Raw genomic sequence first — 72,089 nt, forward strand, 5'->3', positions numbered from 1 at the left:
CAACAATATGGAAATAAGATGGTATAAGGATGCAATAAAAAATTGGCAATACATTTTAGGGTCGAATATATGGTATAATAAAACCTGTGCACAGAAAAATACCATTGAGAAATTGCCCATAGAAAATTGCCCTGGAGGAAAACTGCAAGTTAGGAAAATTAATCAGGAGAAAATTTCCTTTTTTTTCTAACTTCATAATAAGTAAATACACATTACAAATTTGCTTAATACTATTTATGACAAACGTTCAAATATATTTGTTTTCTCCATCCCCCACGGGGGTACCTTCAAGTGTTAATAATACTTTTGCAGTATATGATGAGGAAGGGTAGAGGATAAATAGCTCAGGGCCTCTTAAAATATGTTTGAATACTTTCTGTCCTCGGATTGGCCAGTTTTGCAAGGAGTAATGTACGATACATACAAGGAAACCCTCTATCACCACAAACTAAATGAAAGACCTCGGGTTGGCCTTGATCCTTCGGGTAGTGTGGGATAGTTAAAAACCATTGCCAAATCATCAAATGCATCCAAGGAATCCCTTCTTAAATCGAAAAAAATAGTTCCAAGCCCTTGGATTGCATGGCGTATTTGAGGATACCCTAGGATCCATAAAAACGACCGTCAATGCATCACATACATCCAAGGAAGATTTCTAACTACCACTGGGTCAATCCAAGAGTGAAGGGTGTTCAACTACATTTTAAGAGGGGTAAGCTATTTCTTCCCCACTCCTCTATACGAATCTTCTCAATCCATTTCGTACAAGAATCGATTGAATTTTAAAAAATGAAAGGAAATTGTATCGCAATAATATTACTCACACTTGAAGGTACTCCAACAGGGGATGGAACAAACAACTACTTTTATATATTTTTTATAAATAATATTAAGCAAATTTATTATGTGTTAATATTCATCATGAAGTTTGATCAAAATACGGGCAATTTTCCTAACTGACAATCTTCCAATAGCAATTTTCCCCAGGGCAGGTTTCCTAGTCCTTTAAAACCAGGCATTAGAGGGATATATTTTTAATAAACATGTTAAGATTTAAATATCTTTATTTTAACTGGGTAAAAATGATCATTTCTTTATACGAAAATAAAAAGGAAAAAAGAATACAAGGTACTATGATGAATAGTTATTAATATCATCTGAACAAGTCGAACTCATTCAACATTAAAGTTTTATTCCTTTTATTTATTGATACTATATTTACATCCAATAGTTCACTATTTTCTTCAACAGAGGTACAGGGGTGATCTTATGGGGTGGTAACACATTTTATTATTTTCAATTTGGAGTGACATTGGTGCTAAATCACGGAGGAGGACAACAACACATCTTATCTCTGAACAGAGCAAGCTGAGACAGTTAGAAAGAACAAAGGAGGTTCGAAATTTTCTCAAGGACAACAAAAATTTGGGCATAGTGTGTCTCTTTTCTGATTTTTTTTTTCACTCTTGATGTCATTGTGAATAAGCAGAACAGCCACTACATCACAATGGAACATCCAGACAATGTCTCGGCTTCATTCAGATATATCTTCAGAACAAAAAATCCTTTGCCCAGCAGAGGCAAAGTCTGCCTTCCAATTTTTGTGCAGATACTTACATCGAACTTCTGGATAAAAAAGTGATACCCTGGACCAGAAAAAAGTTGGCAACCTTGGACATCGCAAGACGGAGCTCCATGTTCTCAGTTTCCTACGACCCAGGCCTTCCTGAGTGACAACTTTCCGGAATTTGGGACCTCAACATGTGATGGACCTCCTTTCAAGGCTACTCCATCTATGCGCATCTGGTGGAGAAGTTTTGTGCAACTCCTCAGAGGAGTGTCTAGTCTCTAGAAGCTTCTATTAAGATAGAGTGGAGCAAGTTCGAGTCTGACGACATAGTTAAGGTCGGTAAGGTCATATTAAGACTATTATTAAAGCTGAGGGATCACATATTGAGTAATAGTTGTGCCGATCATAGATGATTCTGATATATAAATGTCCTCACAAAACCTCTCATTGAAATAAATTACTCTTGAAAAATTGAAAATTATAAAATGTGTACCACTTGATAGGATCAACCCTGTATATCCTATTGACTCATATTACATAAATATGATTAAAAATGGATGGTAAAGATTATTGATTATGTACTTGCATGTAGATATATACATATATAGTAAGATTAAGTGTATATATACACCTATTTTTAAAATGACATGTAGTTAAATATTGTGTGTTTATTGACTCATAGATTTTTTGGTTCTCCTTTTACATGTCCAAGTACTACAATACATACCTGCAGTAGAGAGAGAGAGGGTAGAGTTGTGACACTTTTTTTTTCCTCAACTACTCCGAGTTGGGTTGAATTTGACTTGCCGAATTATAGCAAAAATTACTAACAGATATATGCTATTGCATGAATTTATTTGAAAGTTATATCAATCCATGTATTTTTTCTCTACTATTGGGATTTGAATGCAACTTATCAAATATTGCAACCAGGGCTTCTGATTTGTTACTTAAAATGCCTGACTCCAACTTCGACTCCAGTTTTTTGAATGTTACTGACTCCAACACACAATTTTTAATAATATCTATAATTTTTAGCCTATATCTGTATTATTGAGGCCTTTGAGTGTAGAGACTAAAAATATAGCTTTAATTTAGAACTATAGGTAGTTATTAGGTATATGTAGTAAATAATTGTACCAGGTATGGAGAAAATATTTGGAATATAAGACAAGATGAATAACAAATGAAATGCATCAAAATTGATCTATTGCTAATATATTCATAAGTTTTCAAACATAATTAATTCATTTGTAACAATTGTGCGACAATACACACAACATTTTACTACAATGTTACACTTAATTCTGATGCCACTGATTATTCACAAGACTAATTTCAAGTTCCATAAATTAATAATACTTAATACCTTTAATATATAGCTATTTAAAAACAACAACTTTAGGAACCCTCAAAGTAAGCTTTAGATTATAAATAACTTTATTTACATGAATTATAATAATTATTGTAGTCGGAGTGATTTGAGTCTAGATTCTAATTGGCTGAACTGAGTGACGTCACAAATGTTGTATTCACTCAGAAATAAAAACAATAATATTATTATAACAACGTGAGTTGATAATTTATCAAGGTGGTGTATAATATATCTCTCTTCAATGTCATGGTCTTGTCAAGAGATCTCGACTCTTAAAGCAAAATCCAATGAACAAGTGTTTCACTCAGTGGATTTCGTCACCTTTAATGAAACAAGTATATGCTAAAGTATGCCCTGATCACTCTACTTAAGATAAGTACTTGACCAACACAAAATTCACCAACCTATGCAGTATAAATGGATTTTATAAAAAGTAAAAAAAATGATTTAATTCCTAAGGATAAGTTATTTCCCCAAACCATAGGTTGAACCTAGCTAGAAATATACGCAGCCACAAACTTACTCGCCTTTCCAAACAAAGAAAGTAGAGGCCCCCTTCAAGCTCTATATTAACCTTTTTATTAGAAGCTTCTAAAACTGCAAGTTATTTTAACCCAATAACCAGTTTGCAGGTTTCCAGAAAGTTATCATCCTACATCCACAGCTCCTCCTTTAAAATTATTGAACATCAACTCTGCTTCCTCTACCACTCTAAGAAAACTATTCCATTAATAGGATTCCTTCAGTGTCCTGGATGTAAATAACCCAGAAATCACTCATCTCTAACATATTCATATCAATTCCATATATAAGTTGGACTTCATGATATACTAGACACTTCAAGATCCCACCGCATTGCTTTATTACTACTGAGTCCCTTGGCATTGGAAAACAAGTGGAACATTATTATAGTCTGGTATACTTTTTTCAATATTTTGGTCTTCTAAGCATATTATATTCTACGATTACATATAAAAGTTAAGTGTTAAGAGATTGTGTGTTTTACAAAATATATAAAAAACCTCTTAATTTTTGTAGACTTGTGTTGAAATATCTGAATGTCATTGAAATTACCAAACTTATTCACTCGGGAATTATCATCTAAATAGCCGAATTGCTTGTCATTATATTTGAATATTACTCTTGCAAAGATCTTGGATCTCTAGACAAAGTTAAAAATAAAATAAAAACAATAGTTAAAATGTAATAAAATAATAATACGATTGTTTTAGTATTGATTGAAAAAATAATTAAGTATCAATAATATTCTTCAAAACTTACATTCCCTATTTATGAGTTCTCCGGTTTTTTTATCTTATCTTATTGATTACTTCGGTTTTATTTTGGAAGTGTAAATGCTATTTGTTATTGTGATTGTTGTCAGCGAAAAGAAATTCAAAATCCTTCGTATTATTAGTTGTAAAACGGTTGTATGTCTGTATTATAAACTATTGCTAGCAGTATGAATGTAGGAAATCTGTAGAAAATTGGATTTTCTGAGTATAATTTAAATATATACTAAAATGTATATCCCTTTCTGGAGCAAAAAGTAAAAATGACAAGGCAAAAGAGGCGCTATATAATGCATAATTGCTTCATATTGATAAAAAATAATATCCACCTATTTCTTCGCTATAATTACTGTTTTTCTATCATAAAACTATCCCTAATATTATGATAAGGGTTTATATCCCTTTATCCAAAAAAAATTGAAAAATATTCACAAAGGATTAGTTGCAGTTGTTCAAAGTTAGAACTACAAGGGAACTAATAGTAATAGTTGACTACCTTCATAAATCTATTCCTTTTATTTTTCATAACTACAGGGACATGGTATGAAAATAAAATGTAATTCCTCCTTTATGTTGCACAGGGCCCAGTATGTAAGTAGCAAATGTTAAATTTTGAGTTAGATTTATTGTAATCTAAGAGCAAAATACAAGTACGGGCCGCGTTTTCTACACATATGTGACGTCATTAAAATGGGGTTGCTTACTTATGTCAAATTATAAAAGTCGTGAGCAACACACCTTTATTAACCACCACCTTGAAATTTTCCAGTTCCTGACTCTGACTCCACCGAAAAGTGCACCGAATCCGACTCCGAATGCCTGGTTGCAGCTGTGCCCATAGCCAATTACGGACTCTACTAGGGCAGTGAACTCGTAGTTTTGCTATGTTTTCTTAGAGCTCGTCTAAAAAGGATTACAAGTCCGTAGTCCTTGATTTTGTTTTGCATGTTCCATAAAAGTTTATTTAGGGTTCCCTCATTCTGGTGAAGAATAATCTGTTTTTATTATTGCAAATGCATTTTTAGAAAGTAAAAGGGAGATGCGTCCTTTATTTTCACACCAAAAATTCATAATTTCAAATTAGATATCCGTTCAGGCTATTAAAATTAAGGTAAATCCTGACCACATTTAACTGCATCCTTATTAATGAAGGAGGATTGAAATTTTATTTACAGGTTCTTATAATAGAAAATAAAAAATAATTTGCTCGATCCGAGGCCTAAAGGATTTGCAGGCCTGAACCACGTTTGTGGGTAAGACTTTGTCCTCGTACTTGATGATGGAAGCCTTATAGGAGTCGATGCTGTTGTGTGAATTGGCAGAGATCTTCTTTGCTAACTTCCCCAAAAGAAGTCATATATTGGATTCATGTTTGAGAAGTTAGAGGGCCAAGTGTGAGGGATCCCAAAATTGCACCTTCTCTTCTTGCAAAAAGTTTTGGGTATTGTGGATCATGTGAGAGGTGGGCGAGGTTCAGGACAGACAGGATTGTAGAGGACAAAGAAAATGAAAGCGACTCTACCCTCCCATATCCTCAGAAACTTTCCACCAGAAGAAAAGGGGGGGGGGGTTCTTACGAAGAGATCAATAACCTGGTTTTTTTAGAAGTACGGCACTTCTAGCCAAGAACTTATTCGGAGTGACGAATCTCTTTCCCTGAGTAAAGTAATGGCGAAGGTTTGCCTACTCCTCGACACGGCATTTGTACCTAACTTGAGTGTGGCTTTATGCAAGGAGATGGTAATACGATCCGCCCAGAAATCACACAGACCTATGTTCTGGACCCAGGCAATCATAAAGTCCATGGAATAGGTGAAAGTTAGCGATAGTTTAAAGGAATTTACTAATGGTCGGATATAGTCTTTTGATTCTCTTTACACGAGCCCGGGTGAAATATTTGAAACGTCAATGGTGAGAAGGAAAATAGATGTGAATTGAAAAGAAAATAAGGAGCCAACTTCAAGTTGCTATAAACACAGGACTTACAGCGCTGAGGCAAAGCCACCCATGTCCCTTCTGTTCTCTCAAAACTAAGACCTAGCTCTTCAGGGCTGAGGTTTTAAACCCAGACAAGGATCTAATTTATGCGATTGACACTAAGCTTAACATTAAGTTTCTTATCAATTCAGGAGCTCAGGTTTCTGTTGTATCCAAAAAATGGGGACTTAAGGGTTTTAAAAAGACTAATCTACCACCCTTGGACGCCTTCAGAAGACAAAGAGTAGTTTCTTTGGGGATATACTCCCTGGATATCTTCCTTGATATTTTTCCTAGCACTATTGGTGCCCTCTCCGTCGTTCCTCCTTCCTCGTCACTGGGGGGGGGTGATACTTGTACAATATGTAAATACGTTTGATATCTTCATAATAAATAGAATACTCACTACGTTTAGTAGTGATATACACCCTACACTCTTTTTTGGAGGTAATTTATGTAATTTCCCGCACTTTTGAATAATCGACCTTGAATCCCTCAATAAAAGGTAAATACTTTTGCGCAGAATTTCGAAATCATGATTTTCGATTTATGCAAAAGGTTGGACGTATAATCAGTGGTGATGCCTCTATCCAACAAGAATCCTGAAGATCACACCAACTACTAAGTGAAAAGTCTTTTAGTTTGCTTAAAAATATCAATACTGATTGAAGGCAAAAATTAAAGGAAGAAAATTATTCGAAGATATATTTGACTAGTTATGTTCAATATAAAATAAACACTAATTACTTGAAATGATTTAATTACGACTGTATTTTTCTTTAAATACAAATTGCTCAATTTTGATATTTTGGGTGCTTATTTTTCAATATTTTAGCGCTCTTTTTTGATTATTTTTACTCATTTTTGCCCAGAAAATCGCTCAAAAATCCAAAGTAGAGTTATGAGTTTTTAACTTTTTATATAACCTTGACCTCCAAACATTAAATGACCTCTTTCTGTTAACATTCATAATCTTCCTACAAAGCTTTGTAAAAATCGGCCTGTAACTTTTTTCCTAATCCTGCTTACAAACAAACTTAATTGACAGAGGTAAAAATATTATCTTTGAACCTTCAGTTATGATACAATTTATGACTTCAGTAAAAATGTTCAATTGAATGAGAGCTATTATGAATTACTATAATTATTTTAATATTACTGGTAGTACATAACATTGCCCGGAGTAATTTGCGGGTCAACTAACAGACAAACTTTGTATTAATAATATATATAGAAAAATAACTCCCCAAAAAATCATCAGTGTTGGTCTTCATTTTTCATGAACGTACTCCCACGTAGCTATTCAATACTTAGATGTTCTCTCCTTAACAATGAAATCACAATAATATTAGCTTAACATTTTTATAGAATATAATATAATCAGTCAGGGAGTCATTTTATTATAGGGCTGTTGTTCCCAAGCTTTTTTGAGTTCGACTCTTAAAATATGTGGCAGTAGTGGGTACTCATTCATCACAAAAATCCAGAATTTGTAAGGTTTTTTTAGAATCAAAGTCTGTTTTTAGTATTTGGTCACATGAAAGTTTGATTAGTGTATCTTCCATGTCAGAAAACAGAGGGTTAGCTGTGGCAGTAAAAGGGGCGTATACAGTTATTTTTTTGTGGATCAGTATCTTTGGGAACCATTGGTCTAGGGCACAATCATTGTCTATTCGTTACCCTTTAATTAGAAACACATGGAATAATCACTGATTCCGCTTAGTTGGTTATTCTTTTTGTTCCCTCTTGAGGGAATAGAGTAAAAAATTGATATTTTTTCCTCTTTCTCAATCAATCAATCCTTGATTGTTCTTTTCATCTGGGAAAATAAATTCTACGTCATTATTCTGGGTCTTTAAAATTCCATGGATTTGCCTACCAACGCCCCTTGCCAATCCTCATCTAACAGGACATTAATTATTTTTCTTTTTTAAAAAGCTTGTTGTTAAAATGAGCCTCATCCCATACACAAACAGATGGATACACTTTGCTTTGTTAATATAGACGAACAAAGCAGAGCAAAATAATATCTCCATCTAGTTATACAACTAGGATGTAAATATGTATATTCTGTGACGTCAATTGAAATATGTATTTTTGGTATACATACGAATGTCTGTAGACGTGAAATATTGTTCATATATAATAATACTTTTATATTTTAATCGGAACAATGAATGTTACACAATTAAATATGAAGTAAAAGAAGATATATTAACAAAAAAATAATCTTGAACAAATATACAGAAAAGGATAAATATTAAATCATTTCTTTTACTATTTATATGGATACAGTTCAATAATGAATAGACATATTTGAGTCAATTACAGGCTTTCTATTCAAATTTTGATTTAAGTTAAGATATCCAGAAAAATATATTTATTTTTTGGAAACTTTATTGGATATAAACAGGTTTGTTGATAATCGTTCAAAGGGGATAATTGCTAATCGGTCAAAAAATCGTCCACGCGCAATAGACATTGAAGGAATACAAAAAAAAAAAAAAAAAAAAAAGGAACAGTAAACGATGAAGAACAAAAAATACAAATTGAAAAAGTCTGTCATTTATTCAGATAAAATTATCTAAGATTCCTATTTTTTCAATATCATCTATATTCCCATTATTTATTTCTCTCGATCGACATATTTTTTTTTGAGAGATCGATGAGTATTCATTATTTGATTTGAGATGTTTGGGGTACTTTAACTAACGTCTCAATATTTGAATAATTGTACCTTCTACGGATCTGATACCAGTTCTGTACATAAAGGAGGCATTTGAACAACAAAAAGAGAGGGCCCTGATGAGATATTAATTGAAAATCACAGGGAATTAATAATAATTAAAGGAGAGATCCGTGTAAAGAAAAAAACTAATTATAGCAATTAGTATAGGTAAAACGGTTTATACGTGGGCTCAATCTTCTTTTTTGCTCATTATTTAGTTGGTCGTCGTGGTGTCAACTTCTCCCTCTGAAGTCAGCATTATTGCCTATCTTTGGTGTAAATTGATTTAAAAATGAATAATAAAATACAGATAAAATATAAGAACTTAAGTATAATTATAATAATATTTTGAATTTAAATGAGTCTCTTCTTTATAGTAGTAATTCATTTCCCCACAAAAAAAAACACACATGACAACCAGCTGATATTAACTTAGATCCTTAATTCGAGAATCCATATTTCCCACTCCTGCCTTCTCCTCCTGCTCTTAGAAGAATAGTGTCTCTAAAATGAGATGAAATAAATTAGCTACACTCCCTCGTTCAATACAAATGAATTTGAAATATCCATAATCTCCCAAGAGCTTCTTTATATGGTAAAATAGTAGAGAAACTGTGGCATATCAAAAGAGAATATTGGGCCGGATGTGGCCCGTGACGATTTAGTAAACTAAACCAATGCAAAAATGAACTATACAATTATAAAGGTGAACGACAACAAGCCTGCATATAAAATACTTATAATGGTCTTTTAAATAAAATTTAGGGTTGCACGTACGTCATACTTTTGCTTTTCATCTCGAAATTGGAGACAGCGACAGAGGATAGTTTAAATTCAATTCTTGCAACCCTTTATAATACTTGTCGTACCAAAGTTATCTACTTATTATTAAAAGGTTCCGATAATTAAATTTCAACTATCCTCTGTCGCTGTCTCCAATTTCGAGATAGAAAGCAAAAGTATGACATACGGCCAAACTTATACAGAATACCCAAAATTTGTCTTTTTTTATTATGACGATCACTTTTGGCTATTAAAAGTGTCAAGGTGAATAAGAATAATTTCTGGATTGAAATTGACAATAATTCGCATAAGAATATAAATATAGTCCATACATAATTTTGTCATATATGTAGTAAAAATGGGCTGAAAAGTTCTTAGCTTCACACATACATCCATCGCGCTTTTTTTCAATTCACCTTATTTTCAGTAAGTAACAACTTTCTATAGGGAGCTGTCAAAATTTCATGATAATCTGTTCTTTAGTTTGTGAGTTATTGTGCCAAGTGTGAGACTACTTTTGTTATTTCTAAAACAAAAGATGCAAAACAATTTCGTTTTATAATTTTACAATGCTCCTTAACGGGGAAAAATATCGTTCCAGCTTTGCAATGGCTTAACAAAGTGTTATGGGGACGACTCTTCTCTATAAAGATTATAAAAAAACGTATTTTCTTTGTTCTTTTCGCGGTCTTTTCTGCCCATGTTGAGTCAATTTTAGGCTTATTATGAAGATCCCTTTTGGCTATTTAAAGTGTCATTTGAGACAAACCTAATGGGTTTATAATAATAAGATGTTGATTACAATGGAGAAGAATATAAATATGGAGAGAAATCATTCTAGCTTACTTTGTCACATAATTTATACTTAATAGTAATATACGGATCCTTAAAAATATACTTACATCCGGAAAGTTCACATTAATGGCAATAATATTCCTTATATATTATGTATATACAATGTACAATTTAGTGATTTCAATTCTTATTATTAATATATCACCTTGATATCAAATATCAATGTACATACTCTATAGGATACTTACTTAGGTGCATATATTTAAGTACACATGTTCATAATTACCCTCTTAATAATAATACTAATCATCATCATTGAAAACATGAAAAGTTGTGTGAAATTAACTGTGTATATATTTTGTGAGAGCTATGCATCTTTTACAGATTCAAATGAAGTATAGAATCTTTGAGCGTCTCAAGTTGTGAGGTGTCACACTTTGAGTCGTTGAACTACTATTTCTGGAGATAAAATTATGACCAAAAGCTTGCTCGAAAAAATGTTGGGATGATATCGTTGCCTTGTAAAATCGTCGTATACATATTCATTATGAGACAAAATTGTTGTGGTTATATCATCATGAATGATTGTGAGTAATTTGAATGCAAGGGAAAAAACTATCGTGTGCAATTTCAAAGCAATTATAGGTATTTTATTAGGGCAATTAAAATATTATACTACTAAATATAATACTAAAAAACCTTCACTGTAGCCTCTCTTGAGCATTTTGGACTCCACAAACATACAAAAATACAACCAAGTCCTCGGAAAATGCAGGTAAAATACAAGGCCCTAAGGCAAGTCATTATAAAATGTCAAAACAAGTTGACTGCATAACCTGTGGGGCAGCGTGTGGGTGCTTCGAAATACGACGGCGGTAGAGTTTAAACAACCTTTTGGACCAGCACTGCACCTGTACAACCTAAAGGCAAAGGTGTATTTTGGGATATTATAAGAGATCTATGATTCTCCGGAAAGCGGAAGAGGATAAATTTAACTTCCCAGCAGTTTGCTTGTACAGACCGTGGGTGTATTGTAGTACATTAGAAGAGTTACTTGCCTTAGGGGGTAGCACTTAACATGTACAACCTGAGATTTAGGGGTATTTTTGGATATTGGAAGGGATCCATAATGCTCAGGAAAAAGGCTACAGTAGAATTTATTTTATAAGTAAATAGTTTGATTGTCCGAATATAATATAATTGCAATAAAATTGCATACAACAATCATGTTTTACAATTAAATTACTCATAATCATATTTCTTGAAATGAAATTGCTTCACTGTAATATTAACCACAATAATTTTATCTCATAAGGATTATGTACACGACGATTTTGTGCGCAATATTTTAATCACAATCCTTTTCATGCTAAACTTATTTTATTTTCATACTACCTAAGGGTACATGCATTACACATGCTGAATATAAACAAAGAATGAAGGTAGAAGAAAAGAAACAAAGAGAATATATAGAATGAGAGAAGGAAAATGAAGTTATATTTCTGTCAAAAACAGGCTCTTGATCATAGGACCATGATTAATTATTTTATACGTCTACTTGCTCAATTTAAGACTGATCTGTTTGACCATTTTCGATTCAATGTGTGATAACTCCAAAAAAAGAAATATGATATGTATAAGATATGTTATTATTTATTATTATTTTTTTCTGGGGGATGGGGAGGTAGTGGCACCACTGATTTTGACTCTATAACACGTAGCTACTTTTATTTTATCATGCAAAGAGAAAATAGAAAATAAAGGCCAAAAATTTGTTTGTTGTTTTACAATTCTTCTAACAATGTAATTATTATTCAATGATGTTATTGTTTTTAATTGTTCTGAGCTTAACCAATCAAGATTCAGAAAACTGATGAAGGGAAAACAAGCACACACATCTACAACAGACGACCAAGTACGATGTAAATGTTTGTTAGTGAGGTAATGGTGTGATCAATGTTTATATACTGTAAGTCCCCAGGTCTACTGATTTTTTCATTAATTAAAATGGTACAAGTTAACAAAATTAAAATTTCTTTTACTCTATTTATAATTCCATATTTAATCCAACCAGTACTTACTTGACACTTCTATCACGAATCTATAATTAATCTTTTCGTTTCAAATCTAGTTTTTGAGAATTTTTACTCTTTTTAAAGGCTTGAGTCAACTTTTGAGAATGAAAAAAAAAAAAATCAATTGTCTAAATTAAAATTAGTTTTTTTGAGTGCAAAATTTTATAGGGATTTTAAATATGGTAATATCAACCTGTAATTCATATGAGACTATCCAATTCCTTGGAAATATAATTTATAGGCTAAGAAAAAATATTTTACGAGTTATTATTTTATTAGCTTCAAAAAAGGTCTGAGTTTAGAAGCAATATTGGTGTAAATGTTTTTTTTTAAGGAGAAGGAAAAATTGATAGAAGTCAATCGATGAAATTTAGTAGTTCCGTGATAATGAAGTATACTGAATAAAAAAGAGAATAAAGAATAAAAATATGGAAAAACAATCGACTTTTCATTTATTATTTTTATCAACCTTTTATTGACTCTTTTGTCAACTCTATTATGTTCAAATAAATATTATAGCGGAACTAGATCATTTATTATTAATAATGAAAGTATGGGGTTTCCAAATATAATTATGTAAAGTAAATATTTGAGTGACGACAATTTCTTTCTCAGCCCAGGAAATATAATCCAATTTCAATATTTGGAAAAATTATAATATTTTTATTTAGTGTTGAAACACCACGTTCATCTTTTTAAATAACTAAAGTAGTGAATCCTATACACTTTCCGTATATAAACGAAATTGTTTTATGAGACTCTTTCCTTGCAAATAAAATCCTTAAATTTATCCTTTTTTCAACTTAAAAATCAATTTTGGATACTTTAAGACTCTTTCCTTTCAAATAAAATCTTTAAATTTATCCTTTTTTCAACGTAAAAATCAATTTTGGATACTTTAAGTGCAATTTTAGGTGCTTCAAATAGGTTAATCAGAATATTATGTTGATAGGAATTGAGAATAATTACTTGAAGAATACAAATGTAATCGGCACTCAATTTTGATAACAATCATTATCAATTTATTATATTGTTCACGGCCATACATTATAGATATATTTTGTATTGTTGGGGTTTGGTCTGGAAATCCTAGACCGGTCCGAGTCCGTTTTATTTCTGTTGGACGGAACTAAGCTCGGTCTGGACCGGTCTCATATAAAAATTCGGTCTAAATCAGTTTAAAGAAAAAATTCGGTGTAGTTGGTCACAAAAAAAATCGGTCTAGAATGATTTTACAGTTTATAACATGAGATGTTTTTCAAGTGCATTCAACGCTATGTAAAGTTTAAAAACAGAGATAGCTCAGATTAATTTTGATCCAACAGTCTGATATATGTATACAATATTTGGTCTAGAACTTATCAAAAATGGAAGACAGTTGATTTATTAACAAAAAAAGGTGTCTCATAATTTAGGAGACCTTATAAATTCACTTAAGACCGAACCGAATAAAAAAAATTGAGGCTCTACCGAGTCTCAACACTAATAGTTATTTACACTTTACTGGTTTATATTAACGATTCTTCCGTTTTTATAAAAAGTTTGTTCCGTTGGACAGCTTTTACCACCGATCTAAATGCGTCTTTTAGATTAAGGACATAACTTCCAAATTTTGGGACTGATACAGTCCAAGAATTACTGGGCAAAGGCGTCCGTAGGGATGGACTGGAGGGGGTCTAGTCCCTCCCCCCAAATTAAGGATTTTTTGTTTTACATTTGAATTTTTTTATGTAGATGAATTTTTTTAACCCAAAAACGAGTTATTTTTTTTTTAAACCTTAAAATAAAGATCTTTCGGGCTAATTATACAGTTCAGTAAAAAAATTAATTTTTTGTAAATAGCTAGGGATTTTGGGATATTTTTGAAAAATTCAAATATCAAACTTTTTCCCAAAAAATTTAATTTATTAAGTTTTTCCAAAAATATTATTTTTCTGTGAACAACTCTGGATCTTTGAATTTTTTTTCCAAAAAATTTAATTTTCTGTGAATAGCTAAGGATTTTTGATATTTTTTTCTTCAAAAAATTAATGTTGGAAGTTTAATTTTTGAAATTTTTTGTAAACAGCTGATTTGTGATATTTTTTCCAAATAAATTGAATATTCCAAATTTTTAATTATTGATAACTCGTAAAAATAATGATGAATATTAATTGATATCTATATTGATGATGTCATTTTTTAAAGAGTGTCTTAGAGGACGGTTTTTCGTCATATTTGTATGTGACCTTAAAATATAGGACGCATAGGACTTCAACCCCCTTAGTACACACATGTATATGTAAATACATCAGAAAGTTCTATCTGTCAGAGCAGACATACCAGCGTCCTCAAGCAATCTATAGTTATCTATAATATTGTTTCTTTCAAAAAATATATTTAAGTGTCAACAAACATTTTTAATAACGTGTAATTAGCAAGCTAAATCCAGATTTGTCACCTGTTTTTTGAGTGTGGCATAGTACTCCTACAAGCTTCTTGCACACATTGGAACTATTATCATATGTACTCATAGCCTAAGTTAAAAAAAAAATAACGTGGACCAAATATATGTTACTACCACCTAACTATGTATATAGTTTTGGCTGAAAAGGTCAAGCCTACTCATCAATCACCAAACAACACTTTTAATACTGCAACCTTTCCTTAACTATACATTCAATCAGAGGGGGTATGACGTAACAATGTAATAATAAGCCATTCAATACTGCAGATATATTTTTTCTTATGCATACATATAGAAAAACAAGCCTAGTTCACAACTACTTTTTCACTAGCCATTAACGACTAGCTAACTCCTTCTCCTCATCATATTATAAGATAGAGCATACCTACTCGTGTTAACAACAAGAAAAATATGAACGAAAAAAAGAAGATTAAACTAATTATATCATCCACACATTTGCAATCAAAATACATAGGAGTGTGAAAACATGCATGGCATGTCTTTATATTAGTAAATATGTACTCTTGTTTTGAACTCCTCAAGCATGTTTGCAATTACTTACTTACCCAAAAGTCCTTATGGTCATTCTATTATAGTTGTATAAACGTAATTCAATCCTCTCCTTCAAAAAAAAAAAAAAAAAATTGAGTCATACCCTCAGATCCATCATTTTTATGTGTGTACAAAATCAAATCAAATCATACATAATAATAACAACGTTAATTCCTGCTGTATTTGCTTTAACCTTCCATACAGATCGAATTTCGTTCATTTTTTTTTTTTTGCGTGTCGACTATATTTGCTTTATCAGTCTTCTTCAAAGGTAAAGAATAATTGCGATGTGACGTACATCTGTTTTCTTTTTTTCAGCTTCAAAGCGGATAATAAGTAAAAAGTGAAACTGAGTTGTTCTTGACCTCTTCCGGTCCTTTAATTCTTTCTTTCTTTCTCCCTTGACCAACCATCTTGAAGAGGACAAAGAGTGGAGAAAATAATAAAAGTTAATGCGTCTAATAATTCGCAAAATATGTTTCACTTTATTAGTTAGTAAAAAAATATATAAAGAGATCAGTTTTCACTATATGCATTTTTCTACCATTATTTGTCTATGTAAGCATCTATATTTATAAATATATATATTTTTGCATCAGATAATATTCATTTTGACACACTAGGGGCAAAATAAAAATAAAATAATAATAGAATAGGAAAGTAATAATTATAATTAGTGTTGTGTCGGTTCTTATCTAGGACCAAAGACTAGAGCCCAGTCTTCCCAGGTCCTCCGTTTAACTCCTGAAAGTTATTAAGTTTGATCCATTATGACGTTATTTAACATTCTTTCTTCTTTTTTTAAATGAGCTCTAGTACTACTTGTCAGTCCGAAGGACCTGTCAGAAGGACTAAGAGGACCGGTCCGAAGACTAGAATGGATCAAATAAATAAAGACTGCAACAAAAAACTAAGAAGACAATCGACTTTTTCGAGATATTCGGGATAGTTATCACTTTGGAGGATCATGAAAATAGTTTTAAGATCCAAAGCCAAAATTAAACGAATACTTTTATAAGAAATTTTTCCAAAGTTTGGACCTTTGTCTTCATACAGATTACTGATACCAAACCCCATGTTATTACTATTAGAATAATTGTTATGACAACATTGACCACGTTTTTATCTCTACTGTATCCCTCAACCTCTCCTCAGAAAAAAGGATCAGTTGGTAGCTAGTAAACTCTTTCAACTATCAAATTGTTATTCAATTAAAGTTGATAACTGTTGACAGATTTATAAGAAAAAATCTAATCTAACCAATCAATATAAAGAAACTGAATTAGAGGAAAAGAAGAAGAAACTGAAACAGCTGACAATCAAATACAGTTTTTCATTTTTGTAGTATTGAGGCAACACATTGTGGAACACCTATGCGATGCAACTATTTATGTAGATCCAAGAACTAATAAAGATAAATAGAGATCTTACATTCCATATGGTTAATCTATTTCTTTATAACTAGGATTAAGTTTGAGGCAATACTACAAGCTATTTAAGATCTGGAAAATTCATCAGATCTTTTTATGTTCCGTAAAAGTTGAATTACTTGAAACCAGTTTGGGTTGCAGACCCTTTTGGATACTACAAATTTAATTATTCTTCGAATCTGGCTCCAAGACCCGTCCTATATCATGGCTGGAGAAGATAACATCGTAGAACAAGTTGTAGTATCTCCTCCGGCCTCATCCATCAGTTCACAAATCGACTACGAATCCCTCTCCTTCTACTCCGACAATACATTATTCGCTTAACGAAGTATTTTCCTAATCATTAAAGGATTGCGATGAATGCAAACTTTCCTCTGTCGCTGTCTCCAATTTGAGATATAAAAAGAATGTATGACGTGTGGGTAAACTTATACAGAATACCTACTAATTTTAACGTAATAAAACAAGAGAATCAGGAGTATAAAAAAGGTCAAGGTTACTTTTTATTAGCCTTGATGCAAAAAAATGCATTTTTTCAATCTTAAAAAAATGAAAAGAAGTATTCTTGATTTTTTATTTTTTTTTGCAATGAAAATTGCAATTTCATTCCCACTATAAATGTGATAACAATACAAATTATTCCAAATAATTTGTATGTACTAAGTATTTTGATTATAGAAATAAAAGGACCTCAAAAGAAGATGAATGAAAATAAAAATCCCAAGGTTTTGCAATATATACATACATATATATATCAATATATTTTTATTTATATGTATAGTAATAATTTAATTGCATGGATACTAAAAATTTGTAATTTTTTTTTGCAAATTACAAAATAAAAGTTTACTTAACTTATGAGTTATTTTTTAGGGGTAAGATGACATTTATCAAAGATTTATTTCTATAGATCACGGAATAATATTTATGCATTAGGTCTAGCTAGAACTAGTGTTGTGTCGATCTTTTATTTAGGACCGAAAACCACAGTCCCGTATAGCTCAGTCTCGATCAGATCCAGTTCAGTACTTCATATCAGTACTGAAACATTGTACAATTTAGTCCTTCATGACATCACTCGAATTTATTTATTCTTTTTTAATCAGGTCTAGTACTTACAGTCTGAAGGACTTTTCTCAAAACTGATGGGATCGGTCCTAAGACTGGATCGGACTATCAATAAATAAAGACGAACACAACACTATCTCTAACGTATGTACGTACATATAAAATATTAGGATCGATTTGAATTTAAATATTGATACATATTGATGACCCCATTTCGACACACATACATATATTTGGGTTCAACCTGCAAGTCGATTATATGGGGCTCAAGAATCTTGGTGTAAAATTAATCATAATTAATGTTTTCGTTTCTAAAAATGAAATGAAAGTATATATTTATTTTTAATTCCACACATCCTCAAAAAGGGAGTTTTGAAAGTTATTTTTAAGCCTTAATTAATCTTTTTGTCTCTCATATAATACTCGTCATTTAATACACGTGTAAATATTAGCTTTAAATGTCATATTTTTCATGTTTTCACACATTTTGTTGATCATTTATGGACTAAAGCTTGCATAAAATCCCAGATACGTCCTAGGCAACAATAAAACACCTTTGTTCCCTATATAAAAATGAATCCACGTGATATCAAAATGAAGATACTAAGTGGTTTGGATTTCAAATGGCTACATCTTTAATCAACACTAACAAGTCAGGAGTGGAAAATAAATACTGTATTTTACATATGTACTTGGGCAATCTAAAATACCGATGACTTCTTCTTATTTTGTACGTACATACGACAATTACTTAACAGAGTTGAGGAAAAGGTACAAAAGGTACTACAAAAATAGAACAGGAAAATCACAAAGGGATCATTCCATGCAAAAAAAATTCACCCGGCCCTCTCAAATGTTTATATTTTTTGGCACACAAGCTTAAATTTATGAATACACTAATTGTACCAAATTTCAGGTCACAATTTGGAGTCTTTTGATAAGATATTGATACTCATCTCAGACCAAAACTTTCAACATTGCTTTAATTTCTTATTAACGGACCCCACTTTTTCATGTATATTTTATTATCCAAAAGACCTAATCTCTTGAAATTTGGTATTTAACTATTTTGAAGGGTGAAAATTTAAAAATACATTAAATATTAAAATTTCTTATGACACAACTTTGAGATACCATCCCGCCCAAAAAGCCTGGACAATTTTAAGGACAGTGATACCTCTACATATGTAGAACATGCTGACATAGTTTCATATTCCTCAGGGTAAAGCAATTTTTTTAATCTGTGATCAAGCACATGTTAGTGTTATTGCAGACTTTTAAAAAAAATCAAAATTGAGATAAGAAGAAATTTTAATATTCTACTTTTGACTTCATTTTTAAAATTCTCACACTTCAAAATAGTTCAGTACCAAATTTCAAGAGGTGAACACTTTTGGCTCAAAAATTATAAGAGAAAAAGTAGCGTCCGGTAATAAGAAATAATAGCGATATCGAACATTTTGGTCTTCGACAAGTATCTATATTTAATAAACAACTCAGAATTATGTGCTAAAATTTACTCACGAATATGATCTTCTTAGCCAAAAAACATCTAAATCTGAGAGGGTCGGGTGACATAACCTAGTCGATTTGACAAGAAATGAGCCCAAAAATGATTAGCACCCATTCACTAGAGATATTAGGCATTGCGAACCCAAAATACAGACAACCATGTACGCTGCAAGAATTAATAAAAAAATAATATCTTAAGGACTGGAGGCGATGATTGGAGATCAATATCAACCACGAAGAGATAGAATACTACGTACCTGAACAGTTAACCATGGAACTCTAGATACATGGAAGTCCATCAATTTCTTTTTGATTTAAATTTTTCACTCACAGGACTCATCCATATGTTTTCTCATACCAAATGTTGGAAAAGTATTTAACCACTTTTATTCTGCTACAAATAACTATGGGTCACAGATTAGAATGAGGCTGTACCGGAGAATCATTAAATACTTTTTTATTTACATATTATGAAAATTATTATTTATGAATTTGATTTCCAACCCCTTCAATTACAGTCTCCAGATGAGATTGGAAGGTATTAAATACTTTAACCGCGTAAGTTCAGGACATCATCCTCCAATGGAACTCCACTGAGGCTTTCAGCTTACTAATGTTGCTGTGGTAGACTCTGCAGGCTGTGTACTTAATATGCCGCAATACTGAAAAGTCCAAAGGATTCAGATCAGGTGACTAGGGAGACCAAAACTCTTTAGGGCAAGAATTTATGTTTTCTTGGGTTCAATTTTATTAGTCTCCGACTTATACGCCAATCCTCCAGGCTTTTTCCATCCTCCACAGGCTATATAATCTTGTAAACTGTATGAAGGTTAACATTCAGCCTCTTAAAAATGTCAGAGTTGTAGAAAAATATTGCAATCTCTTACCTTTTTGCTTCCATTTTTATCAATAATTAACATATTACAATATTAAATCCCTTTTTTGTAAACTAAAAAAATCCAGCTTCAATTAATATAAACGGAAAAATTAGTTTGGAATTTTACAAAGACTTTTTGAAAGCCAGGTATAAACTTTATAAATCTTAGTGCGTAATTTGTATTTGGATACCTTTTTCGCAAGCGATTCCATGGAATTAAGCATTGAAGGATATTTGTGGTAAATAATGAGTTGTTTGTTTAAAATTAAAAAAAAGCAAAGACTCAATTGGAAAAATGAAAAATGCCGTATTTATTCCAGGTATCTAGAACCCTATGAGTTGACAAACACTTATTACCAGTTTTTAAAACCAAATATTTATAATTAATAAGTATTTCTTTCAAAGGATGGGATTTAATTCATGTACATGTATTTCAGGAGATTTGAATTTTGAAAAACTGGTTTAAGTTATGTTCATTTATAGTCGAATAAGGGAGGTACCAAACCGTATTCATAGTATATGTTATATATTTTTTTAAATAATTAGATGAAGGATTAAAAAAATCAATAAACGTCTCCAATTCTTGGCAGAAGAATAGTAAATATGATTTTTCCTTGGGGTGAACGGTTTAAAAAACATACAAAATTTATATTTAAATATTTTGGATACTTTATTTTATAGAAAACTTGCAAAGGGTTATCCGGTGTTGCTCAGGCCAAGGAAGGAGCGAGAAATCACATTGACCATTCTCAGTGGGATTTTTTCTTAATGCTTTGACTCCTTCGGTGCTGGAAACTATGAAAATATTACGCCTGTATAAAATATAATTTATACGAGTATATGTATTATTAGAAATTAAAAAAAAAAAAAATTGTAGGATCAAATTCCAAAATGTATGCATAAAAAATTTATCCAACTTTTATTTTTGTAAAAATTTTCTAAGCCCAAATTTACAATAACATTCCAAAAAATTGTTTTGACTACTTTTACAAAAAAAAAATGAAAAATATATTTTTTTCTATTATACAAAATCAAAAAAGTTATGGAGAATAATGTCGTTCGAAAAATATAACTTGATAACAGAGTCATTTTTTCAAATATTCCAAAAATTATTTTAAAAAATTTCTGGAAATTTTGTGGCATTTACTAAAAATTGAAAATATTTGGGTTTGATACAAAAAAGAGAAAAAAAATTGAACATTAACTACAAAGTGACAGATATTTCAGATGAACATGCATTTCTATGTTTCAAATTTTTATTTCAACGAATGTCCCGACAAATTTTAATAAACTTAATTTAATATACGAATCCTATAGTTCATTAGAAGTCCATTTTTTTGGCCCTTGAATAAAACGAAACTCCAATTTTTACTGATTTCTTTGTTTGCACATAATTTTTGATTTTGAATAAATTTGGAAAACGTCTTTATTAGTATAGTTGTTTTTGATGCAGCGGTCATTTTTTGATTTATAACTATTCAACCTCCTATTTAGTTTCCTTGAGATTCGAAAAACAATATTTGTTTTTAGGTTATAGAATAAGCCCTAAATATATGTATCCCCCTCCGAAAATCGGGACCTCCATTTAAACATGACCGAGTTCAAAAGAGCCATCCATGCAAAGTTTTAGTCTCATAGGCCCAACTCTGTGTCTACTTATAAAGGACAGACACACAATCTGTATTGTTTATTTATAAACAAATACCTATTTTTGAATAAATTTAGTTTTTTAAGAAAATACATCTCAATTTTTTGCCGGCTATTAAATAAATAATCTAATTTTTCGATGAAAGTGCAATTTTTTCTATTTGACATAATTCAATAGGAGGGAGGGGTAGTGACACCCTCCTTTATAAGGCCCTATAGCAACAGCCCTGCTTGGCAGAAGAGCTAATTTTGCCCGGGCATGAAGTAAATTATATTGTGGGCAGAGAGGTCATCTCGAGTACTTTTGCATCAATATTTTAACCTGGCTCTTCAAGCAGGGTTCTTCTATGTCTGGAACAAAGAAATCGACCGGTTTAGTGGTTATCGGATTTTTCTTTTTCTTCCTAAAAAAAAGTTTTTGACCTCAAAGAAAATATGTATAAATTTTGCACACAATCTCCAAATAAATATGTATATATATATTAATAAAGCAAAGCTTGTATTTATGTCTGTCTGAATATGTGAAAAAGAGTCACCGAGTGAAGCGTATTTAGTGCTCCATGATGTATATCATAACCATATATAGTCTTATTAAGGAAATATTGTAGTTGTGTGCATTTCGCATCGAACGTGTATACGGAGTGTATTGTATATAGTACTTTTTAATGTGAATCATATAATTATTAAAGATATCAGTAATAATAATGTAGTCATGTTAATGAAATATTGGAGGGGCGTGTGTATAACAAGATGACTGTATCTGTTTATTTGTGTTATTAGTCTCTTATGTATATCATAGTTAACGTGCATTTTCAGTTTATATTAGGACTGGAATTAAATATAAATTCTGGTATTTTAAAATGAATTTTATTTGTGTCTATTAGTGAGCGTTCTAAGGATTAAAGTACTCATTAGTCCTCCCAACATTTAATTTTTGTTATCTCAATGTCTTACTATTATTCTTGTTGAGAGAATATATATGAATCTATATAAGTGTTGAGTAGTTACGTGGGAGTGTGCTCATCAAAAACGTATAATTTATTTGGGAGTTATCTCCTATATTATTAAAGGAAAATTTGTCTTTAGCCGACCCCTTATTACCCCGGGAAATGTATTGTACTACCAGTAATTAATCAATAAATGAATAATACACATAATTAGTTATCATTACATCTCTCTTCTAAATTCTTTATTAGTTGTAATACATTGAAGAGGGATGAAACATGGCTGAAGCGTTACGAACAAAATCTTGTTATATTTTGCTGCAAGAAAATATGATTTTATTCTTTTTCATGACTTTTAAAATTTGAACTTGACATTATCATTAGAATATGAGTGAATTTCAAGGGCAAGTCGCATTTATGTAGCACGTGTTGACAAAATAGATTTATGTATGATCAATGTTACATAGATTAAAGAATCAGTTGATAATTATTGCTACAATATGGGAATTGGGAAGTACTCGACATTTGGGAAATTTAAATCAAATTCATTATAATCATTAAATCAAGTCATCAATTGACAATTTTCATATGTAATTATGATATATTATTGTATAATGATTCAGATCTGTTGGAAACTACATAATTACAAGAAATGTCAACTTTTATTTGTGTTAATAATTAGATATACCTACCAGGTGCCAGCTTAGGATTTTTAAAATGGGAAGGAGGTATATTTTTTTTTACAGCATTCAATTTATCAAACCAAGGAGGATATTGGCCCCCTAACGGAGCCCATATTATGAAATACATCAAGAATTAGTATTTGGGTTTGGTCTGGAAATCCAAGACTGGTATGAGACCTATATAATTTCTGTAACACCAAACTAATTCGGTTCAAGTTCGGTTTCGACCGGCGTCGTTGTAAAACTTGCTTTACAAAAACAATAGACGGTTTTTGTATACTAAAAATATATATGTCTAGGATTATAATTTGGTTCAACAAAATTAAAACCAGGGTTGTAACCGATATTTATATTCAGATCTGTCAAGAATTTATCATTTAAGATCGTATCTGAAAAAAATTAGTCATGGACCAAGTCCCATCATTGTTATTATTAAGGATGTACTGACTACTGGTTGTTCAATTGAGATCTAAACAATTACAAATTCAATAATTAATGAAGTTTGAGGGATTGAACTTAATTTATATTCCGACATATTAAAGCATAAACCATTAGCTACAAAACAAAACAAATCCGAGCTCTCTAGGTTAGGTACAAGTCCAGAAAATCATTATTGAGTGTTATCAATGAATTTCAATTCGTACACTCCTTGACACTGGTCGTCTCCAGAACCAACGCATACAGTGTGAACTATGAATAGTGCTCTCTTATATAAATATTTTTGATATAAGAAATTGCAACATGATCGTATTTACGAAATATTTCAGGCGTGTCCGTATAGTAATAGTATTGTTTCTGCTTATCTTATTGGTTATTAGTAATCAAAAAGTTTTGGTTAAAACATATTCCAATTTCTCAAAATTACTTTACTCCTGATACGGTTTTTATTTATGTAAATAAAATTTTTAATGAAATTTATATTATTGGTTTTTATTTGTTACATACATTTTAATAAATATACACAAAGTCTTTGTCAATGCAGTTTTTTGACTAAATTTGCGCCATTTTATTTACTTCAAAATATCTTTTAAAAAATCAAACCAATAGTAATATCTGCAAGTTAGAAACAAATACGAAATTCACAAATCATCAAATATTTTTGAATGACTGTTTGTACACAATTTAATAGAACAAAGATATAAAAAAAAATGAATGTTCGTTCCTTGATCTTAACATATGAATCCGGAGATTGTTTAAATAAAAATCACAGTGATTATTATGAGTAAATGCTGGGCCGTCACATTGGGAGGTCTTAAGACTTAAGGATGTCTATGTATGTGTATCACACATAAATATTCGAGTCGGTATTATAAATAGGATATCTGTACGAGATTTTGGTGTTTAAAATATTTTGTTCATTTAAAAATATGTTTTTTATAGAAAAAATATTTTCGAAGGAAGGAAAAGGGTTATCCCCCAAAAAAAAATTCCACACAAATTCTAAGTGTTTTGTGTTTTTAATACACGCCCCGAATAAAAATCCAAGTGACGTAGAAATGAGTTTACACTTTATCTGTCACAACTTCAAGTAGTATTGTGTCGTTCCTTATTTAGGGCTGAATTTGCAGTCTTTAGTTCTAAATAAGGACAGAGATAACGCTATGCAACCCTACAACATTAATTTGAAATAAATTGACCGAATAACCGATTTTTTGCTTAGAATATAAGTCTTCAGAGGAAAAAATCATATTGATAGCGATATAAAATATTTGGTTGGGGAAAAAGTATTTTCGTATTTCTTACCCTATTATTTAACTAAGAATATCTTGAACATTATTGGTGTAAATATATGCTAAAAACACATTTGGACAGTATTGCGCTTTCCTGGTTCAGTCGTGAATTATTGTGCATCAAGTACGGAGGTCTTAAAGGAAAAATTTGACGACCATATTTTACATTTTTACTTCCTGAAAAGGGAGTAAAAAAACACATTGAAAGCGAATAAGAAAATCTGACATGTATACAAGGCGTTACTTTTTTGGTTGTGTTGGACAGGAACTGTTCGAGCCTTTATTTTATGCTCCATTCTCCTCTCTACTCTAAACAATTCGACGTTATAAAACTGGAGATCGTTCAGATGCGGCCAGTTTTGGTGAATATGAGACAACATGACATTACCAAGACAGCCCTAGGTCGTCCAAATCTTTGATGACGCGCCAGGCACTCCGGGAGCTCGGATGGGAAGTTCATATGCATCCACCCAAGAGTCCAGACCTGACTACTGCCTGTCTACAGCCAACCCGCTTGGGCTACAAATTTGGCCTCAATAGATGCCTGCGAAAAATTGGTTATCAGAGTTTTTTGCCAAAGGGAAAAGGTTTTCTACAAGAAGGGCATTAGGAAGTTGGATAATCTTTGGCAAGAATATATCGAGGTATATTGGGCTTAAATCAAATGATTGTAACACTTCTTATAAAACATTGAAATAAATCTAAAATACGACATTACTTCTTCCACAATATCTTATGTGAATGAGAGGTTCTGTGATATGTGTATAAATGGTTCCGAGGAATAAATAGATGTATTTAACTACACCTCATAACCATATAATTTATTATAGGCTTACCTACTAACATAACTTAATTTGAAGTGCATATCATCTACTTAATCATCATAGTGTAATTTTCAGGCTTGTTTATCTATGTATTTTACTTCATTTTCATAAGCTTTATCGTAGTTTATGTTAATTACCATTCAAATAAAAAAGAAACTGAGTTAATTTTAGTCTTTTGAGCATCTTTATTTTTTAAAGTATATATTATTATTAAGGTTAAAGCTATATGCTTGAGAATGAGAACTATACATGCACTATCATCCTCCTGATGAGAAAGAATGGAAGAGGGTAAAAAGAAACTAGGTAACTTTTACTTTTCCATTTTGTCTTTTGTACACAAAACAATGTACTCGTATGTTGCATGACTTCATTTTTATTTTATATTGTTAGTGTTCATTGAATTGCAAATTGTTTTCACTTTTCCATCTCTTGACACAGTTAAACATGTACTTTCTTAATACCTTTATAATAATAATGTTACTTTGAATAAAAGCCTTGAGGCAAAATTTTCTATTTATAACTTCAATGCAGAAACATAAATATGATCTGCTAATACATGAGCAATGTATAATATTGAATCTTTGTGTCATTCAAAGTATTACATCGGAATCAATATACATTTATTAAATATATACAAAACCTCTCACAACTGGACTTTGTCAAATCTGATTTTTTTTTCTATTTGATTAGAAATAATTATAGTCATATAATTTTGTATCCTGTCCGGTCCTGTCCTAAATCTCAAGGACACAAAAGTCATCTCATAGAAAGTAACTTTGCAAAATGATGTCATAATTTATATCGTCCAGTGACGTCATTAATCAATCTTGACCATAGAGATAAAAAACAGACTGTGATTATGTGAAGAAAATGTTGACAGCGTCGTAGTAATAAATAAGTAGATGTTAACAATATTAAACCCTTTCAATATTTTTATATTTGATCCTCAATTATTTTACATTTGATTATCTTTTTCTTTATGGAAACTCTTTAGTTTTATAGAAGTATAGATCTGGAATGCTTGATGCATGAATAACTATATTTTCCATCGTTTTGGTCAACTAACTTTCTGTTACAAAACAAATTCAATGTCTTTACTCAGTGTACGCACTCAATATATTTTACCTCTATGATCTTGCCCATCAAGGATCCGATCCCATGTTTAAAACAATATTTTAATTAGGTCTATTCACGTGCATGAAAGATACTTAAATATTAATATAAATATGTTTATTCTTAAATTCATGTATTTCACTATAATATTTGTGAAAATATTATTTTATAGAGGGCGCTTTTATGTTTGGAACGTATTTTAAGGACCGACCACAAAGACGTACGGGACGTGGGATGGGACGTATTTCAAGTCCTTTATTGAGGGACTCCCATGTTGCTATATTTTTACAGCTTTATCTATGTTACAAGTTTTGTAAATGAATCCCGTAAATGGGTTTAAAAACATATTAATGTGATCTGTCATTATTAAAACAATCTTGAAGAAATATTAAAAAAATTATTATTAATAGCTGGAAATTCGCCCTGGTGACTCAGACTTTGAGTTGCACTTATTAATTTGAATAAGACTTCAGAGTCGAAATCAAAAAAATTAGGGCTCGACTTGGAGTTAAAAACTTTCAACACATTTGTCGAAGAATTCTTACTTGAACCTGACTCGAAGCTCAAGACTCAATAACATCCAAATTTGAAATAATACTTTTTAATATAAATACTATATTATTATAATATTTAAGATCATATATGGTGTTCATCAGCACAAGAATAATTTGGAATAAGCATTAAAAAAATTTAAACTATTTTTCAAAATTTTATAAACACATTTTGATAAATAATGGTGAGTCCTATAATCGAATTTCGGGGAAAAGTTAAAATACAGAATAATGACTATGTATACTTAAAAATATTCATTTGGTTTATGGGACTTAATATGAGTCCGATATTGTCTTTCAAATAGAATCATTCATAATATTTTTCTTTAACTGGGAGATGGTGTTTTTTTTCCGTTTCCGTTTTTTTAATCTTTTAAATGCTGCTTTAATTGGCCAGATGGAGTTTTACTGAATATTACATATAAGTGGAGATTTCCTTTTTTGTAAAAGCGTGCGGAAAATGCAGGACTAAGACATATGGTACACCAATATTAAGACCCTCACTGTCCTTTATATATTTTTTGGCAGATAAAATGAACTAGTGGTATATAGGGGATAAACCTTCTACATTTTAAATCAGATTTGTGCAGGGAAAAAATCGTAATTATATTTAAATTCATATATATTAATTTTATTATGGACTTTTAATCAATTTACACCACAAATAGGCGACAATTCTTCTTTTAGCGAGAAATATTATTAAATAATGATAAAAAAAAAATAATAACAAGAAAGAGCACACGCATCACCCCTTTTTCCTCTTCTAATTGCAATACTTAGTATTCTCTTTGCACACATCCCTTCTTTAATTATAAATAACTATTATTACATTAAAATTATCAGAGATGAAAATATGGAAGAGAGTCTTTTTGTTGTTACAACCAAAAAGTTCCTTTTGTTTTCAGAAACTGTTGTCATTATTCTTGAAGAGAGAAAAAATAAGTATAAAATAATAACTAGTACGTGAAAACGAAGAGTAATACTAAGGATCTGTGAGAGAGCTTTAAATTCAAGTCCTTGTTAGACTCAGAGTAGAATTTAGGATTGACGACGTAGCAATTTCTGGCGATAGTATTGCTGGATATGGAGCGGGTTTTTGTGTTAATTAACTTCATCTTATAGCTGATCGCAGTTAATTTAATGAAACATCATGGAAACTAACCTCCTTACTCTCTAACATTCTTCCACGTTAATTTTGGTTTCTTTTCTTTCAACATACCGTGAGATCATATTATTTTCAAATGTAACAATTATTTTATCCAACCAATGTTAATAGAAATATAAGGTTACACCAAAACGCTTTTTTGACGGATGTTTGATTACACTTTTGAATAGTGACGTCAAAGAGTATAACTGTTACTAATATATTACCTTCCTTGACTGTTATAGTATCGATGTTATATTTTATGCAGTCAAAATCTGTTTGTTTTGCCCAGCTGTCGGTAGGGTACATCAAATTGAAAATTCTACCCTGCCTTATTACTTGAAGGCCTAACCATGTATTTCAATTAACCTTGCATCTAACAAAGGAATTGATTTTGAAGTCCATATACATAACGTTTATTTCCTTCACTAGTAACTACCAAGACTGGAACTTACTCACCAAAACGGCTGATTCAGCTTCCTTGATCTTCTTCTTCAGATCCCCTAGAAACTCAAAATTCCTTTTCAAGTTGTGTCCCCCACTTCCAGCTTTACTTGAGAGGTGTTTTCCATCTTTTTTTTGTCTTGGCCACCTTGAAAATGAGGTTCCTGGAGCACTTCACAATGCCCATATTCTCTACCACCTCAATTTTGGCGTGCAGAAGGTCTGAGATCCTTTGCCTTTTTGCTTCTTGCTCACTCATGATGAAAGATTTGATAAATATTTATTATTGTTTACTTATGCAGAAAGGACAGGAGATTCGGACATATGCAGGAAAAAATAACAAAACCTTTCTATTTTAATTACATAATTAACATTTATTAACAGTCCACGTTTTGCTTCTGAACCCTGTACACATTGAACTCAAAAGCATAACTTTTCCAGAGTGGGATGTTTATTGAGGTACCTTGCTATATTATCATTTGTGCTATATATAGAGGATTAGTCAGAATACTTTATCAAAAAAATATAATCAGTTGAAGAATGGAAATATAAAACAAACATAATTTTGGGCAGAATCACTCGAGCTTTCTTACCTATACAAACTTCTGGGGGGAGTTAGGATATCCAAGAAGTGTATCTATAGTTTAAAACCATGCTTTGATTTAAGGGACTATTAACCCTAATATGGTCACATTTTAAATAAAATCCATCAATCTATCATTCTTTTATCGTGATGATTAATTTGGCTACTTTATGTACAACTCAGAGCCTTTTCAATATTTTGAGCTTTTTTAAAATAAATTTAAATGGTATATAAAGTTCTTCTTCTTAAAATGTGTATTTCTCACCTCTAGACTCATTTGCTTCTGTAAACATTTCATCGTGTTACAATTTCTCCTAAGATTCAGTTTGTATGATAACAACATGACTCAAGAGAAAATACTTTTATTATCGTTTTATATGATAATTACTATTAGTACACTGTCATTACATATAGGAAATAGTTTTCAAATATAATCAAGAATATTAAATATAACAAAGCATAATGTTAATCAATGGGATCTTTAATATGTAAATGGAGGGTCAATGAATTATTCTGATATATTACGAAATTTTAAACACTGTATAAAAAGTAGGAGATTCAAATTACAACAAATATTCTGATACCACAGAGACACCAGATTGTTTAAATCTTAGCTGTTCAGTCCTACGAACAACTAACATTTTACTCTTTCAGACAATAAGTTCTTCGAACTAATATTGTATATCTTTTTGTTTGTAAGGATTTACTAAATTACTAAAATGTTTTGAAAAACGAGAAAAAAAAGCTTTAAACAAATCCGCACTGCTCAAAACTGTTGGGTCCACGAAGAACCCTTTTATTTTTGGGTGAATACATTTTATCTGAAATTTAAAAAAAACAACAACAACAGAGCTTTAACGAAACCCCAGACTGATTAAATCTGGTCTGTTCTTTCAGGGCTACGATGTAACATTATATTCCTTTGCAATTACCTAAATGAAAAATTTTATAAGTAATATATTCTGTAATTGAAAATCCGGAACTCTAACAAATCTGATGCTGATCGAAATTGTCTGCACCACAAACAAACAAAAAATTGTTTCTAAATGGTATTGTTTATTGATAAAATAATTTTGAATTAAAAAACGTAAAAACTGACTGATTGAATTCAGACTCTGCAAGAGGAAAAATGTATTTTTGGAATTGTAAATAATAAGGGTTTGAATGGGAGAAAATGTGGTTTACTTTTTTTTCGTTTGTAAATTAAGTGACAGAGAGTGGCTACGTCTTGTAGCAAAATATCACTAATAGATAATATTATTTAGTAAACAACCACATAAGTATGTTACTCACATAGAGGACACTATGAAAAATTATTCCGGATATGCACCATTTTTTTAACAACAAGCTGTAGAATATCACTCCACCTTATACATTATCCGGAGCATCCATATGATTATATTTTGGGAAGACTTTGTTTATGGATTTTTTTTGAAAAAATATATAGCTATTCAGAAAAAGTTTCTAAAATTAATTTTCATAAAAAAAGAATATTAAATATATTTCCAAAAAATTTCAAAAATCCATAGTTGACAAAAAATTTCAAAAATCAGGATAATTTTTTTTTTTGAAAAAAAGTAAAAAAAAATTAATAATTAATTTTTAGAAAAAAAAATTCAAAAATCTATTGGTATGAAAAAAAATTAAATTTTTTTGAAGAAAAATTCACAAATTCAAAACTTTTCATACAAAATAAAAAAATTTGGATAAAAATTTTAAAAATCTATTACTGTTCACCAAAAATATATTTTTTTGGATAAAATATTTGAATAGTGAAATGTCAAATTTATCTCCATTTTGAAAAAATCAGATAAATATTTAATTTTTGATAAAAAAATTCCAAAAATCCTAAGCTAATCACAAAAAATTGAAAAATTGAATTTTTTGGGAGTTTGGGGTGGGGACAGGGAAAGGCTTCAGCCCACCTCTGCGGACGCCCCTGATAATATATACACTTTTAGTTTACTAATACTCTATTAATATATTGCCCATACTGTTGATGAGTATGGACTGATTGAATATTCAAGACTTTATGAACATATCTAATATATATGATATCTATTACAAAAGGTGTCTTAAAATGAAAAAAAGAAAAAAAAAAAGAAGCTTCTTAGCATAGTAATTTCAATATTTGAGCCTTAATCAAGAATTGTATCAATGAATATAAATAGTTCATTGATATATTGCCAAAATTTTTTTATTTGTATATATGCAAACCAATCAATAAACACAGGTATGAACTATAATAAGTCAAGCCTCCTTAAAGATGCTGAATTAGGTAAGTCCATAAACTTACCTTAACTTAATTTACGCATTTCCTCACTCCTTTCTCTTTCCTTGAACAACATGTTTCTAAAAATAATGAAATTTTTCTTATTTTTGTTTCATAGGTCGTTGGCTTCTCTTCCCTTTTCCTATTTCACCCCACGAAGTGAAATTACATGTAGTAGTCTACTCAGGGATTTAAAGAAGTGAAATTTTTGAAGAAAAAAAGTATATAATATTTTCACTTCCGAAAAATTGTTTTAATTATTATGTATAAAAGGTTCACCAAATCTTTTAATTAAAATTTGATTTATTGGATGCTACAAATTTTTGGATGGTATTCAGAGTAAAAAGAAGCTTATGAAAATATTATGTACATATAAAAATATAACTCTTACATCAGGGCCCCAGCAGGAATATAATTTGGAGAGGGATTGGTTTTTAGAATTTGGTGTAATTTGTGACAAACTCAAAATGTTAATAAAAAAAAATTGTAAATAGAAATTTAGGATGATTAAAAACATATTTGAGTCAATTATAGACTTATTAATCGAATTTGTAGGATTAGTTCAGATACATCAAGAATTTTAACTATATAATGACTATTATTATCATCAATATGACCCCTTTCAGCCATAAAATCTATAAATTTCTCTTTCTTTTATAGTGACGATCAATTTGGGCAACTCCGAGTGGAATTTTGTTGCACACCCAGAGATTGAATAGGAATAACATGCCCATAGAAGTCAAAAATAATTAGTCAAAGAATACAAATGTAATCTACACTAAACTTTTTGAAAAATAATTCTAGCTTGAAGGGCGTCCGTAGGATTATAGATATATTTATATATTATTATTATTATTTTTATGCTAGATTCTTGGTTTTTTTTTTTTAATTTCAAAAAATTAACATTAATTGAATAAAATTTCAAAAATCCAAAGCTATTCACAAATAAGTAAATTATTTTCTTCAATTAAATTTGAAATATTATTTTTTTTTTTCAAAAATGCATAGCTTGTCAGAGAAAATTAATTTTTTTTTTTGGGAAAAAAAAATAAAATTATTGGGAAAAAATTTATTTTATTAAATTTTTCCAAAACTACAGCTATTCACAAAAAACAAAATTTTTTGGATAAACAATTTAAAAATTATATTTCAAGTACTAAATTTTCTAGAATTTTTTTTCAAAAATCCATATCTGTTTAAAAGGAATTACACTTTTGCTCTCCTGCAAAATTGGCCTGAATAATCTTTTGTTTTAAGAAGATAAATCTTTCAAAAAAAAAAAAAATTACCCCAACTTTCGCGTAATTTACGTTATTTCCAACCAAAATAAATCTAGTAAAAAGCAGATATTCCTTAACATGGTGTCAAAAGGGCTACAACACCTACGCCTCATCCCCTGTGGATGCCCCTGAGCTTTTTTTTGTGTTGACGGGCCACATATGTCATAAGTGAGCATGTTGTTTAAAGTGAAATTTCCTTTTTTTTTAAAAAATGGAAATAGAATATGAACGAAAAGGGTTGTAAAAAATTGTAATAATAATTTCTTCACTTTCTCCTCTCATATCTTGGATGTACCACCTATGTACATGAAACTTTAAAAAGTTGATTTTTTCCCTTCTTTAGCCTACGATAATCAGGTCAAAAAATAATAATAACAAAAAACAGTGAAAAAAAAAAGAAAAAGTAGGAAGTATTCGACTAAGTAAGAAGCAGAAGACAAATGCTTGAACGCTGCAAAAACACACACACAAAAACAAAAAACACACACAATGTGTTCCGTTCCGACCTGTTGGTTGTCCCGCGCCTTGTATTTCGTTGTACCTACTGCTACTAGAGCATACATTATATGTAGATTTGCCTCTCCTACCCAACCTCAGTTTCTTATGATGATGGTTTGTACCGTTACATAGTTGTACATATAACTAACTATCTAAGCAACTATTTAAATTGTAATATTACAGACTACAGCATGAGCGCCTGCGCGATCAACTAAGCCAATGTTTTTCTTTAGGTGAAATTATTTTCTCCTATGTAAAATAATAAAAAAAAAACAATATTTATTCTGTATTCGAAATCCATGCTTCTCAAAACAGTTTTCACTCAAACTTCATTTTGAACACACTACATCAGCAACAGAGCATCATTTTACTGTCTTACATATATATACATACATAAAAGTGTTGTTTATTTCCTTACATAATACCAAAACGTCTGCCACTGTGGATTCAACCTACCTATACAACATATTATACGACCCAACAGGTCCTTTAAATAAATAAAGTAGAGAACATTAGTACATGATAATAATATCCTATGAGGAATTGGGAATTTCGTGGGTTGCATTAGTGTCCTGTGATTTGTTATGTTTTGAAATATAACTCCTTAACATATCGACAATGCCCCAAGAAATCCCACTTTTGATTGGGCAGAATCATCAACACATGGACTGCATACATAAGTATTTATATGTAAACATACTTTAAATTATATGTCTGTCTTTTACCTTAGGAAATAAAGAGAAATTCAAAAAATATAATAAATCTGTGCTTTATTTATTTATACTTTATTTCTTTGTCTGTAGTTTGTTTTATATGTATTTCTATGCATTATATATTTCTTGGGTGCGTGGACGTCTTATGGAAGATATATATGTACTATGAGAATATAGGTCAGGCATTGCAAAGGGCGAAAGAGAGAGAGAGAGAGAGGAGAAACCACTAAGGAGGACTGAAGAGAAATAGAGGAAGAACGCTGTATGAAACAGCAACTTTGAAGGAAAAAAAAAAAAAAAAAAAGAAAAAAAACACATTGTGTGTATGAAGATACTATGATATAATCTCTGTGTTTAGTATATACTCTAAGTGAGGCTAAAAAGAAAGAAACGGGAAATCTAACTGTTAAGACGTCGTTCTTCTTTTTCATCATCTATTTATTTTTCATATTCGTAATAGTATTAGAAAATAGAAGGAGTCGATACCAGTGGCTCTCAAACTTTCTCTATTGAATCGTAAATGAACCAATTTACCCTGATTAATCCGAAAGAATTTCCCTTCCCTGTCCATGGATCCTAGTAGTCAGTTAGTTTGAGAACTACTTAGAGCAATCACTAGGACTTTTCTTTGAAAAGGGATTTAGAATTTGTTTTTTCCTTCCTCAAACTTTACAACTGACATCCTAGTTTGTCCAAGAGTCAAGTAATATACAGATAACATAAATAGTGCTTCATAACAGATACTTCCTTAGATACTAATACTTTGTTAGTTTGAGAACCACTCACAGCTGTCCATAGGGCTTTTTCTTTGGAAAAGATTTGAATTTTGTTTTCTTCTTCAAATTTGACGACTGACATTTCATTTCTTCCGTAAGCCAAATCATTCCACAACCTCCCGTGGCTACAACCATTCAAACTACTGATGGTATACATGTACATAAATAATTTATGTATATAGTATTCATGTCAATAAACCATGTTTTGCTAAGCGTGGTAGTGGTGGTGTCGTCTGGAAGAGGGATGGAAAGTCTCACCTCATTTTCACACGTGATGCGACATATAAGCAGGCAGAGGTGTGGTTCTTTATTTCCACCCTAGTATGATTAGATATTCATTCATTGTGTATATTAGACATAATTGTTGCCAAGCAGGGGGGGGAGAGGGGGGGCATCCATGAACTTGATTCGGACAGTCTACATAGGTATAATGTAATATATTATAATTATTCATTACCTTTGGATTTCTTCCGTATTTCCTCCTCTCTTTGTCATAGCTAGAAATTAGAAATCCACCTGCGATTGCAGTTTCCAATAATGGTTGCGCTTGAGGAGCATGATACAATCACCATGATGGTTGAATGTACGTATTGTAGATGTCGTGTACAAGTTGTAGTTTTGTAAATTGTTGCAACTGAAAAATAAGGGGATGGTCTATTTCTTAATGGTGACTTTTTTAATGAAAATTGCTCATTGAAAATGAGGGATGTCCCCTTATCAGTCTAGCGGTTCAAAAGGTTCTGGTGAACAGCTAGAACCGGAAACGACAAAGTCGAACCGAGACTACAATGTATTGCTTATCGGTCTCGGTTTTGTTCCTATATATAATATATAAAGAAAATACTACGTTTAATTACCTTTAATCAATAAGTCAATTTTATGGAATTTTTGAGGTGCAATTGCAATGTTTTCCAATGATTTATTTACATCACCAGGGTGACATAGTTGTATCTGAGCTCCAAATAATTTATTCAACTTAATTAAGGCTGAATGAAATTTAATTATTGTTTTTTCCTCAATATAATCGCCTTTTCCGTCAATAACGTCCTCGACTCGACCTATGCAATGAGAGAAGGTCTTGAAAAAAATGTCTTCTTTGGAAGATTCCAGAAGTACTCCTGGATCCAGGGCATCAGCTCGTATTTTGTGTTGTAGGGGGATTTGTTGCTGTATCACTCAAATATGCTCCTCACAAAGAAGTCCATGGGTTGGATGTTCGGTGAGCTTGGAGGTCAAACACTAGACCCAACAAAGTAAAATAAATATCTTGCAGAATTTCTTGTAAAAGTTGAGATCTTAGAACCAAATCTCATGTTTTTACTGCATTTTTGTAATAGTCAACTTAATTGTAATTAATCACAATTTAAATAAATATATTTTGAACGGGTTGGCAACTATATAAATCATTCTTTAATGTATAGACTTCTATTATCTCATGTTTAGGGATTCAAAACTATGAAATAAATCATAAATCATGCTAATGCTATGTGATGATCTTTGAATTCAATTTTTATGAAAGGAATATTTCAAAATGGTTTAATTTCATTTAAAAAAAAATAGTGACTATAAAATTTCATGAATTCATCGTATATTTTTCAAAACATAAAAATAGGGATTGGATTCTTTGCAACCGATAATTTTACGATGAATTCTGAAAGTATCCTTAAAATAAAGTAATTATTTTTATTTAGTGTAAGATCTGATCGTACAAGGGATTTCAATTTTAAGAGTAAATGCCTCGATAATTAGTGGAACGAAGCGCTAAAATCCGATTTTTAGGGTTCCGTCTTTAATTTTCAATATAGATTATCATTCTGTTCAATAAACGTCCTCTTCACTGAACACTGGTAAATTTCGTATTCCATTCACAAGCCTGCTTATAATATAATCATGTGTGCCTTCATTGCCCTCCATAATAACGGGCAGATTAGATATTCATATTAATGGTTTATGAATTGATTTTTTATTCGAGATGGCAACTAAAAGATCTGTGGTTTCTTTTACAAACAAAATGGTTGACGACGATTTGGGCCTCTCTCTGTCTTTACTTAGTATAAGCAGAGGCTTTCTATCACATTTTTATATAATAAAAATTTCCTAGAGAGCATCTTTTTTTCTCTTTCTTCATCTTCTTCTCTTCCTCTAGTTGTATTTTATTCTGTCAAAATAAAGTATATTCCAAAACAGAAGCTACTCAACCCAGTAGATGCTGTTCTTCATTATTTACCTCTTTTTGGTCTTGGGTTCACAAGCTTCCCAAGGAACCACAACTGTATCTCATCCCAAGGGATGTTTCTTCAATATCAAACCCGATGATCTTTTAAAAAAAGATCAACCACTTCGGGGATCCATCAACAACATACGGAGTGAGTTTAAGGACTGCGTCTTAATCTTCCATGCCACTTGGGGAAAACAACTTCATTTGACGTTTGATCAATTTGATGCTCTCTCAGAGGAAGTTGACTCTTGTGTCTCATCCACCACTAAAATTTTTACAATTGATGATTCGGGGGAGAGAAATAAATTGGCCCATTACTGCAATTCCCTTCCAACTAAAAAACTTATTGTCTTTGATACAACGGATAAGGTGGAACTCATCATCTTTCACTCCAACATTGATTTGATATATGAGTACATGGGATCACGTATGAAACATTCTGATATAGTAGGTTAATGTTGCTATAATTTTAACTCTGAATTTTGGTTTTCCAGACGATGAGACGGATGAATCTGAGGATGCTATAAAGAATGAGTCTTATATAAATCCCACGGAAATCATAATCACATTCAAAGATCCCCCATCTAAAGGTGAATTTCTATAAGTATATCAATATAAAAAAATCAGCGCAACTTAACAGGTATAATATCTACAACCCTAATACTATGTTCAAAATTTAGGTCTTGAAACACTTGCCATCTAAAATCCACAATAAATATTGATATTCAAACAGTAGAACATGAAAATGACCATTAAAACCTTCAACCCCAGTAGAAATGACCTTTAAAGCCTGTTTTTAAAACTAAATTTCTGTGTATAATTTCGATTCAAAGCCATATTTCTCTCCCGAATAACAATATGGTTGAAAATTCAAATCGTAAATCTTCACCTAAAATCAAATTGAGTTATGCATCTCAATTTTTTCCAAAGTGATGGTCAATTTTCAATTTTTACATTTTGGTTTTAATCTTGACTTCCCAATTTAATGGCCTTTTACTGTGACCATATATAATTTTCTTACCAAGTTTAATTAAAATCGGTTAGTTACTTTTTCTGTAATTCTGGTAACCAACAAACAAACAGAAGTAAAAACCTTCCAGTAGACAAAAAATAAATTATATATTAAGTTATCTTGAAAACAGTTCCTAAAGAATGTCTCTAATTGTACAAAAATAAAGAAAAATGAAAAAACTGAAAAAATCATTAAAATCAAACTTTTTTTGACGGTCAATATTTTGAAATTGTATTTTCAGATTTATTTTATCGTTTTAGCTATTATATAAATCAATTGAAAAAATATCACCCTCTAAATTTAACTCTTCATTTTACTGGATTTTTGTATAATTAAACACATTTTGTTGGAACTTTATTTAGAATGATTCAATGAATCATTTATCTTTCGAATTCTGGAATATTTATTACCTCCCCCAAAAAAGTTGAATTCTGAAATATTTTATATTTTTTTAATCGGTATGTTTGTTAGCCATCAGGATTACAGCCTAATTTAGAAATCAATTTTAATCAAACTTAGTACGAAGATTATACATATATGTTTACCGTAACAGGGGATTAAATTTTTAGAGTTCAAGAGGTTTGAGTCAAGATGACAATGTAACAAGATACAAACCTCAATTTGATTGTTGGTGGAGGTTTTACGTTCCAACGAGAGCTCATTCGAGTTATCAATTGTTATTATCCTTAGTTTTAACTCTTGGTCGAAAAAGATGTTGCATTGTGTAATATGCATTCCCTGTAATTCAAATTTTTGTTTCATCTTTAAAAAAATTATACATTGTGGTGAAACAGTGCACAATGTTAAACAAATTACAGTAATACCTTAAGATACAAGCCAAATTCTAAGCAAAAATTGGTTTAAATATTTTCACTTTTTGTTTCTTTAGATATGAGCTACTCGAGAGTTTGTGATGGAACGCGAAAGCTGCTTCAAGTGCATTTTTTTATTAAATAAATTCTTTTAATTTACAGCTATACCCATGAACTCGTATGTCAAGGTGTTACTGTATATCTACAAAATGATGTAGATGAAGTAGGGGTAATAAGGATTGGATGGTCAAATGAGACTCAGAAAATATGTGAGGAGTAATTTTTCGTCTAAAATGATTTATTTATCTTCTATTAATCTACTATAATTATTATTGAATAATTGACAAATATTCTTTAATATTTTTTGTCAAATCTATGATAATTCATTTGTTACACTTTCACTCTTTGCTCATGACATAGTACTCTTAGAGATGTATAAAATATGTCCTAGAATAAAAGAGCAGCTTCTTCTAGTAGGGAATCTGAAAAATCTTTTTTTTTTTTTTTTTTTTCTGAAGCTGTTACCATTATTATTTAATTTTTGAAGAGAATATCTAAATATAAAGTAATAAAAAGAGCGTGTGGTCATAAAAGGCGGAGAGTAACAATGCAGGCCTGCTCCTCGGGAGTTGTAAGTGTAAGTACTTGTTGTGCAAGGAGTAGAAATGAAGATGAACATCGGAATAATTCCAGCCTTTATGCGCTTGTTATATACGGAGTAGGATTTGCGTTTATTTCCCATCTTCCTCTCTCGCTTGCTTGCAACTGATTTAATACAAACATCGTGACATATAAGCTTAGGAGTGTTTATTTTTTTAGAGGAGACAATGAAATTTGTACAACTAAACATATAAACATTAACATTTTTTTAGAAAAAAAATGCTATTTTTTTCCCCCGTTTTGCCATTGAAATTTGTCATACAAGGCGATAATTTTTGAATGATAACGACAAAAAATTCCAGATTTAGAAGGAATGCTCAAGCACCTCCAGCCCACTCCAGTCCATCAACCAGTCAATTATCAATTCTCATGATTACCACGTTCATTTTCGGTTTCTTTCATAATGACAGAACATATTTTACTCATAACCGAGTATTTTAATAAGTTTAATAGTTTTACATTACATTCTATTTAAAAGTTTTCAAAACTAAATGAGAGGTATATCAGTAAATTTTAATTGATTTATTAATTTAGTCCATTTTGGGCTGAATAATTTAATAATTTAGTTATATTTTATTCATTTTGTTTAGCACCCAAATGTCGATATCCAGAGGACAAAGATTGTATACACATTTATAAAGAGCTATTTATCAATAAACAGTCAATGAAAAACAATACGAGTGACTACGATGATGTCTACGAAGAAAAAATAATTCCTGAAACAGACCCTCTTTTTTCAACTGGTATTAAAAGTGAATGTGCCCATCAAATGCGAAAAGTTTGTAAACTTTCCCGATTTTGTGGTGAAGGGGATGGAATCCTTTGTAATAAAACAATGTATTTATGTATTGATCCTGCTCAATTGTGTAATGGAGTAAAGGACTGCATCGGAGATGATTCGTCGGATGAATTTAGATGTAAGAATATTTAATATTTCTATTATAATTAATAAATTAGTCACAATGCTAAGCGTTGAAGGTAGAATGGGATAAGGTGAGTAATTCCGTGCAAGTAGATAGGCCGATATTAAGGGGACTCTTGACTGGGGGTCCCGCACTGGTCATACATAATTATTTTAAAAATCGTAATGTTTTTGATATTTAAAAAAATTGTAATAAAAATAGCAACCCCAGAATATATTTTAGAAACAAAATTGTCGTGAAGAAAAGGTTTTAAAAACAAGAATAAATTCGTATTTGAACATCTAATTAAAAAAAAATAATAAAAAAAAGACACTATATATATATATTTTGGTTAATAAGTAATTTCATATTCCCCCCCCCCACTCAATTTTACCCTGTACTGTGAACAACTCGACCGTTGAAGCTCACAATCGAACAGAAGGGACCAGCATTGGTGAATAGGAGACATTATCTAGACAACACCAGGCCACACACGTCTTTGATGACGCCCGGAAGCTCCGTGAGCTCTGATGAAAAGTTCTAATGCATCTACCCTACAGCCCAAATCCGTTACAAAGTAACTACTGCATGTTCCTCTTTATGCCCATCGTGCTTGGGGTACGAATTTGGACTCAATATAGGCTTGTGAAAATTGATTGTCTGAGTTTTTTGCCAATAGGGACAATGGCTTCTACAAGAAGGGCATTATGAAGTTGGATTTTCGTTGGCAACAAATTATCAAACAGAACAGGGCATTCTTTGGCTTAAATCAAATGGCTGTAACACTTCTTATGAAGCATTGAAATAAAGAGAAAAATACGAAATTACTTTTTCCCCAAACTGTTATAAATATATTTAAATATCAAAGGATTAAATTTGTATTTGATAAGTTTAATATATAATATTAACCGTAAAAATCCGTATCTTTAATAATTCTCAATAGTGTATCATTTCAATGGCAAACTGGGGTAATCGTGACTGCAATGCACATCATTTTCTTTATCATTTAATTACTAAAATACATTTGATTTTGTAAAGAACAAGGATAAAGTAACATAATCATGGATCGTTTTCTTGAAATAAAATCCCAACAAGGACTGGACATGATTGACATGTGAGCCTCAGCTTACTTCATGCATATCCTTTGAGTTTTCCTAGTCTTATTGTTGGGTTCTTGTGTTGTTGTATCCTTTGAGTGGTGAAGCAAGTTTCCTGTGTTTTTAAAAATTGAAGTTATTATTATTTAAAGTTCGTATTACGCTCCGTTGATCATTGTAAATGTCTAACTAAACATGCCATTTACATTTAGAATATTCAGTTAATTTTGAATGATATTTTACACTGGGATTCCTTGAACTTACGAAAGGTCGTTTGACTGAAAAAAGTTAGAGAAACGCTGGTCCAGAAAGGTTTTTTGAAGAAAAGTTAGCTGGATTATCATAATTGACTTGACATTTATTTTTTGTATTTCCTGTTACAATTAATATTTGTTATAGTATAATCCAATAAAAAAACGTAAATCAAATTCTGAAATCAAAAATTTTCTTCTACTTTTGTTTCTGATTAGTGTTTGGAATGTTGATTGGTGGAAATCAAATTAAATATTAATAAGGTATGAACAATTCTTTACCTTTAAATAAAAAAGAGTAATTGAGATAATAACTTGATTGTCTAATCACATGGGGGTGCCATGGAAACACAGAATTGAGATATCACGGTTACGAAACTTTCGAAGGTTACCACTTTAAAAATTAAATGCATGTATACAAATTGATTGGTCAAGTATCCCCATGGACAACCCATTTTAGTTGCAAGATTTTCTGTATGATTTTTTTTTATAAAAAGTCCTTATGTGTTAAATTTAAACAGGCTTAAGTTATATCAAGCCCATTTTTTATTTTAAAAAATTACCATTTTGCAAGTCAAATATTTTTACTGAACAAAAAAAAAAGTTTTTTCTAAAGCACAATAAACAAATTATGGTTTTATTGTCGTATAATTAGATAAGGTATTTTAAAATGAAGAATTATAGACAATTCATACAATTTATGTAATTTGGGGATTGAGGGTTGTACATAAGAAGTCCAACAATTTTTCTTTTTTTGGTGATCAAATGCTAAGATATAGAGATTGCTTAATGTACAAGAATAGCCACGGGGGTACCGTCAATCCCGTTAAGACCTGATAAGATCTCAAATTGTAAAAACAAAGAGGAACTCGAATTTCTGTCAAAAAAATCAAAATACTTGATGGATTCATTTTCTTGTGATATTGTGAACTTAGCTTTGAGCTTGGATTTTTCATAACTTTATAATGCATTCAATGATAATTATCGTATAAAATCCTATTGAGTTTTGCTCCAATACAGAATTTTACAATAATATATTTGAATAATTTTGAGTGCAGAGACTATAAATATAGATTTAATTAATAACTATAGGCAACTAATAGTTATATTTAGTCAATATTTGAGCCAGGTTATACTAGTATTAGAGCTTAACGAAAAACATAAGGAGATTTGGAATCGTTAAAACTTCTTATATATATAATTTTTTCGTCATTGAACATATGTCAGTCAATATGCCTCGACATTGTAAAAACCATCCAGACTTTTACGAACACGGTCATTTCACAACTTAAACTCAGTGGTAAAATATTGCATTCGATACAAAGAAAATATACAAGCAACATTCTGGTTTTAATTTAGGCGACCAAGGTAAAGCATGGGCGCCACAACATATATTTTCGAGTTGTTCAAATGGATCACGGGATTGGCTTCACAAAAATTAATTTTCAATGTAATTTGTTATTCCAATGATATGTAGGGAGCAAAAAAAAAAAAAAACAATCATGACGACTTTTATTTATGTAGTGTGAACTTAATGATTTTTTTACCAAGAACAAATACCTGATTGAATTTAAAAACATGGAGTTAGCACGTACACCATTAAAAAAGATATCATTAATTACCCATTCCAATCTCAAGATGCCCGGCTCGACTCTATTGTAGATGATGTGGAAAGTCCTGAATGTGCAACTTGCGTTTCACGACCATCTACAGATACAGATTACATTTACGAAGGTATCATTAAAGGGACTATGCTTTCAGCCAAGAACAATTGAATGATCTTGTTTGAGATTTGTACCTGTTTGAAGAAAAATGAGAACTTCTTACTTCAAGACTAAATAAATAAAGAAAAAACAATTCTCTAGAACACAATGTTCATGTTAGTTATTACCAAAGGCGGAATTTTGATTTAACTGCATTTTGTTCAGTTGACGGTCCTTTTGGTTACTCACATGACATCAATGGTTTGTCCATAGCCATGTCTCAGACTTATGGGACATCTGACTGACGCCTCTTTGTTAATTTGTCATTGAAAAATCTGAAAGTTGTCCTTCTCTATAATGGTGATAAAATACAATCTATTCCCATTTCTCATTCTGTCCCTTTAAAAGAGACATATGACAATATGGAAATACTTCTAAAAACAATGAAATATGACATCTATCATTTGGACATTAAAGTTATAAGAATTCTTATGGGTATGGAATCAGGATTCACAAAAATGTGTTGTTTCCAATGTCTATGGGGCAGTCGTACCACTACGGAACATTACACTAGTAGTGAGTGACATCTTAGTCTACATTTGTCTCAGGGACAAGAAGTGTTCAGTCTGTCTCTTTAGTGTATCTCCAAAAATCTTTCTACCACCTCTCAATAATAAAATTAGTTTAATGATAAATTTTGTAAAAACAAAGGATAAAGTCAATACTGAAAGGTTCCAATACCTTCGGATAAAATTTCCGAAGGTTAGTGCAACAAAATGGATGGAGGGAATTTTTGTTTGACCAGAAATAAAAAAGTTTTGAATGAGACGGAATTTAAAAAACCTTACGTTCACGGGAATGGAAGATTTGGCAGGCTTTTAAATGTATATGTGAAAATTACTGTGGAAACAACAAGTCGCCAGCATATAAAAATGGAGTGAATAACTTGCTGGAAACGTTCGTAAGAATGTGAGTGATGAATGCCGTTGAAAATGTACTTCTCATATTACTATATCGATTTATTCCCCGAACACCTTGGTGCAGTGAGTAACGAACAAGGAGAGGGATTTCACTATGATATTTCTAGAATGGAGAATCTCTACCAACGAATTTGCAATAAAAGTATTATGGCAGACTATAATTGGATTCTGTATTGTGACAATCCAGGCAGAATATACAAAAGAAAGACAAATTCACAACGCTAATAATATCTAATCTTTAAGTATACGATGGCCATATTAAAAGTTTCCGACCGCACCAAAACTTATTAGTTTTCAAATGGTAGAGAAAAATTTAATCGTTTTCAAATCGTATAAGCCGATTTATGAGTTGTACAAATATGATTTATGTAGTAAATTTAACTTTGAATAATGTTATTATAGGTTGATGTTTACTCTTTGGAAAACCACATGCCGTCATCACCAATTCATCTATAGAATCTTTCAAGATCGAATTTTGTTTTAGACGGAATTGTTCTATAGAATAAAAATTAAAACAATCTCAGACCAGTATAGGATTTCCAGACCAAAAACCAACGGAAATAAATGTTTTACCCGAGTTATATTGTAATAAAAGTTTGGTACTTTGTCTCTTTCTAGTTTTTTTTTGTTTTTTTGAGAAAATGTAACTAAGATAAACTCAAAACAGTTTTAGTAATACTCAATGCCATATACCCCCCTAAAACAAGAATGGCAAGGGCCCATAGAAAAATAAAGTTACAATGTAAAGTGGTGTGGTTATAGCAGAATTGCAGTAACGATATTTAAACTAGGGTTGTTTATACAGGGCCGTTACTAGGATTTTTAATTTATAATTTTCAAATTTCCGGCTGATATTTACTTTCTTTCTGAATTGGGCTATTTCATTTTTCTTAAAACTATATAATGCGATTCATATTTAATGGAATGACGTTTGTTCTAGATCAAGCCTTTGTCAGTTCCCTTTTACTTGACTATGTAAATATTTAGTTTAATGCCAGTTTTTTTAGAGAGTGATATTTTATTCATTTGTAAAAGTTCATTTTTATGAAAAAAAAAATATATATATATATACCATTTTAACACACATCCCCTTGTGGCACTGCCCCAGTCACGGATATTCCTCTGAAAATTTTGAATATATACAGGCTGTAACAACAAAACCCGGAGCTTTATATATCCGAATTTTTCTTACATATATGACGACGAAATTGTGCAATACTTTGTTTGTGATACAATATATATATAAAGTTACACTTAGTAGCCAAAACACGGCCATGGAGTCAACAATAGAAAATTTCATGCCTATTCCATTTTCAGAGGCAAATGTAGATATGCTATCGTGATTACATTCTTGAACAACGATCGGGTCTAGATATTAGCAATGCTGAGGTCTCAAAGATGATAAGGATCGTCGACAAAAGAAGGATTGTAGAATTGCTCCTCACGGTCACACCTGCAAAACGAATCCAGATTGGCTCCAGGAGCACTGTTACGATTTGAAGTCGAATACAAGTTACCTTCTGAGTTCCACTGGGCTGAATCTGATTGATTATTTTGTCTAAAACAAACTTCAACAGATGTCCTCACACCCCCAAGAAGTCTGATCGACATTATTTTCTTAGAATGTATTTATTTAAATCGGTTTTCAGGGCCCACACACAGTTCAGGACACTAATCGAGGACATAATTTAGGTCAATGGAGGTTAAATGGAGTGACATATATTCTCAATTATTGAATCTGGTGCTAAGTTTTTGTTTTTTGAATAAATCTTACAAAATGACTATTTTATCTAAATTTAAAGAAAATAGATCAAAATCGCTAGATTTTGTTGTTATAACCTACAGGTCATGACGAAAAATAAAAGAATTGGTTACCTAAATATACCAACACCCAAATGTGCACATGGATTAGAGTAGGAGTGGGGAACCTATGGCTTGGGATCCATCTGTGGCTCTTTTGATGACTGCATCTGGCTAGCAGACAAATCTTTAAAAAAAATGATTATGTTAAAAATACTGTAGCAACTCTGTTGATAGCTGCTATGTTTAGTGTGGCACAACGTTATCAGGGGGTGGGAGGGGCTGTAGCCCCCACCTAAAACATTGATTTTTTTTTTATGACAAAAAAAATTTTTTTTTTTACGGAATCGTGTACTAAATTCAGGTGGTTCGAGCAAATGTTGCGGAAGAACCAAAATTTTAAATTAAAATTCCAAAAGCCCCCCAATGTCTAATCCTGCAGACGCCCTTGGTTATAGTTTGAAATGGCATCGAGCGAGTGCCCGTAAAAAGCGAGGACGAGACTATTGATTAAAATTACGGTTTTGGAGGATAGAATTTCACATGATGCTGGTATAAAAGTGAGAATCTTCTATATTTCATATTACACTAGAAAAGCGAATATAGAAAGTAGTTGAAATTTTCAAATTCAGGAATACCTGATTTACGTCCTGAAAATCATGAAAAAACTTCCAAATTTCTATATCATAGATTAATTAACAAATATTCATAAAAGTTGCTAATATGATATGTCATACAATGAGTAAACAAAAACTTATGATTATCTCTTAACTCGTAGCAGTAAATCACTAGTAAATTTATAAATTAAAGTACTATAACGTACATTTGTGATATTAAGTTAAAGAAGTATGAGTAAAATAAAAAACATAACTAAGAAACGATTAATTATAACGAAAAATATTAATTAGAAATTTTAATAGTAGCTATACACAGAAAGTGAAATAAATTAATAATGACAAACAATACGAAATGGAAGTTATTAACACTAAATATTACAAATGGATTCAACGAATTATTAGGGACAAATGTAAATTATAAATATACAAAAATAATGAGACATTTTTATAGAGATAAAAATATAGTAATTATGAGTTGAAATAAAATCCATCTTATTCCTATAATACATGAAATTACATTCTTCGTCATCTAAGTAGTTTGTAAAGTTAAGACAAAGAATAAGTAAATTAATATGTTCAGTATTTATCACGACTTATACTTATCTCAAATAAATTGAACTACAACATGTTGGAATCAATAGAACATACCCAATTCTTAGCCTGAAGAAACTGTTAGAGAAACTATTTCCACGCCATTTCAGACCATTTTTCAGATGTTAAAGTTGTCAGAATCATCATGAGTCAAATGTTGTTCGTATGCATTCATATTGTTGATGTGGGACGAGGACATTAAGTGTTGTTTTACTCTGAATGAGGGTGGGAGGGGGGTGTAAGGGTACATACATCGGCATATTCGCGGTAGGTAGCTTCATTTCACAGCCTCCATTAATTTCAATCCAGGTGTAGGGAGATTTTTTTCCCGGAATTTCACTAATTTTATTGTACAAACTCAAGGATACTCGGCAAAAAAATAGATTATTTGAGATGACAATAATTCGAGAAAGAATAAATAAATAAGAAAAAAAGGAAAATCCAACAAAAGTTTTTCTTTTCTAATCTAAAAACAGTAATTTATTTGACCAAACAGCCCATCTTTAGTAATAGTTCTGATTTCCAATTGAGTAAATGAACAGTGAACGCGGCAATTATCTTATTCACTTTATTTCTTAGAATTCGGAGACTTGTTGTTCTCTAAAAGTGTTGGTCGATATAAAATGAACACATTTACTTTCTTTTTGTGTCAAACAATGTATGCTTCTCACATAATGATATTTTAAAGTAGATGGGCTTAATGACAGCCTCGACCAAAAAGGTTCCCAACTCCTGACCTAGAGTGTCATCAATTAAGTTATGTTACTTTTATAAAACTACCGCCCAATTACTAATGGATTCTAGCGCCCATGGCCAAAACTATATAGTTTCTTTTGTCAAAGTATGATATTTGAATATAAAAATCTTTTTTTAACAAAAAAAAAAAAAATGTATATACATAGCTAAACCGATGGTGCATAATTTTTCACTACTTACATGGACCTGAGTACTGTGGTTGAGAAAGTGTAGATATTTATACGAGTATATTATATATACACATTTATGTATTACAGTTACTAACAAAATAAAACATTTATTGTATTGTAGCGGTAATATAATAATAATACGTCTTTTATTAATTTTTTTAACGGTAGCTCACAAATAGAGTAGCAGATTACATGTACATAATATGTTAGATGTAATACACAGTAAAAAAAAGTACTCTAGTAGTACATATGTATATTCAATTTGATTTTCTCTTTTCTCATTTTAATAAATTTTTACTCCATTCTGTTGCGAGCATAATTAATAATTATAATCATTCTCCGGTATTGGATAGGTTCTAAGACTGATTTCCTTATCAGACCTTCTCCTCCCGCCCTTTAGTCTTTTTTATTGATCGGTTGAATCTTTTTTACTATTAGGTTAAGTAAAAAACTCTGAGCGTTTTTCGCTAGATGTCTTTAGTGAGCTATATCTCACGATTAATACATTGCATATAAAACCTAAAAGTATGCTTAAAGGTTAAGTTAATCTTCAGAGTTTTGTGTTTGGTGAAACCAGTTGTGTGTAACAGCGCTCCAAAGGGGAAGTAAAAAATAGAAAATTCGATACGTTCTTCAGTATCACTACGACCAAGGTGAAAAAGCAAGGTGGCCGCCTAGCCAAAAAAAACTGTGCTGTTTATGGACCCAAAAGTTCAACTTCAAATTAAATAAATATATAAAAAAAATGCCATTTGTTAATTAATAGTAAAAAATATGCTCAATTTTCTTCGAACAAAAACATCAAAAAGGCAGCGATTTTATTTTTTTTGAGGGGAGGGGGGTTATAAAGAAAAAATACGTGGTTCCGGGATGCAAAAAAAAAAAAAAAAAAAATGTAGGCATGGCTAGTTTTTTATCCACTTTGAACCTAGATTGTCAAAAGGGAAAGGAAGAATTGAATAAAACATATAGTAACTAGTCTTCTATATTTTTTTTTTTTTTTGTGGCCAACTGTAAATTATTATTGAGAAAATAGTGATTAACTATTATCGTTCATTGAATTGATAATTTTATCAAAATATATATCAATGATAGAGTATGAAATAACCGGAACTCCAAATGAAAGCCCTTGATCCATACAAATCAATATAAAAATTATTATTTTATATCTTTTTCAGTTCATAATACGAAAAGTCATCTTCTTTAAATCATAAAAGAGTCAACTACTGAAAATATTCTTCTTTTTCTTTTACAATTTGTTCAAATTTAGACTGTAATTTAAAAAGACAAAAAATATTTGTCAAATTTGGCATTTATAAGAATAACACAAACATTTTGCCTAAATTTTGCTAAACCCCTCCCTAATTAAAGTTCATAGTCACGGCTCTCTTTGCATTCCTCCAAATCCTACAGACGCCCATGATGACTTTACCATAATAAAAGATCATTTTATAAATTACAAAAATATTGTAATATTTCGAAAAAGCCTTAAAAAAAATAATAAAATATAAATATTGCAAAATGACACTTTATTGTCTTATAAAAAAACGTCAAAAATGCCCAAATAACAAAAAAACAAATACGTAGTTTGGTAGTGTGAAGAAAAAACCCGCATAAATCCAAGTAGGGCGTGGGGGGGGGGATTAGGGGTGAATTAAATTAAAAAAGAGTCATGTGGATCAAGAATGACCACGTACCTGCTGTTCATTCATAATATATCACAGCCTTACATCGCCAACACAAAAATAACCCATTGAATTGTCGATTTCCTCGTTTGAATTGATAAGTCAATTCGTTCTTTTGTTAAATCACCGAATTCAGGGTGGTTCACGGAAGTACTTACGCACTCATTCACAACATATACTTTCTCCCTTCTTTATCATTATTATTGGACTTTTGTTACAACATAAGGATAATAAAAAAAAGATAGAAGATAATTCAACTAAATTGTTCGTCAGCACTTATGTGAATTAACTAACCTTAACTAAGTTATACCAAAGAAATTAAAGTACCTTTAAATTATACAATACTTAGACTCCGTTTCCAAAAGGACAGGTATATAATGTCTTGTTGATCCCTCATCATATATATCAACTGTGTACAAATTGCAATGGTTATAAGAGCTGCATCATACATGAACACATTGTAAAAGTTGCCATTTATTCGTCTTTAAACAGATAATTTCACAACAACATTGCTCAATCAATTGCCAGGAATGAATTGATACTATTATTAACTTGTTATCTTTTTTTGTCTCGTCTACTGTAATGACGTCAAAGAATTTCCTTTGATTTTATTCAGTATCGTAACTCTATGTATTTTATCTCTATGCACATAATTATAAAAAAACATTATTATTCTTAAAAATAAGTCAATTTCCCTCGGAGAGGTTGTGCGAATAATTTGTAAAGTTCCGTACTGAAGAGATATATTTTCTATTTGTATGATTGATTGAGAGTCAGGTGTTTTATAAAGAGAAGAATTGATAATGTGTCACTTATATTTTGTTAAAAACATCATATTCCCATTTTAATTAAGATAACTTTTACTTTTTAATGCTGAAACTATGATTAATGATATGTCTGTATAAAATAAAGCAAAAACTCAAATGGTGAAGAAGTGCTGAGTTAAGCCTTCATTAAACTTCTGATATTATAATCTTGTGAGAAATAAAATTGGAGAGTGAAATTCCTATATAAACTTTATATGATTATTATGTAGTTTTGGATACAAAAGATTTCAATATTTACATTTCACACTCCAATATCAAAAAAATAAAATGAAATGAACAAGTTGTCTACAAATGATGTTTTCGAGAGACAAAATAAAATTAGATTTTACAGACTCATCTTTTAAACAATTGCAATCCAAGATATACAGCCAACGTTTTACTACTGCAAATTAAAAGCTCTAATCTTTTTAATGAATTCTATATATCCACAATTTTTTTTTTTAAGTCATTATTTTTCAGAAAACTAGTGACATAGAAAATATTTTTTATATAAGGTGTAGTCAAAATATATCCATAATAGTTTTCTAAAAATGTTTATCTTCTTGCTAATCAAGACAAACTATAAAATATGGCAAATTTTCTCTTTGCATGTGTCAATCTTTGACGACCGCTTGAAAAAAAACTGAGTCAAACAATTACAAAACTGCCACAAAAATCGTTTTAACACCTCCAGCGTAAGCCGATCAAACTAATACAATGTGTGATATACATTACAAAAGCCATTTATTGGAAGAATAATTGATTTCTCTTTATTACGAAAATTACGTGGATTTTTTGTGAATTTCGTCATGTATGGTTTTCTAGTTCTACTTTACCTCTTTGGCCTATACTCCACCAAACATTGATCTAAATACTCAACAACAAACGATATAGGCATTTGGGAAGAGTCCATATGGCAGTGAGGTGTATAGTTTTACTTTGCCTGCTGTTCCACCAAAATTGACCTAATATATAAAAAGTTTCAAATGTAATTATTCAATGGAACAGATTTTATACAACGATGTTATAAAAGAATTGTTTTTTTATTTTTTTAATATTCATTGTATTTGAATAGTTATTTAATAAATAACAATGTATGAAAGACAACAATAATCAGCTTGGAAACTGTCTTCGTCATCGAAATAATTAGAATGCTTTAATAGATTCCTTAATTTCAATTACTTCAAGTGTATACTTACTTAGAACTTAATATTATTAAAACAATAAAATATAAATAATACTAATACCCCACCACGTTAACTCACAAAGACAAAAATTTATCTAGCAGACAAGGCAATCAAAAAGGAAGGAAAATGGTCTTCGGTATTTTCCATAAATCTAACATTCAGCCTCTCAAAAGATCGAGGAAAGATGAAGTTGTAGGTTTAGTACTCTTGTTTCTAGTTTTTTTTTTCCTCCTGGTAGTGTTGTTAATGTTGATTAGGCAAATTCGAATTGCTCATGTTAATTACACGGGTTGCTTTTTTTTTTTTTTTTTTTTTTTTATAAATCATACACTTCTCAACCTGTACACATTCACCAAGGAATGAGGTGAACAGGAGAGTAGAAACAGTTTTAAACCGGAACTCTTGGGGACTAAACCCACACTGCATGATGTGGTTCTTCACTTGAACACACACCTCACTTATTCTTAAGGACAGGAGTTCCTTTTCTCCTTAAGAGACAATAACATCGCTGAAGAGACTATCAGGGACTTTGTAAAGATAGATTTGTGTTAAAGTGCCAAATCCAAATGTTGACTACCTTACAACAGCAGAAACGAGCAAAGTTGCACCACAGTCTGGTTGACGTTAGATGACAACTTTTTTAATGACTTCACAACCGACCCAACCTCAGTGCTAAGTGTTAATTATATATAAATATTAAATACTAACAGACGAAGGAGGATAAAAAAGTTGTGAACTGCGTGGGAAATTATAGTGATTTGGATGGACCTTTCGTACGAAGGATTTGGATATATTCATTTGCGTCCGCCCATCCTTTCCGTTCCTAGGAAATCATATTTTATTCATTTGGATATCCATACGTCTTCTGATCCTCTCTTCAACTGACAACTTCATGACAAAGGGATCTCTCCTCTTATTTTTGTGCCTCACTCGGTGGATATCATTTTATTTAATGGAAGAATCCTACATTGTTCAAATGTGCTTCCCATAATGGTCTATGGTAGTGACTCCGCGACCTCGTGAATCATTGCCTCTATGGTCGAGAATACATAAATTCTTCCAGATCTTTTACAAGATAATGGCATACTTCTACATATAAAAACTATGGAGTTCCATAAAACGATAGAATAATCAACTAAATGATCAAGTAAGGAACTTAGCTCGTTCTTATCCTCCATCCAATAGTCTGTAGTTAAAGTTCTGGAGTATTTTCCTCCTTAAGTCAATTCTGCTTCGTCTTTACTCTAAGAAAACTATTTCATTGGTAAGTTTCCTTGATGCATATAATGGAGAAATGCATGGTCTATATAGAATAATATATAACTTGGACACTTTAAGCCTCGCCCTTGATTAGCAATTTATTTATTACTTGTGAGTCCTTTTTGTGACAACTGGAAGGTTATTCTAGACTTGCAGGATAATGTACCTCTCTTTTCTTGATAGTTTTGTCTGCAATGCATATTCTATTCTGCTATTGCTTAAAAATGTAAGTGACTTTATAATTTTTGTAGATTTTATTGGAATATTTGAATGTAGTTGAATTTTCCAAACTTATTAACTCAGGAATCTTCTCCTAAGCTCCTAAAGTGCTTGTTGGCATATTGGAATATTGCTCTCTCAAAAATCTGGAATCTTTATAAAAATAAATAAATTACTAAGTGTGTGTCATACGAGCTAATTATAAGTTGTTTTACTGAAGAAAATATTTTAAATTTATAAAAAATATTTTACGATTATTTGATTCATTCGGTTTTATTTTGGACTTGCAAATGCTATTTTGTTATTCAAATTCCTGTCAGTCAAGTAGAAACCCTTTATTAATTAAATAGCTATTTTCGGTATGTAGTACTACCTGTATTATCAGCCCAAAATCTGAATCCACATGACTTCTGTATATGAAAGTGTGTGGAGACTAGTGCCTATCATACTTATCATTACAATGTCAAAAGTAATAAGTCCTCCATTGTAAATATTTTTCAATAGGATTGAAGTTGAATTATATTTCTCATGAAGAGGTCATTATGCCACATACAAGGCAATTGAGAATAAAAATTTTATAGACGGTCAGGCTTAAGTCCTCCTATTTGGTGGTCCCATTTTGACATCCAATAGTTTGCTATTTTCATTAATACGAAAATATAATGAAAAAAAGGCTTTCGTTGTTATGAAATAAATATGGCATCCATCAATAATGCTGACGTCACGTGAAAATATTATTGAAAAAATACCATTTTTTGTTAATATTATTAAAACTATAACTAAGTAAATGTATAACATATTTTATCATAATAATTTAAATTCTAAGTTAGTGTTTTATCGATATCCAAGAAAATTAGGCAAATGTTAGTACCTATTAATATTTATGTATATGGGAAGATAATATCTACCCTATATCTAATATGTACCCTGTTTGCTAATATCTATAAATTCATTTAGAGTCCTTAGATAGTATTTTATTAAATTTCTTTCAGGTTTCTTTCCGTACATGAGCAATAGTTTATTCGGGGTAGTGGGGATATTTGTCACATGTCTAACCACTTTATGCTCTGTGAATCACAAAACAAGCTTAAGGAAAAATAACATGGTTCGCTACAATGGTGATGTTCTCAAACGAAAAGATGTCATTCGAGCAAAGAAGAATAATGTGGTGGAGAGGTGATGGTATTTTAATATAAATTATTACTTCTCTTATTTGATTTAACAGGGATTGACTGAGTGGTTTTGAATAATTCCTAAAAAATAAACACCAAGTGAGGAAATGCACCTGGCAGGTTGAGTAGATCCTTGTCTACGTGAAATCCCCCTATTACAAGATTTCACTTTTTGATACCACAGATGACGTTATTGTATCATTTTCCGTCATGACCTATGCAACATTTTTTTCCCTTTGCCGAATTCACCTTGTTAATTAAGTCACAAGAGCTAATTAATATTGCATGGATAGTTATAGATAGGAATGAGCATTTTGTAGAGTGTAAGGAGAAGGCAGGAGATTTACTTATGCTACTACTGAAATAAGACCTTTATTAACATCACTGTATATTATATGATGTTTGGGGAATAAAATGAATAAACGATAAAAAGAGGAGGACCTTTTTCTTTTCAAATATCATTAGTGCAGGAAATATATATTTCCTAACTATAATTAAACATGTTGACATTTATACATTGAAAAAAAAAATCGGAGATATGTTTAAAGTACAACGGTCTATAAGAAAATGAAAAAAAGTAGAAGAACGATAGCACCAACAAAGGGGGTCTACACAGGATTACATTATTATTATTATTATTTTTTTTTTTTTTTTTTTAGGGGGGTTGAAATTTTTGAAAAATTAAACTTTTTGGAAAAAAATATCAAATATAAATTTAAAAAAAAAACAAAAAAAAACTTTAAAGTTATTTACAAAATATTATAGTTTTTAGCGAAAAGTTTTATTTTTTGAAAAAAAAAAAATCCAAAATTCACAGTTGTTCATATAAATTAATTTTTCTTTGGAAAAAATTTTTAAATATTATATTTTTCGTGAAAATTTTTTACCAATCCATAGCTATTTACATTCATTTATGTATTTTTTTGGGGAAAAAATTTGAAAAATTAAATTTTTTGGAATTTTTTTTTGAAAAATTAATAAATTTTTGTAATAAATCAGAAAAAAAATCTTCCATTCCCTCCAACCCACTCCCCGCTGACAAGCCTGATCAACTGTTTTTCCTTTTACAATTTTCTCTACGTCTTGCCCATCTGTAGTTGTAGTTTAATATTCAAGTATACTAAGGGACAAAGTTTTCAGGCATAGATGGATCATGTTGCCTTTGTTTTGCCACTTTTTTTGTATAGATTTGCGTACACTTATCTATTTTTACTCAATCAGGAATTGAGTATCAAATAAAGCCTTCTTGATGATCTCATTTTTTATATAATTCATTTCATACTTTTAGAGAGACCACAAACGATATTCTCAACAAATCTGGAGCGAATACTAATAACAATGGCAAGTCCTTGACTCTCAACGTCTCTTCCCTCAACAACAATAACAACCTTCATAAGGAAACACCCAAAGTTGAAATATTCAAGCCTGAGCCTGAAGTCAAGAAAAGAGTGGTGATTGAGAGTGAAGCAACAACAGCATCAAGCAGCAATTTGCAGCCTAAAAGGCCAGAGGAAAATGCTCTGGTAAGTCATCAGAGCTATGATGAGGAAACAGATGGATATTTTATAATATATTTTTAATCGATATAGACATAAGTAATCTTGGATTTCTGTACTTTTTTATAAATAATAAAAAAATCCCCCTCTCTCTATTTTTTCTTTTGTTTTAAGCATCTTATTTCATTTCTTTAAAACGTAGGGCATGACCATCAGTAGTATTATGAAAAATAGCACTAACAACTCTAAGAAAGATGCAGAAGTTATTCCTTTGTATCAGGATAATGATGAAGAAATGAATTTTGATTCGATGGATGGTGAAGAATTAATGACCCACTCCGTTGGATATGGATATAGATTCGAATATAGAGATACTTAATGTTATTCTCAATTTAGTTATGTATATTTTAATATTTTTTGATTTTGAATCGAATCTACATAAATAAATGATATACAAACAAAGCTAGCTTACTGATTAATTAACAAATTATCATATATATTCTTTTAATAAATGTTATCTTTTTCAATTTGATGCTTATAATATATTTTCTCTGAAAAAAACAAAAACAATATTTGATTGGTTTTAAGTTTTTCCATATCTGGTAAATAATATTGACTAGATAGAATAGCTGAATTATTTATTTATTTCTAATGTATTTTTTTTTCTATCCAGAAAAAATCACAATCTTTTTGTTTAACTATTTTTTTATATGGGTACATAATATGTCCCAGAATGTGGATCGTTTTTTTCTAGTTGGGAATAGGAACAGTTATTTATTTTTATATTCAAAAGCTGTTATAATCATTTTTGAACTCAGAATGAAATTAAGATCGACAGCGGATAAATTACAACTTATATGCCCTTGCTTTATACGGAAAGGAGATTGTGTTGATTTTTTTTATGTTCCTTTAATTGGTCAGATTGGGTTGCACTAATGAAGTATCAATAAACATCATAGTATTACAGTTGCTGTCGTGTTTGTTTTTAATATAATTTACTAAAGTACTACAACAGTAGATATATAATAAATATTATTTATCTGCCAAATGTCCCAAATTGTCCAATTGTCTCACAACCATTTGTTCATTTGTTTTCTAAATCTTTTGTAAGGAACAACAACTTGTATGAAATGAATAATAATTGTAATATGAATTGGAATCCTTATTACAAAGTATTGTTGCAGCATGAAATATCATCAAATCTATTGATATATTTTTTGGCAAAGTCTCTGTTCGGAAAAGTGTTCGGAAATTCAATAAAGAAGATCATAGCAATAAGATTTTCGGCAACGAGTCTTACAACCATATGCAAGCCCTCTGTAGAATTTATCAAAACAATTTATTAATAGAAAAGTAAGGTAATTAGATTTAAAATGCAAATAAGACTTGCTTATAATGCACAAAAATCAAATTATTATGTTGATTTTTGATATGAAATGCAATTGTGATTACTTAGAAGAGGGGTTGTTTGTAGGGGTAGGCTGGAAGAGGTATAGCCCCCCCAAATTAAGAATTTTTTCTTGTTACTAATTTTTTTTTGTCAAGTAGAAAAAATTTTACGCTAAAAAAGATGTAAAATTAAATTTTTTTATGAAAAGTCAAGGTTTTTGGTATTGTTGTTCTAAACAAATTATTTTTTTGTGAAAAACTGTGATTTTTTGTTTTATTTTCCAAAAAATTAATTTTTTTTATAAAGCTGTGTATTTTTGATTTTTATTCGAAAAAAACTAATATTGGCAATTTAATTTTGGAAATTTTTCTTACAAAAATATTAAATTTTTTGTAAACATGAGTAAATTTTCAAATTTTTTTGAACAGCTATGGATTTTAAAATTTGGATTTTTGGATTTAAAAAAAAAAAAAATTCTTTCCTGCGTCATTATTGAAGGAGGTGCTATTTTGGAGGCTCAATATTGATATTTTTACTACTTGAAGCCATTGATGAACAGTGATATTTGAATTAAATCAAAGTAATATGTACTGAAATCCATAATAATCCATTTTTTTTAATAATTTGGGAAAAGAAAGGTAGGATAGCAAAGGAAAAATCGGATACTTATGCAATGAATCTTATTTTTTCCATTATAATAAATAATTTGTATCTACAAAATTAAAATATAACCAAAATTCGAGTTGTAAAATCAAACCAACAGCATGGTTGGCAATGTATTCTGATTACAAAGGTTTCGAGGGAGGGGGGTGGGGTTTCTCCCGAGAAATTTTTATAATAAGAAGAAAAGTCATTTACTTACTCTTGATTTAAAGAAATATAACGAAATTACTTTTCCTCGGAGTAATCATATTATCAATAATTTTAGGTATAAAAATCATATGAACAAAATGTCTAAGATAGTACATCTTTAAAAAATATGTCTGTTGCATATTATCTATTTCATTGGTTCCAAAAGTTTTTTGAGTTCCACCCTTAAAATATTGGCTAGACAATTTGCGACACTTACACGTAGAAATGAATATAAATGTTTCATTTTATGCAAATAGATTACTTAAAAGCCATATATCAATAAAGTTTAAGTGCCTATTAACCAAATAACTCGAAAATGCCAAGATTCAAGAGACTATTAAAGTTTAACCAAGAGACACATATTATAAGTTATTTAACTACCGAGTGGACCAATAAAATTTGAAAACTTTGAATTTTAAACTTTTAAGGACCTTACTAAGATGCTCAGTTTTTTATATTGTTTCATCAAATGCTTATATCAAAGCTGAACTTATGGAATATACCTTATATTTCAATTTAAAAAAAAAAAAAAGGATTGTAAAAATAGGTCGATTTTGATTGATTTTTGGTCAATTCAGTGTATAATATTCATTAAGAAATTTAAATATAATCAGTTGGTTGGTTTTGCTTGAATATAGATTATAATAATATTATGACAAAAAGAATTAATTACTTATGAGTCTATATAGTTACATAATTTAAATGTAAGGGAATTAAAACAAATTAATAGATGCTCCATATTCAAATTAATTGATAAGTATTTACTTACTCTGAATAATATATATTAGTGAAGCATGACATCTAAAATGTATAAAAAATAAGCCGAATCATTTTGTTAAGTCTAAATTATGATTTCAACTTTTCTTAGTGATTTATTTCAGCTTCCTGTGAGGTCCTAAAGTTATTCATCAATGGACAAGAAAGGAGTTTGCCAATTAGCATAGGACATGAATTTATTTCCGAACTTTCGGATTATTGAAATCATTTGGAATAAATTTCTTTAAGTCTCAGCAAGATTTTCTCGTATTATATAGTACTCCGCATTTTTTCTTGAATTTAAAGTATTTTTTGGGGGGTATTTTAAATATTATGTCTAGGTAATTGCTTAAATTGGGTAGGGTATATACCCCTCACCCCCCCTCTCTCCCGTCTCCTGCGACTTAATATATTTATTAACTCATTAAAGCCGAAGTGTAAATTTTTCATCATCTATTTATACCAGGCTGAACATGTAATATCTCCATGAATATTTAATTTCTTTGAACTTTTATTTTTTGTCAAGGACGCACATGATGATCACAATAATACATTATTTGTGTATTTTTTTAGATGTAAAGTACTTTCAACATGAATAATTGTTGCTATATTAATAATAGCAAGTTTTAAAATAGTATATGTCCCATTTTGAACGTTCTGTAATGACATTTTTTACTTTCTTACACATACTATTTTTCTGCAATATATTAGAAGATTAACAATAGGACATATGTACAAATTAAGAGACTCGTGAGTCCATTTTTATATTTAAAAAGTAATTTCGTTATGAAAGAGGCTTTATTAAATTTTAGTTGTTTGGGCAACAATTAATGAATCTCTTGGAAAAGAGAAAAAAAATCAGGCTACCTTTTTTATTTTAATACTTCATTGTTAAGTAGTATTTAAACAATATATATATACACATTTTGAGACTGAATGATTCTTTTTTATTAAAAGCTGTTCAAATTTGCATTTTTTTTGTAAACCTTGGGTCTTACTGGGAAGTTTTAGCTAGTACAATGAAGGATATTATCAATGTAAAATATTTATACAGAATATAATAAATACTGGTTTATTAATTCAAATTAAATATGTAATATAATTGACAATATAGTTGCTTTTTTGCATCTTATTAATAATGTAATATTTCTTCGTTATCTTAAATTCAAATATTTAAATATATTCTTTAAGTTTAGAAATGGAATATTTTTTCATTTTATATCCTTTAAGTCTATTTGATTAATTACAAAGTTCTTCAAATTGAAAGATACTTCTAAAAAAAAGCTCAAACTTTGAATACCTAGTAATTTACAATTTTTTGTTCAATGGATTCCTTATTTATTAAGATTTTACTATTATTCACTATAAATATATTTCTGTGTTTGACGTCATCGACTATGCTAGTAAGCTTTCAGTGAGAACTGAAAATCGTTCTGACTTTTTTTGCTATTTTATGTTTTTCTTTGTCTTTGCAATTTTTTGTAATGTGCATATATTGTTTAGATTTTTAGTAACTAAAGAAGTCTTTCTCTTTGGGAACTAATTTTAAGCTACAGTGTTTATCTATATTTTTACTATGTGTAATTTCCCAATTTATTATGATGTATTTAAAAAAACAACTATATATTTCAAAATAAAAGACTTCTTTAAAAAAAAAGAAGCTAATTTTATTTAAACAAATCAACGTCTGGAACACTGATTAGGAGGGGAAAAGCAGAAACATAAACAGTTGACAACAAAATACAATGTATATTTTTGTGTTAGCAATATAACAGCGTGCTCTATACTTGATTTTTGTTGATTAAACCTACTCTATGAATTTCATGGTGCCCAGTAATTTTGCCTAAAAACAATTTTTTCCTCGTGGATATTTTGCCGTAATATATAAATAAATTAGGTTTATACGAACGTTAATGTTTATTCTTGGTTGAAATTGATGTTCCTTTTGAATATTTTAAGTCAAAATATGCAATATTTATTACTATAAAACCCATTAAATCTTGGTTTTCTATTGGAATAATAATATAGGTAAATATGCTCTTTTCACATATTATACATGTTATGTTCATTAATCTGTGAGTACTTTCATGTATGAAGATGTCTAATGAAAATTACTAATGCAGAAGTGATTAAAAATTTTAATCTAACTTTATTACCTATTTTGCCTCTGGTTTAAATTCATTATACAGTGAGAGTTTTTTATTGTATGCATTTAAATTGGTGGGCATGATTCCATTATTTTTGCAACAGAAAAGATGCATTTTATTATAATTCATAGTGTATATTTTCATAAAAACATACCTAAGGAACATGAATTTTAAGTCAAAATAACAAAAACAATCAATAAATCTCATTTATGTATGAATAAAGATGAAATGGCTGTAGGCAAAATTACGTTGCGCCATTTTCATAATTAATCGCGGGATTGATAAGAATTTTAAAAATGATCACAAATTTAAAAAAAAAATTATAATTGCTAATAGAATAATATTGAAAATTTAATACAACTAATTTTTATCCTCCGTTAATATTTAATTTGTTTTGTTCTCTATCCAATCTCGTAAATGAAACTAAAACTGCTCTTGAGAACTACTTCAATATTTAAGAATATGAATACCTTTTAAATTGGCTCTCTCAAAGATAAGCTTTTTTTAAAAACTAATATAGTTATTGTCTAATTAAAAATGAAAATATGAAGAAGAAAATTAGTGTTGCTTGCTTATATTATTTCGTACACAAACAGAAAAAAGTGGCATGTGGCATGTTTAAAAAACAAAAATCAACATTCTAACCCTCACATTTTTAATAATGTTTTCGAGGAGAGCAGATTAGCTGTGATATCCTTTCATTAAAGTTCTTGGACAATGGAATAAGTGCTTACATCCCGTTCCAACTCGAGTAAAGAAAAGAAAAATATCCCTTTCACTGACCTGGTCTTTCCTGTAATTTTAAGTGTTCATTCTGGGATGATTATGGAAGTACATATCAGTGTTAATTTTGTTGGTTAGAACTAAACGAAATATATTGGTTTAACAAAATTATTTTACTGGGATGTGAGCACTTATTTCAGCTAAGGAAAATAAAATTATATCAAATTTCTTCACATGAGAGTTTTAAAGAAAACAACTAAATGATATCTTTAAATAGCATGTTTTGCATGTGTTTTTTTTCCTGTAATTATTAATGTATTTGTTTATTTTAGTTTCATTTTTTGAAATTTTCAACAACAAATTACAAAAAATAAATTATACAGCGCAATATTACAACTTCTTTATTGAGAATATCAGGCTTGTTAAAAGAACGCAATTTTTTTTTAACATTAAAGGCTAAAAATTGAATCTTAACGCTTTGTTCCTCAAATTATCGTGGTGTTTCCTTTTGAAAATCCCTTGGGTTATCAGTGTTTCTACTCTTAAAAAACCAGAAAATAATTGTGTATGTCAGTAAACCTTTAAAACTTCTTTTGATGTTTTTTGCTCAAACGAAGAGTTGATAAGATTGATTTTTTTTTACAGTTATAGCCTTTTTCAACATGTTTTGTCTGTAATCGGGGGAAAACACAGGATTTGTGTTAGCTTATGACCAAAATCATATGTCTATAATCCAACAAAAAAAAAAAAGTCAAAATTTAAAATAATATATGTATTTGACAGCGTGTTGGGTCGTATTTTAACTTTCTTTATAGCCTGTGGGACGGTTTGTCAAAAAGACTAACCCCTAACGGTATCGCGAGAAGGAAAATCTGAAAAGTAACCGACTTCAAAGTGATGATGGCAGCAGTCATAAAATAAAGGTATTGTTCGACAGTTACTGGTACATTTTGAACGTGCAGTTGCTTTGTAACATTCGTTTGAGTGAGTGGATGATAATTTTTTTTGTTCATTCACCTATTTTGTTTCTTATGTTTGTTTTTGATATTTATTTAGTTTTCTCTTGTTATTTTTATGTCCTGTATGTACCTTCACTTTGAGGTAGGATTACTTTTAAGACGACTCCCTTAAATGTTTCCACAAACTCATTGAGGAACATACTTGTTCATCACATTCACATTTATCTTGTATCTTTTGACAGTTACTGATGAAGGTCTCTGCCATTTCGGACAACAAATATTTAATGAAAGCTTGATACTCGTTTTTTTCCATTTTCACAGTAACACTCACATCAACTCTTTCAAACGATTGTGTTTAACAAAGGCACGTCCAAAATGGCTGAAAGTTTGGTGAGTAACTGTCAACATATTTACTAGTCAATTGTTTTAAACAACAAGCTTTCGACTAATATTATATATTTTTAGTTTGAAACCTGACATTTCAAAAAAGTCACTTATTGCTTATATGTTTCGACTTCCGAGTCTCTCTGGTTCATCTGAGGGATGTTTGAATATATTTGAGGTAAACTGTAGTCTTTTATCTATTAAGTGGTCAAATTTTATCTTGCTATACTGAATTGCAATAGTCATAATGTCAACTGCAAGTCCAGTTTTCAAATTATTGAACCTGATATTTCTTTTATTTTTCGACTAAGGAGTCTCTATGGTTAATTTAATTTAAGGAATATTTGAATATATCTCAAGTAAAATATAGTCTTTTATTAATTAAGTGGCAAAATATTTTTCATGCAATACTGAATTGCAATATTCTTATTGTCAACTACAATATAAATAATTTAATATTAATAAGTATGCGTTGTTATGTTTGTTATGACAGGGTCTCAATTATCCATTTAGTGTTCAAATAAACTAAACAAACAAATACACATGAAAAGTTTGACAATTATGGGTGATAAAAGGTTTTTACTTTTTGTCAAGAAAAATTGCAATTACTCCGTCTATAACCAACTACATACATATAGTAATTTTTGAATCATTGCATTTATCAGTTAAAATTTAATGATAATTATTATATCAAAAAATATGATTTTTAACATATCTATTTATTGTAATATAAAAATTTTCTTCCCTTAATTATATCAATTTAGAGAAGTCAATAGGTGAATAAAGTATTTTGAAACAGATTATTTTATAAAGTAACATATTAATATTTTTTCCTTTTTTTAAATTTAAATATAATTTTATTTTATCTCTCAAAACCATGGATTTGGGAGAATATTCTGACCTTAATTCAATTCAAGAATCAAAAATTATTTATTCTTGAATTGAATAAGATTTGTAAGTATGCTCCGAAATTTAGTCCCTCTCACTTTTACGTTTTCCCATCTGATATAATTTTATGTCTACGTCACATTTTAAAATACATTAAATTAGTGTGAATATATGGTTTGATTCCGGAGATGAACCAAAGACTGAATCTTTAATAGAATGAAAGACCTAATAAAATTGTCGGAGCATATAGCGGGAAATACTATATATTTTAAAATTGTTTGTCTATCTTTTTTTCTTTTGTCTGTTGTTGCGACGTCAAAGGATTTCCATTGCTATTGCTCAGTATCATCACGATATATGTTTTGTCTCTATGAGAATAACTCACAAACAGCTTTCTCTTGAAGGTTAGTTCTAACTGAAAATAGGATGAATTTAATTTATTTAAGAGTAGGATATATATTAAAAATATTTGATTGAAATCTGTGGAATTAACCATTTACCTTTAAGTGTAACGAAAAAAAAGTTGCTTAAAACAATTCTACTCCTTTCAAAATGAATAAATACCTCATTTGGGTATTATACATATTTGGCTTATCAATACAAAAGAAGGCTAGAATGATTTTTCATCAAATTGATTGTGTATTACATTTATACTTTTCGCCTATAACAATGGTCTATATTGGGATCAATATAAGTCTATTAAAACAAATATATGAGATAAACTATGGTTACTATTCTTAGGCATATTAAATCATCCTATTAATTTGAATGAAAAGCTTATAATTGAATCAAATATGTCTATGAAAAAATAAAACAATTTGTATATTGCAAGTAATAGCATAAGTTGAGATTTTCTGCTTGTCTAAATTTTTCTTCAGTATTTTTTTCATTTTGACACAAAACATATGATTACTAGTTTTGGAGTCAATGATCCCATTATAGGCCCTTAAGTTATTAACTATAGTTTCTACTTAAAACGGAGCCCAGGGGATGAGTTGAAAGTATTTGGAATATGTTGAAGTGAAAAAGTGGATGGCGAACTTAGAAAATCCAATTAGCATAGTGCTAAAATGTATTCCTCATTAGTAATGGACGATTTAAAAAAAAAAAAAAAAAAAAATCTTGACGTCTATTCTTCAATATTTTAATTCAAGGTTAAAAAATACCATTTTGCTATCAGGTGCGTCCACATGAGTATATTTTATGGGCTTGGTTTAAAATTAATTGGTTTTCGAAAAATAAATTCAAATATACAATTTGATATTTAAAATTATTGCAAAAATCCACAATGATTCACAAAAATTCACTTTATGGGAAAAAAATTCAAAAATACATGGCCTTTTTTAAAAAATTTCAAAAGTTGAAACCTATTTACAATAAAAATTTGAATTTTTTTTTCCTAAGTTCATTGCTGCTGACAAGAATTTTTTTTTTGGAAAATTAAGACAAATATAAAATTTTTTTGTAAACTCAAACATTAATTTCTAATTTAATTTTTTTTTTTTTTGAATAAAAATCAATTTTTAAATTTTTTGGAGAAAAAATTCAAAGTTTTTCTCAGAAAATTAAATTTTCGGGAAATTTGAAAAATTAAATTAATTTTTAAATATTTGGAGTTTTTTTTTCAAATATTACATTTTTTTAGTAAAACAAAAGTTCCTTAATTTAGGGGATGGGTTTTTTTTTTTTTTTTTTTTTTCATAACTTACAAAAGTAATAAATAGTTAAAAACCTCTTATAAATTTGAATCGGAATTGCAAATTAAACATTATTTTCCGATCCCCGATTCTGATTAATCATCCCATCACTATTCCTCACATTATGTCTATATATTCATATAATAAAACCTTATACTTTTGCCTAGGGGGAAGTGTCCTCTAAGTATTTGATTTTATACCTGAACTTAAATTCTTGCTTATTATCCATTATATATACTGAGAATTAAAAAGAATAAATATTGGTAAAGTTTTGATGAATACATTAAATATATCTGTATCTGAGATCTCTTAATCACTAATGTGGGTGCACTTAGCGGCAATGATGGTGTCCATGTGGTCCCAGAAGGCCTGGCACCCACTGCAGGTGTTTTCCACTGTCATGGGGTCCCAGTGCTAACTCACAGTGGGTTTGAGGGCCTCGGTGTTTGGATGACATACAGTGCTAGTCTTCCCCTGGAGATGCGCCCTAAAGATGTATCAAAGGGGGTAAAAATCAGGCCTGTAAGGAGGCCAAAAGTGTCTAAAAAGAGTTCAAAAGAGTTTTACAGCAGAGGAGATGGGTTTTTAATACCTGGTGTCAAAACTGGGCTCTACACCTTCACCAGGCTCTCTCCTCCCACTTTTTGGAAAGCTATCTGTACAGTCAGGTGTGAATTCCCAATATCTCTTGCGTGGACACTCATTGACGTGAGGGGATTGGCCTGGTTTTTTTTTCTATAACTCCTCCAGGTCCAATTTGGCCTTTTCAAAGTGCCCTTCTTCCACACCAACGTTACGGACATGCTGACTGTGAAGACGGTGATCCTTGATACCCCCCAACTGCTTGGAGTGGGCTAATGGAAATTATTCGATCAAGTTTAATTGTCATTTTCTGAACTAGTACGTAAGCAAGAGAGCTCAGATTTTTTTATAACTATTGTTTCTGGTTTAACATATGGAAATATTAATTAATTTAAATCACTCAACCTTGATGAATTATTGCATTAGGAAGAGTTCAGATTTCAATCGACCAAATGGTATTATATGAAGATATAGCTGTTTAATGTTTAGATGTGTCGTACCTATGTTTCTAGTTTAAAGTAAAATAGAATGTGTCCCGGTTATCCGATGAAGACAAAATTTTAATGAAGTTTTTTTTGTACATGGGCTCAACTGTAGACCAATTAATTGCATTATGAGATGTACTTTAATCGAATATATGTTTTTTACTATACCTATTATTATTGGATATCTTAACTCATCCAATTAATTTGAATACAGGGACTATAATTGACTCAAATATGTCAATGAAATATTGGGCTGTTTGTAGGATATATGCAGTAAAAAAGAGTAATTTTGGATTATTTCGTTTGCTTATTTTTTGTTGAATATTATTTTTATGTTAATGCACCACATATGATTTCTAGTTTTATAGTCAATTGACATCCTGTAAGATGGGTAAGAATGAGAACTGAACGGTATTTAAACTAAAACAAGAGAATAAGTTAGAGGCTAAAAAAATTGAATTCAACAATAATAAGAAATATACGTTCCTTCTTCACATCCTTCTTCTATCTCTTATCATTAGCATCCAGGATTTCACAATCCATCCCGTCACCAAATTCTTTCTTTTTGATGGATCCAAACCCATTCAAATCATTTCAGGGTCATTCCATTTCTTTCAATGAAAACTACTGGGAAGAGCAGATGATCCAATTAAAAGCTCTTGGATTGAATTCTTTACAAACCTATATACAATGGAGTCTCCACGAACACAAAAAAGGATCTATCATTTAACTGGACGCTATGATTTCTTCATATTCTTGGATACGCCCGAAGAACATGGGTTCTTTGTCGTACTCCCTCCCTGTCTTGATGCAGATAGAGATATCTGCTTCTCATAATCTTAGAGTATTAGCTAGTTTATACCTTTGAGTATATTATTCAGACTTTTAACAAATAGATTAAGAATTCCCGTCCTCAACAAAGAAATCAAGTTTTTTTTCGTTTAAAATTGTTTTTTTTAAATTTATTATGACTAAATTTTTAGCTTAATTTGTGTCAACTTGAAGTAATGCTTGATAAATTTGAAGCCTTACTCCAAGGTTCTTAATGTGCTATACATAATTATAGTTATAGGAGTGATCAAAATTATTTTTGTATTTTCATTTCAGATGCCTTCTTCCTTAGTTACTATGGGAAGAGCAGGATATAAAGATCCGTTCTAGTGATCCCAAGTTCCCTTGTTTTGTTGATTCCTAGTGTGATTACTTGCTACCCATGCTTTGGTTCCTATATGTACATCTATCCAGGAACTGTTCTCATTGTGTAAGTTGAGAAAAAATACAGATTTTTTGGATGTGATTTCCTAGCACAACTCATCTCATGAGATCCATTCTAAGACATTTGGGTAAAAATGATCATACTTTTCCATTAGTAAACCCCTAGAAAAGGTTCATGTTTCCATTTTAAGGTCCTGTGTTCTTATATACAAGAGATTGCTTTAATGTCTCAAAGGACTTCTGAACCAAATGCTCCAAATATGAACTATGATGGATAATTGGGGTATTCCTCATTATATGACTCCGGCCCGAATTATTGCAAAGTCATTGAACAATTTTTAAAAGTACGGGGCTAGTGTTAATACCTATCCCATTCTCCTATTAGATTACCAATGATTAACCTCGACCGATACGAGGTAGAAGAGGAAGAAAAAGCATGAGAGGAGAAGAAAGAGCTTTTTTTAGAGAGGAAGGCAATATTGAACGATATTGTGAACGATTATCACCTGATGGTAGGACTAAAGGGCGATGGCCTTAACAAATACATTACATACAAAGTGGATAAAGTACTGGATAAGCTAAATATCACCATTGACAAACGAACACAAACAACTATTAACCTAAATCTACCCACAGCAGTACGAAAAGCTGTATTTCAAGTCAACTTTACGATTACTTCTTCCAAATTTAGCCCTGAGTTATGTCCTATTTTTAAAATGTACTGTGTCGGCTTGGATGATAAAATAAGAAAGGAAAAGATTTTAAACATTTACAGTTCCTTAAAAATGTTGGGGAAGAGTATTTATAAATTTGCAAACTCATATCAACAGGTTTTTTTGTGGAATTATTTTATAGGAAAAACGCCGGAAGGAAAGTTGTGCTGCTTGAAAGCTAAACAGACCAACAAATTTTAGAAAACTTGTAACACAGATTTTAGAGATTTTGAAATTGGTAGAAAAGTACTGGACTTTTCTATTGGGGTACGTCGAAGCGGGAAGAAAGGCAACTATTGGAAGGAATCTGTTAAGTCAAATTAAAAAGATTACAATGATCTGCAAGATGGATGGGCACATAAACCCCATCGATTTACTGAAGAGTCGTTTTATGTTTTATCTGTTATCTATCAATTATTTTAATGAAGAACTGTACTTTTAATGGATTCATTGTTGTCCACTGCAGGCAAATAACGATAATCTGAGATATATATCCCACATTCAAGAAACAACATCCGCTCACGTCCGCAGCGCCCCCTTTATAGATGCTTGGGTTCGATTGTGTAGCGAAGCTTAATTTCCCTATTTACTCCATGTATAACTTCCGATGATTTTGATGCCCCCATCACTGAGTCTATTTTGAGCTGAAATAGGTGATAGATTGGTATGCCAACTCCAATGATATTCCAGATGTTTTAAAAATAAGTCAAAAAGAAATTACGGAATTAAAAAATACTATTCACAAAGTTTGAACATTTTTTAAATATATTTAGAGATAGCTCAACGGCCTTAAAGTTTTAAAATTGTACATATTCTTTGAAAAAAATTGATTTTGTTTTAATAGAATCCATATCCACAGCTTGTTAGTAAAAATAAAAATTTAGTTAAGTTAAATTTCTATCAATTTTTTATAAATATTTACGATAAATCATTTTTTACGTGCCTTAAAGAAGGATAAAAATATTTAAATCCGCCTAATCATCTGCATATCACAGTCAATGAATGGCTACTGATATCTACACAAAAAGTTTGAAAATATGTTTTTTACATAGATTAACAATGAAAAAAAGATGCTAATTTTGATCATCTTAACCTTGATGACCTTTTTTGAGGAAAACGCCAATACAGCCAATTTTTCTAAAGTAAATCAAAAATTTGTGTCATTTAAAAAAAAATATTTGAATGAAAATTTAGTAGGAGCTTTTTTTATATAAAAGAATGACTTCTGAGGTCATTTGACAATAGAAATATACAAATTATTATTAGAATTTTTGTTTTTATGCTAAGGTTCTATATTATTTAAATGGCAACTATGACAACGTCAATAAAATCTCATAATAAATTTCATTTTGTAGGTGAATCTATGAAAAAGATTCCGGGAGTCTTGGAATGACAAATTTTCTCCCGAAGTTGAATTTTTTAAAAGATTCAAAGAAAATTGGCAATCGATCAATAAAACCAAGTATGGATACTGAATTGCAGATAAAGTGGTGGCTACACTTGTTGAAGACATACCACAAGGTACCGTTGACTTTGCAACGAACATCATAAAAATAAATTTATAAGGAATTTAAAATTAGTCATACTATTTCTTGGTGCTGTTCCTATACGAGAAGTTAAATTTATGATACCTGGTACAATTCACCAAGCCCACTGGCTTATCAAAAGTCTTTATAGTCTTAAAATCTTGATGTTTAAATCTGAATTTAAATTAACTCCTAGAGAAGAACGAAGATTGTGAGATATATTTGTTTTTATAGTTTATATATATATTTACATGTTTGGATCAATGCATCGAAGGCCTCAGACACTCCTTACAACAACTTTAAACTTTAATTTAATGAAGTCCTTAATAAAATACTCAATTATTTTTTTTCAAATTTCAAAATTAACATCAAGTGAACTTTCCATACATTTATTGGACTTGACGGAGAAACTTGAAAGACTTGCATTTTTTTATTGTCAAGTAAGTTTTTTCATTTAAAAAGGCGGATGCTGACCTTTTTCAATGTGAATAATTAAGAGCAACAGCAGTTCTATGCAATTTTTATGTACATAAAAATTGAGAGTAGACTGAGTCACAGATAAAACAATAAATTTAATGAAAATTAGGGAGATCCTTATGGATTTTTAGAAGGTGAACCTGCATCATGGAATTGGACAAACTTAACTTTTGGCATACCTTTGGATGAAAAAGATGCACAATTCTTTCTTCTGAGGAA

At 30.4% G+C, this 72,089-nt stretch overlaps 1 protein-coding gene across 2 annotated transcripts; it reads left to right on the forward strand.

The window, feature by feature from the left end:
• Window positions 1–37,797: 37,797 nt before the first annotated feature.
• On the forward strand, window positions 37,798–57,643 carry LOC121124453 (uncharacterized). Of its 2 annotated transcripts, none has more exons than XM_040719607.2 (6): window positions 37,798–38,327; window positions 38,395–38,490; window positions 40,975–41,301; window positions 55,401–55,584; window positions 56,869–57,175; window positions 57,251–57,643. In XM_040719607.2, the coding sequence occupies exons 1-5, from the start codon at window positions 37,889–37,891 to the stop codon at window positions 57,158–57,160; spliced, it is 1,338 nt and encodes a 445-aa protein (XP_040575541.1). In that variant the 5' UTR covers window positions 37,798–37,888; the 3' UTR covers window positions 57,161–57,175; window positions 57,251–57,643. The 2 variants fall into 2 exon arrangements, with proteins under 2 accessions (XP_040575541.1, XP_040575540.1); XM_040719606.2 differs by having other exon boundaries at window positions 56,869–57,103; window positions 57,279–57,643.
• Window positions 57,644–72,089: the final 14,446 nt, after the last annotated feature.

Source organism: Lepeophtheirus salmonis, chromosome 9 (genome assembly GCF_016086655.4).
Source record: "Lepeophtheirus salmonis chromosome 9, UVic_Lsal_1.4, whole genome shotgun sequence".
Classification (NCBI taxonomy): domain Eukaryota; kingdom Metazoa; phylum Arthropoda; class Copepoda; order Siphonostomatoida; family Caligidae; genus Lepeophtheirus; species Lepeophtheirus salmonis.

Coding starts and splice junctions, on each gene's coding strand:
- LOC121124453 (XM_040719606.2), top strand. CDS start 37,889: ATGCTGTTCTTCATTATTTACCTCTTTTTGGTCTTGGGTTCACAAGCT. Junction 41,302..55,400: donor TTCGTCGGATGAATTTAGAT/GTAAGAATATTT, acceptor AATTTCTTTCAG/GTTTCTTTCCGTACATGAGC. Junction 57,104..57,278: donor GGCCAGAGGAAAATGCTCTG/GTAAGTCATCAG, acceptor TTTAAAACGTAG/GGCATGACCATCAGTAGTAT.